The 60,948-nt window shown below is 43.2% G+C and overlaps 1 protein-coding gene across 1 annotated transcript; it reads left to right on the top strand.

The window, feature by feature from the left end:
- Nucleotides 1-13,878: 13,878 nt before the first annotated feature.
- Nucleotides 13,879-56,811, top strand: LOC140913863 (cytosolic phospholipase A2 zeta-like). Its single transcript, XM_073350674.1, has 20 exons — nt 13,879-14,044; nt 17,857-17,929; nt 25,521-25,657; nt 27,517-27,645; nt 32,025-32,065; nt 32,735-32,777; nt 35,015-35,081; nt 35,461-35,630; nt 37,688-37,801; nt 38,418-38,455; nt 39,763-39,898; nt 40,784-40,920; nt 41,747-41,969; nt 43,336-43,450; nt 46,957-47,094; nt 48,410-48,517; nt 49,705-49,899; nt 50,296-50,462; nt 54,816-55,002; nt 56,218-56,811. The coding sequence occupies exons 1-20, from the start codon at nt 13,934-13,936 to the stop codon at nt 56,436-56,438; spliced, it is 2,550 nt and encodes an 849-aa protein (XP_073206775.1). The 5' UTR covers nt 13,879-13,933; the 3' UTR covers nt 56,439-56,811.
- Nucleotides 56,812-60,948: the final 4,137 nt, after the last annotated feature.

A 60,948-nucleotide genomic window follows, 5' to 3' on the forward strand; every position in this document is an offset into this window, starting at 1 on the left:
TTTTCTGTGTCACTTTTCTGTTTGCTTTCCCTTACTATTTCATCTTTTCAATCTGTGGTTTTTCTATCACATAAACTTTGTGTTTATTTTTTCCCCAAGCTGGTCTCTGCTGTGCAAACTAGGTGGTCTCCTGAGGTCCCTTCCAACCCTGGTATTCTGTGAAACTCTATAGATGGTCCCAGTGACAATCGGGTCCATATGCTACAAGAGAAGAAAAGGTTCAGACTTCTCCCCCGCCCTCCCAAATGAGCTGTTAAACCAACTGTGTACTGTATTACTGTAGTTTAAAATGTGTAGAGTAAGGTCTTTTGTGAAAGATGGTAATGTTCTGAACTTGATAGTCATTATGAGCTATGTCTACAGACTATGATTATGAATGCGTGGGTGGCTATGTATAGAAAATTGTAACTGTGGTGCAACTTTAGCATCATCACCCAGCTGGGCGGGGAAGCAGTCAGGCAGAGCTACCTCCCAAGCCAGTTGTTTACACAAAACTAGCTTCAAGTACCCACATATTGTACAGACCAGAAAAGACACTGATGGACCATTGGAGTTAATTGAAAGACATTGAAACAATTTGAAACTGAAAAAAACCAAAACCATTTTGGAAAAGTAATGACCCATCTATACTACAGAGTTAGATTATCTCCGGTGTAGACAAGCTTATGTCCACCCAACTGTGAGTATCTAGTGATGCTCCCACCAATGTAAGGGCATGTCCACACTGGCAGAGTTACAGCACCGCTCAGAGAGCGCTGAGGGGAAACCACTGTTGTGTATTCACACTGTCAGCTGCCTGCGCAATAGCGTGTTCACAGTTGCGGCACTTGCAATGGTATTCAGAGCGGTGCACTCTGGGCAGCTATCCCTCAGAGCACCTGTTTCTCTTCTGCTGCTAAGACTTGTGGGAAGGCAGAGGGGGTTGTGGGGCATCCTGGGTCCTGTTCCAATGACCCGTGATGCATTGCTTTGCATCCCAGCAATCCATGTGCTTCCGTCCACATTTGGCGCCGTCTTTCAACGGTTTGTTTACTGTGTGCCCTGCCTCTTTGGTCTGCAGGAATGGATTCTGAACTGTTGACCAGTACGCTGCTCACTCTGACCAACACGTCACGAGTGTCAGTGGAGTTATTCCTTAAACTACAAAGGCAAGAGGAGTGTTAGGATATAGATATTCAGGCCTGTCTGTAAAGGCCTATACTCTAAGAATTTAGGTGTATTCTTATCACTTGGCTAATTATAGAGGTATAAAAGAAAGAATCAAAATCACTGTCTGCTGGTGTAAGGGCCTTCTCTTACTGTGACAGTCTGAGGCCCTGTTCTTAGGCTAAGGCCTTTGGCTAAGCAGCAGAGGCAGCCATAAGCTGGGAAGCAAACAGTCACATCCTCACATTCCAAACTAGTCATATTGAAATAAGGTGCTATTGGGCTGTTACGCACTATCAGGACAGGATTGTATTCCTATCACCTTCAGAGAAAGGGAAGTGCCTAGAAAATGTAAAAGGAAACTCAGTTTGATAGCATCCTGTCTGGCAAGAACTCGCTTATCAATAGCTGGGATGTGAAATCCTCACTTCTGTATTGTCTTGTCATTATAGTTCCCACTTTGCTATTGTTTGTATAATCTCTGTCTGGTTCTGTGATTGTTCCTGTCTGCTGTAAAATTAATTTTGCTGGGTGTAAACTAATTAAGGTGGTGGGATATAATTGGGTACATAATTATGTTACAATATGTTAGGATTGGTTAGTTAAATTTCAGGAAAATGATTGGTTAAGGTATAGGAAAGCAGAACTCAAGTTTTACTATATAGTCTGCAGTCAATCAGGAAGTAGGTGGGCATGGGCATGTGGGTGTGTGAGATGGGAATGGGGGTAAGAAAATTGGAATCATGTTTTGCTAAAGGGGGAAATGGGAACAGGGAATGGGAGTAAGGAAGTTGGAATCATGTTTGGCTAAGGATAGGAATGGGAACAGGGACACAGGTGTAAGGCTCTGTGGTGTCAGAGCTGGGAAGGAGGATACTAAGGAAGGAAACTAGAATCATGCTTGCTGGAAGTTCACCCCAATAAACATCGAATTGTTTGCACCTTTGGGCTTCGGGTATTGTTGCTCTCTGTTCATGCGAGAAGGACCAGGGAAGTAAGTGGGTGAAGGAATAAGCCCCCTAACAAGGAGTGCGACATTGATCTCGCCATGTGCAGTAGTTATGACACGAGATTGCTTGTGGCATTCACGGAGGTGCTGACCACAGTGGAACGCTGCTTTTGGGCTCGGAAAACAGGCACTCAGTGGTGGGATCACGTCATGATGGACATCTGGGATAACGAGCAATGGCTGCAGAACTTTTGGATGAGGAAAGCCACGTTCATGGCACTGTGTGATGAGCTTGCCCCAGCCCTGTGGTGCAAGGACACGAGAATGAGAGCTGCCCTGCTACTGGAGAAGCACGTGGCGATTGCATTGTGGAAGCTGGCTACTCCAGACTGCTGCCGATTGGTCGCTAATTAGTTTGAAGTGGGAAAGTCTACCGTTGGACTTATGTTGACGGAAGTGCGCAGGGCCCATTAATCGCATCCTGCTCCAACAGACCGTGACTCTGGGCAACGTGCATGACATAAATGACTTTGCACAAATAGGCTTCCCTAACTGGGGAGTAACTGGACATTCCTGATAGATGGGATGCATATTTCAATTCTGTCACCAGACCACCTAGTCACTGAGTACATTAATCGCAAGGGGTATTTCTCAATGGTTCTCCAGGTACTTGTGGATCACCATGGACATTTCACAGACATTAACACAGGCTGATCCGGAAAGGCGCATGACGCACACATCTTTTGGAAAACTGGCCTGTTCAGGAAGCTGCAAGCAGGGACTTTTTTTCCCAGACCAGAAAATCACCATAGGGGAAGTTGAAATGCCCATTGTGATCCTGGGAGACCCTGCCTACCCCTTAATGCCGTGGCTTATGAATCCATACATGGGGCAACTTGACAGCAGCAAGGAGCAGTTCAACAACAGGCTGAGCAAGTGCAGAATGACTGTTGAGTGTGCTTTTGGCAGTTTAAAAGCCCACTGGTGCTGCCTCTATGGGAAGCTGGACCTGGCTCATGACAATATTCCTATGCTTATAGCTGTGTGCTGTACACTCCATAATATTTGTGAAAGGAAGGGTGAAAGCTTGACTCAGGGCTGGACCGCAGAGGCTCAGCGCCTGGATCCTGAGTTCAAACAGCCAGAGACCAGGGCTATTAGAGGGGCACAGCACAGGGATGAAGGATGCCTTGAGGAAGCAATTTGAAGCTGAAAGCCACTAATATTTGTTGCTACGTCAGGATTGCAGTGCTTGTATTGTTAGGAGGTGATTGGTGCACATAATGCAATAAGGGGGTTTAACATAATTTGTATGTTGCTTCGCAGGGCTCTTAGCTTTCAGTTAATAGAATAAAGATTGCTTTCAAACCAACACAATTCTTTTAATTAAAGACAACCGGAGGAAAGAGTCAAACAAAAACAAAAAAAACCTAGTAGCAGCAAGGGCGATGGGGGAAGGGAAGGTCTCAGCAGGAGGAGGAGGGGTCCCGGGACGGCTAAAGATTTGTGTATGTCCAGGGATCATATCCAACCTTTTCCTTTGGACTACAATGCAGTGGGTACTGTACTTCAACGAGGCCAAACTGCAGAGGGATGGGTGTTGAGTGCAGTGGGTAGTTGGAGTCCGCAGTGCAGGGAGGAGTGGAATGTCACAGGTACAGACTGAAGCCAGGAGGTGAATAAGAGTGTGTTGGTGGTGTCTGGGGGGCGAATGGGAAAGAGTTTTGTGACTGCAGTTGCAGGGGAGGGTGGGCGCGTGTGGAGCTGCTCAGTTTGCAGTGCTAATATCGCCTCGACCTGTCGTCTTGGTGCTCCATATCCTTTAAGACCTGCTCCATGGCTTCTTTCTGGAGAGCCCCATTCTCCTTTCTGTCCCTCTTCTCACTGTCCTGCCACTCCTTCAATTCTTGTTTCTTGGAGGCAAAGTGCGTCATAACATCACGCAGAAAGTCCTCCTTAGTTCTTCTTGGCCACTTTCTAATTCTGCCTCGCCATTCAGCCACCTGTAACAAAGAGGGAGGCTAGGCTCCCAAGGTCATCTCTGTGAAGTTTTTAAATGCAACATTTTACAGAAGCAGTATTGTTTGCAACACACACAACACTGATTCAGTGACTTAAAACTCAGCCAGTATTCACACACCTGTCACTAACTGGCTGACCCCAGACAAGCACCCATGAGCCACAAGACCCCCAAAATGGTGAGTAGCCACAGGGTAAGTCACTCTTCCTGGACCCTGCTATACACTGGGCATGTGGCTCTTGGGGAGAGCAAGCACTGTGGGGGGGGGGAGCTGATAATCATTCCTGTCCCCACACTTTCCACAGGATGTGACCATTATGGAAGATATCTTGCTATTGCCGCCTCCTGGTCAGGGATTGCCTCTCCTTTCCCCCCCTCCCCCCCGCTCCCCACACACAGTGAGAGGCAGCCAGGTGTTCCCCCGCTCAGTCCTTCACTGGGAGGTGGCGCTGGGCCTTCAGGCTGCCAGCCCTGGGGTGGGGAGGCTCCAGCTGTCAGTGCCGCACAGTGCCCCCCTTCAGTCAGTGGAAGCGCTCCTGGCGAGGATGCACTCCAACAGAAGGTGCTAGTGTGGACATGAAAAATTGCAGTAATTACTTAATTTTGTGGTATAGACAAGGCCTGAGACAGTGGTTCTCAACCAGGAGGTACATGTACCCCTGCAGTAAAGCAGAGATCGTCAAGGGGATACATCTTAAGGCAACGTATCGGGGGGTATGCAAGGTCAAATGTGCCCCTGAGAAGCTGGTCTGGGGTTGGGGAGCAGAAGGGTGGGGCCAGAGCTTCTTTGAGCTGCTGGGATGCTGCCTAGTACAGCACAGCAGCTGCCTGGAAGAGCGCCTGGTGGTGGCGGCGGCGGCAGGCTGCCCCCGACCATGCTCAGCTTCTGGGGACAAAGGTTGAGCGAGCTGCCCCCTCAGTACGTTTGGTTCTTGTCCCCAGAAGTCGAGCCCAGGCAGGGAGCAGGCGGCTGCCGCCGTTCCTCCCCAACCAGGCTCTCTCCCAGGTAGTTGGCCACACTGCACAGAGCAGCAACCAGGATTAGCTCCGTTCCTCTCCCTGCCCGGGCTTCGCTACCAGGGAGAGCAGCTGAATGTGCTGAGGGGGAGCTGGCGCAGCAGGAGGACAGAGCCCCCCCCAGCAGGTAATGGGGGGCGGGGAGAGCACTGGGGCCCTGGGCTGGGGGTGGGGCAGGGAGGAGATGTGAGGAGGTCATGTGTCCTCCCCTTTAGCTGGTGCTCTCCAAGTATGGGGAGGCACCAGTCATCGCATCTAGATATTTGCCTAGTTTTACAACAAGCTACATGAAAAGCCCTAGCGAAGTCAGTTCAAACTAAAATTTCATATGGAGAATGACTTGTTTATACTGCTTCCATATATGATACACTGAAATGTAAGTACAACATTTATATTCCAATTGATTTATTTTATAATTATATGGTAAAAATGAGGAAGTGAGCAATTTTTCAGTCATAATGTGCTGTGACACTTTGCATTTTTAGGGCTGATTTTTGTAAGCAAGTAGTTTTTAAGTGAGGTGAAACTTGTGGGTATGCAAGACAAATCAAACTACTAAAAGGGGTACAGTAGTCTGGAAAGGTTGAGAGCCACTGGCCTAAGAAAGGAGGGAGTTTACCCCACGTTGAGTATCTATAGTGACTTAACAACTCCCCCTGCTCCCCCCCCCCCACCTCAAATGCTTTTACATGGTTAAGGTTTTGAACTGAAGAGCATCCAGAAACTAAGGGCTGGTCTACACTAGGAAATTAAGTCGACCCCTACAGCGCAGGGTTGACGGAAGAATTCTTCCATCCACCTAGCTACCTCCTCTTGGTAGCTGTGCTGAGGGGAGAACCCTTCTCCCCCCACCTCCTCCGCCCATCGGTCTAGGTAATGTCTACACTGAAGCAGCATTAAGTGTAGACAAGTTCTGAGGGACAGCCATCCATGAAATGCTGGATCCCCCCTGCAGCTAGGTGGTATGCTGGGAAAATGTCTAAAGACAATAGATAACTAGTATGAGATTTGGGATTTTATCTAATATAGAAGTGTAAAGCCTGAGGTTACATCTGTATATTTGTTTTTTGTGTAACTTTTCTGTTTGCTTTTTCTTTATATTTCATCTTTGAATATGTGTTTTCTATTAAATAAACTTTGTCTATTTTTACCCTGTGCAGGACTCTGGTGTGCAAACTGTCTGGAGTGTGGGGGCCAAAGTAAACTGATGAGTAGGGGTTAGCTTCCCTCCTTTGGGATGAGGAACCAGAGTGGAAAAGTCAGTGTCTGGTAGCTAAGTATTTAGTGAGGACAGATTTGGGGAGACTTTGGATTGGGAGGGCTGTTGGTGTCACCCTGCAATGAACAAGTAGGCTTCTGAGAGCCAGGGTGAGTCCTATCCTTGTGGGCAGGCTACTGGTGTCAGGGCTCTGAGCCAGTGGTGCTGGAATGGGGGGGCCCAGGACCCTCCCACTTTTTGAAAATGGACAGGCCTGGCCCATCACCTTTTCGCCGGGGTGGACCCCACTCCCTTCCCCACCTCTTTTCCCCTATGGCTCCACCCCCTGGCCAGGCAGCCAGGGCAGTTGTGGGAGCCGCACGTCCCCCAGCCCATGTCCCAGCCCCCCGGGCTCCTGGTCTACAGCAGGTGGAGGTGGATGGTCCGTGACTCCGCACCAGCTCCCCACAGCTGCCCTCATGGCTTGCGCTGACCCGGCTCCGGTGCCTCGGAGCAGCAGCCCAGCCATGGTAAGAGCCATGTGGGCTGCTGTGTGGAGCTGCAGACCATCCACCTGCCCTGGGCAGGGGGTCTGGGGGCTGCGCTCCTTGGGCCCCCTGCACTGTGGGCAGGTGGAGGGATCGCTGCAGCTCCCCATAGCTGCCCAGCCCTGCACAGCTCTTCTGGCCGGGCTGCAGCTCCGAGACCTTGCCCCTGGCCAGAGCCAGGTCGGGGAGAGCCACGTGGGGAGCGGGTCCCTCCATCTGCCCTGGGCAGGGAGGCTGGGGGTGGGGACGCGGGCACGGGGCTGCTTTTGGCCCCCATCTCACTCTGGTTGGGGGAAGGGGCAGACTCCCTGGCCCTGTTATGGCTTCCGGCTTGGCCAGGGTCCGGGTCTTGGTGGGAAGAGGAGGGGCAGAGCTTTGGGGTGGGGGCCTCAGTCCCCACCCACTTTTGGGAATGTTCCAATGCCCTTGCTCTGAGCCATAGATGCACAGCACAAAGGTACCCCAAGGTTATGGGACAGGCTGTGACGGCTCTGGGTATTCCCCCAGATGTTAGTCCCTCAGTGATCCCTCTGCACATGTTCAATTTTCTATAGCCTGTTGGGATCTTTCTGAGTGAAAGGGGCTATGGAAATATAAAAGCACTTTAATAAAATTCCTGGAGAGGAGAGGTGGAGGGGTCACAGAATGTAAGGAAAAAGCAAACTTTGTCATTTAAACAAAAATAGATGCCCTTGCAATAAAATACCAGTTGTAAGTGCAGGTCGTGATGATCAACTGGGAAAGAATTCAGAGTAACAGCCGTGTTAGTCTGTATTTGCAAAAAGAAAAGGAGTACTTGTGGCACCTTAGAGACTAACCAATTTATTTGAGCATAAGCTTTCGTGAGCTACAGCTCACTTCATCGGATGCGATGAAGTGAGCTGTAGCTCACGAAAGCTTATGCTCAAATAAATTGGTTAGTCTCTAAGGTGCCACAAGTACTCATTTTCTTTCTGGGAAAGAATGCCTCTTTCCTGTCCCTTTGTTGGCTTGGTGCCTGAGAGACTCAGCTTACCATGTCAAGCTAAGTCAGTTTCAACACCATTTCAGCTGGTTTAAACGTGTCTATATTGGGGTGTAATTAGGTTGATTTTTCATTTTCTAGTTAGCAAGTTTTCTGTCCTAGACAAGGCCTAAAATGACGGTTTCATTCTTTGCTAGGGCCCTACCAAATTCCCAGCCATGAAAAATGCGTCATGGACCGTGAATCTGGTCTTCCCCCTGTGAAATCTGGTCTTCTGTGTGCTTTTACCCTATACTATACAGATTTCATGGGGGAGACCAGCATTTTTCAAACTGGGGGGTTTGACTCAAATGGGAGTTGCAGGGGGAATCGCGCTATTGCCACCTTTACTTTTGTACTGTCTTCAGAGCTGGGTGGCCAGAGAGGGGTGGCTGGGCACCCAGCGCTGAAGGTAGCGCCCCGACAGCAGCAGCGCAGAAATAAGGGTAGGATGGTATGGTATTGCCATCCTTACTTCTGCACTGCTGCCTTCAGAGCTGGGCGGCCAGAGAGTGGTGACTGCCGATCAAGGGCTCGGCTCTGAAGGCAGCAGTGCAGAAGTAAGAGTGGCAATACCAGACCATGCCATCCTTCTGTGCTGGTGGCGGCGGCTCTGCCTTCGGAGCTGGGCTTTTGGCCAGCAGCTGCTGATCTCCAGCAGCCCAGCTCTGATGGTAGCATCGCCACCAGCAGCGGCACAGAAGTAAGGGTAGCAGTACCACAACCCCTGGGATAATCTTGTGACACCCCCCGCACCACAACTCCTTTTTTGGTCAGGGCCCCTAAAATTACAACACCATGAAATTTCAGATTTTAATAGCTGAAATCATGAATTATATGATTTTTTTAAAGCCCTGTGACTGTGAAATTGACCAAAATGGACCGTGAATTTGGTAGGTCATTGCCAGTACTGTGGTATTTAAGGATATAGAGGAATCAGAATAGTGAATTTTCAGCCCAGTGCAGGGATTTCAGTATAAGTAGTGTGTGTGGGGCTAGTCTAAACTCCAAGTTCTTGTGAGTAGCCTGAAAAACATTTCTGGAAACTCATTCCCCTTCCCCATTGTATCAAATTTCTGTTCACAATAGAATATTTTGAATCTTAGAGTAAAATGTGATCACCACCAAAGATGATGGAAAAATTGGTAAGCCAATAGATGCATTACAATCAATATCCACAGTTCCTGTGTAATATCTATTCTTATACTATGATATAAAAGGGCAGAACAGATTTTGCCATAAATATATATTATCTAAAATAAGAGAGAAGCAAGAGATAATCCATCTTTTTTGTAGTTTATTCGCTTCTATGGGAATATTTAGTATGAGTAAGGGTTACAGGATAGGGTTCTGTTAATTTAAAGATGAAACAATGTCTAAGAGTAAAAATGTCATAAGTTGAAACAAAGTGGGAAACTCTACTATCTGTGGAAGTTGCATAAATTTTAAACCTCACAGACCGATTCAGTGGCTTTGCCTGCTGTTGCAGGAGCCTATTGCTGAAAGCAGGTGTCAGCTATAGGATTCTATAGGGCAGGGAGAGTCGATAGGTGGATCATGGGCCAAATCGGGACAGGCAGATGCTTTTGAATGGATCATGAAAACTTTTTATTTACTTATTGATTAATAATTTATTTTATTGTATTATAATTGTTTTTATTATTTGGTCTGGAGTCTGGACCTTGACTGTACCTTGACCAAGAAATTTGGACCTTGACAAAAATAATTAACTACCCCTACTATAGGGCGTTGTGTGGCATTTCAATAATACAACACAATTACTCTTCTTACATTCTTATGTCTTTCTAATTTATATATTTGTTTTCAGTATTAGGTCTGATCATGCACAATCTCTGATGCAGTGGTTGTGCAGGATTGGCCTTTTTATAGGAATCACCACTCTTGGACTTATTTTGGCTGTTGCATAGTAAAATATTGGGTAGAGCCCTTTTTAGACAACTATGTTGGGAGGGGTGGTTGAATATTTATCTAGCAAAGCAGTTTCACACCAGTTTCTCCTCCTCTCACTCAAGTATTTCACCTCCACGAAATATCTTATCTGGTCCCACCCACCCAAGAATTCCAATGTTCCAGGCATGCCAGCATTCCTTGAAACACAATAGCTCCAGTGATAACTTGTTGCAATGTTACGCAAATCTTTTCATGTCTAATTGCGTAATTGGATCAAAATAAATTATGATTTGGCAGGATTTGTTCCTTTCATTTGTTCCTTACAAACATCTAGAAGATAAGGTGATAAGTAACAGCATGGATTTATCAAGAACAAGTAGCGTCAGACCAACCCCGTAGCTTTCTTTGACAGCATAACAAGCCTTGTGGATAGGGGGGAAGTGGTAGACGTGGTATATCTTGACTTTAGTAAAGCTACTATAAAGCGGGTGCAAAACTGGTTGGAAAACTGTTCCCAGAAAGTCGTTATCAGTGGTTCAGTCAATGATTTAGATAATGGCATAGAGAGTGCACTTATAAAGTTTGCAGACGATACCAAGCTGGGAGGGGTTGCAAGTGCTTTGGAGGTTAGGATTAAAATTCAAAATGATCTGGGCAAACTGGAGAAATGGTCTGAAGTAAATAGGATGCAGTACAATGAGGACAAATGCGAAGTATTCCACTTAAGAAGGAACAATCAGTTGCACACATACAAAATGTGAAATGACTGCCTAGGAAGGAGTACTGCGGAAAGGGATCTGGGGGTCATAGTGGACTACAAGCTAAATATGAATCAACAGTGTAACACTTTTGCTAAAAAAGCGAACATCATTCTAGTATGTATTAGCAGGAGTGTTGTAAGCAAGACATGAGAAGTAATTCTTCTGCTCTAGTCTGCACTGATTAGACCTCAGTTGGAGTATTGTGTCCAGTTCTGGGTGCCATGTTGCAGGAAAGCTCTGGACTTTCTCCAATTTGTCCACATAAGAGCAACAAAAATGAGTAAAGGTCTAGAAAACATGACCTATGAGGGAATATTGAAAAAAATTGGGTTTGTTTCGTCTGGAAAAGAGAAGACTGAGAGGGAACATAACCATTTTCAAGTACATAAAAGGTTGTTACAAGGAGGAGGGAGAAGAATTGTTGTTCTTAACCTCTGAGGATAAGGCAAGACGCAATGGGCTTAAATTGTGGCAAGGGAGGTTTATGTTGGACATTAGGAAAAACTTCCTAACTGTCAAGGTGGTTAAGCACTGAAATAAATTGCCTAGGGAGGTTGTGGAATCTCCATCATTAGAGATTTTTAAGAGCAGGTTAGACAAACACCTGTCAGGGATGGTCTAGATAATATATAGACTGTGTCTACACTGCCACTTTCAGCGTTAAAACTTTTGTCTTTCAGGGGTGTGAAAAAACACCCCCCTGAGCGACAAAGTTTTAGCGATAAAGCATGTCTACACTGCCCATGTCACAGCACTGCTGTGGCTGTGCTGTAATGTGGATAGTGTAGACATACCCTTAGTCCTGCCATGAGTGCAGGTGACTGGACTAGATGACCTTTCAAGGTCCCTTCCAGTCCTACGATTCAAAGCCATGGTGCTAATTGCTCAAGCTTCCGTTATCTTTTAGGCACTTTCAGATGTGTGTGGCTCAGTTTGCTCTATTATTTTACTAGGGAATTAAGTTAGATTCAGGACAAATAGCCAGGTGGCTTGAAGTTTGGCATTACAATGTCTGAGATTCTCCAGTTATCTCTACCTTTTCTAAATTAATTGCCAGTTATTCAGGAAATTCATTAACAAATACCCGTAAAGCCCTGGGATAAAATCTGAAACTATTGATTGTTTATATTTTTTCCAAAGTATTCTAGTACCTATTTTTAATAATTTTTTTACAGGGTCAAATCCAGTGTTTATTGAAGTCAATGGCAATGGGTGTTGGATTGGGTCCATACTAAGAAGGGACCAAATTGTGCTTGCATTGCCCACCAAAGTAATCTCATGAAGTCAGAGTTTTACTTACATGAGAAAAGTGAGCAGGATTTGGCCCAAGGTCTCAATCCCATTCTAATTGTCCAAACCCCTCTCTTGAGTTTTATTTGCAGTACATTTGGTTGTTTTTTTTTTAAATCCCAAACTTCAGTGTCTCAGCTATTAACAACTGTCATTTTAAACTAAAACAACAAGGAGTCCGGTGGCACCTTAAAGACTAACAGATTTATTTGAGCATAAGCTTTCGTGGGTAAAAACCCCACTTCTTCAGAGTTTATTTCGCATGTGATTCTGGCAAGCAATACAACCAATGAAGTTTTTGGCCTTCGCCTACAGATTTAACCAACTTGGATTAAAAAACCAAAGGGCTGTGAAGCTGGTGAATGAACTTCTTCAAGAACTAAGATTTACAGATTAGTTTTGTATTGTTGTCCAGATCAACCCAGTGACTAGACCAGCTGATCAATCTTTTCTATGGTAAAGTGTGAAAAGGAACTCAGTTTTTTAAATTTATATTTCCCTTTCCCCATATATGAAAATAAAGTGCTTCATTTAACAGCTCTTCCCATACCCCTAACTCCATTTATTGCAGAGGATGCCACCAGCAACTTCCCATTGGTTGGGCAGCCCACTCTCATGTAGCCAGAAATTGACAATACCTTTTAAACATGCAGCATATTAGAAGACATGCTGGCAAAGGGGAGGAGTGATTGCTTGAGTGGAAACAACCTGATCATTGACTAGCAAGGTGCTCACAAATAGGGGCCAACAACAGAAAGGGGAATTGTGCAAATTTCCTCCTTGCTGTTTTGTTTTTGTTTGTTGAATCAAAACATGCCACAGACATCAGCAACTGCAGGAGCAAAGGGCAATTTTTTTGCTCAGACCCATGCTCTGATCTGATCAAGTTATGCTTGTATAAGGTGTATGCTGCTATGCTATCTAGGCACGATTACTTCCTTACGCTGCAGTTCTGAGTGGAATGGTGCCTTCAGGACTGAGGCCACAGTCAGAGTAACTCAGATATAAAATTGACTGTATTAAGAACTAATAAAAGGCTCTAGATTACTGCAGGGCAAAAAGCTTCTAGTATATTCAGATTTCCTTAACTCTTCATCCAACACCTAATTTCCAGGTGTGTAACTGCTGGAAACGGGGACAGATGGCATTGGGTGGGATGCAGCGGGGGACAGTCAGTCACCTGGGGAGCAGTGGGGCAGGGTAAGGGCACTTGTGGGAGAGGTTAGCATCAATGGAGGAGGAGGTACAGATGTGTAGTGTCTATTGGCTTAGTTTAAGTTAGACAGTACTAGGTACTTGGAGGTTTGGGGGCTGGGAGGAAGAGAAGCTGGTGGCAGATCTGGTGAGCAGCTGGGCTCTAGGCACCTGGATGCATCTGAAGAAGTGGGGTTTTTACCCACGAAAGCTTATGCTCAAATAAATCTGTTAGTCTTTAAGGTGCCACCGGACTCCTTGTTGTTTTTTTTTGGATACAGACTAACACGGCTACCCCCTGATACTTTTAACTAATTTCCTCTGCTTCCTCCCTCATTATTCCCCCCCCCATAATAAATATTATGTAAATATCTTCCTTATCCTCTTAATTCTTTGGATTCTTAACTTTGATTGTTATCTAGTCTTTCTTTTTTGCCTGCCATCAGAGGATCTCAATGCACTTTGCAGACACTAATGAACTGTGACACAGGGATTTCTCTGTATTTCAACAGACCGGGAAATTCAAGCCCAGAGAAGTTGCAACTTGCCCAGAGTCACAGAACAAGTTTGTGTCAGAGTCTGGAAGAAAACATAGTGCTTCTTGTCAGACCCTCTTTCCGCTCCCTTGATCTAATTTATTTATCACCCTTATGTTTTACTGCTAGTGTTTGGAAAAACCTGCCAGCGAGGCTGTAAACTGGATTGTTATGTAACTCCAAGCCACACCCCCCCCACCCCCTCCAGTGGTTGCTTCTCCCTGTTAGAGCAGAGCTCTGTGTGTAACTTAGGACAAAGCTACAGCAGTTCAGAGGAGTGAGGAGAAGCAGCCGGTCAAATTCCAGTGACTTGGTGTTTTCACTCCTGTTTCTTTACCTCAGGGTTTGGGAAGGTCTCCCATGTTCCGTGCTGTGCTGCTTAGCAGGGTGTCACCCCGAATGTTCCCACTTCTGGCTGCTGTGCTATTCCAGAGGAAAGAGAGGAAGGATACCGGGCTCTATCACCGGCGGGTAATGTAAACTTTTGCCCTTCCTTTGTGCTAAGTGTCATCACCCCCATGAGAGAGAAGCGACTAAAAGTTATGACACATGCATAAAAGCAGCCCTAAAACAGGGTGAACACAGCCTTTGTCATGTGTAGGAGAAGCTACCTAAAGCAGAGTTTGGATAGCAAAGGTGGTGATAGCGACTGGGCTTAGCCGCTCATTCCTAGACTGTGGGCTTCATAGGTCGGAGTCTGTTTGGCAATGTATGGTGAAATTTTAAAAAGTGCTCTCTGTGGCCTTAAGTCAGCTCCCACTGAAGTCAGGAGTGGTGAAACTCCCATTGACTTCAGTGGGAGCAAAGTTAAGGAAATGTTTTTGCAGATTTCATCCATAGTCTATTTTGACTATAAAGAAGCAGAGCAATTCTGTGCACTTCCCTTTTAGTCGCTCCCCAGGCTAACGGGAATTTACACTCTGAATCCTACCAAGTATGGCAAGGATTAGCCCAGAGTAAGCCCCTGTCTAAACTACCAATACAACTATGTCTGGTAACTTGGTAATTAGTTATTCCTTACCTTGCAAGAGTTCCAATATGTAGTGCAGAGTGGCTGTTAACCTTGTTTTACAGCCAGGCTAAAGCTGCTGTTAAGATAGACTCTGGACTACATATTCGAATCATACTTGCTTTGTAACCAAGGTAGGGGGTAGCCCACTTTTAACCAGGTTCCTTCATGTGGTTATATTTGTATTGTAGGTGAGGCTTTATGGGGGAGGCAAATAGCAAATGTTACAGAAAAAAATCATGAGAGGTTTGCTGTGTGCCTGTCGTTGGTTCTTGTTTGATTTATGTAAAACTGTGGCTTTGTTCATTTTAAATGGTTTTTTAATTTGTTATATTTAATACAGGGTTTGGAAGAGCAAAGTTAGGCAAGAGGGCAGAATTGTTACTGAACACCAGTGCTTTGCAGTCTAACCAGGGATTCATCAGGAGTGTGAAGCTGTCATTTTTGGAGACTTGCTAGTTTGAAATTTTAGCCAGTACCTGCCACATTAACTATTTACAAGTGAAATGTTGCTGTTGAGAATTAGAGGTGCACAGATGCTGTCCCTTTGGTTTATTCAGATTCAAACCCACTTAGTTTCACTTAGAGGTTTCAGGCTCATCCAAACTCAGATAGCAAACCTGGCAATTTTCTGTGCTTGTTATGCTTATCAATTCACTCAGCCCAGAAGAATTCCATCCTGGGCAATGTGAAGTCCCCTACACAAAAAGGTCACTTATTCAGGGAAGTAAATTTCACCTAGGGTGCAATATGCTATTCTGGAGAAAGGGCACCTGGGCCATAAACTCAATTCCAAGAGCTGTCTCACACTTGAATCTGTTTCACAAACATTGATTACTCATATAGAACAGCTGCTCTGCTAGGAATCAGCTACTCTTCTGGCCCTGCCTGCCTTGCCCCTGGGACTCAGGTAGTGCGAACTTGGTCATGTCACATTTAATTTCTGAGTTTACTGTGCATGCTTATCTTGTAATGTAATATGACACCACCGTGCCTCTTATGAAATAAAACTGCATTAGACTAAGAAAGGTGCCAGTTTACTTAAAAACATGGGACTTGGAACAGACCTAGCTCTCATAGTTGGCAGAGATCTTTGCTATGCTCCTGAGTCTTTAATTTATGTTGTGGAAGTTCCTCTGTTTGGGGAATGTTGATTCAGCTGAGTGGCTGTTGTTGACAAACATCTTTTCTCAGAGGCTCTTGGAGAGGATCATTATCATTGGGATTGCAACACATGGATGTACACTGACATCCTTCAGAGTGAAGTGAGGGAGTGGGATGTGTGCTGATGTTGTGTGATCTCCCAGATGCCAATATTATAGAACCTTGTGTGTCAAGTCAGGAGAGTTCCGTCACACATGATGGCAGACATTTTTGCAACCACATCCTTACTGTATTTAACAGCCTACAGGGCAGTAGCAATTTTCCACCAGGGAGTAAGGGAAAATAATCTTACATACAGCCCTGTATCTCCTTCCTGAAACTTGTAGACCAAGTATTGGGAAGGTAGAGAGGCGGGTGGCTTAGGTAGAGAGGTTAGTTTAGGGATATTGAAAGAAGAAAAACCTATTAAGAAAAGAGTCAAAAACAAAATGTGTTTAACCTGGGGAGGAGGGAATGGAGGGGGGGGGGGGGAAGAGAAGATCTAATTATGGCTCTGATGTATATTACACTCAAAAAACATTACAAGAATGTTGAGGTTACAAAGACAAACGCTCAAAACTTAGGAAATGTCACTACTAAGGTTCACAAAAAGAAAAGGAGTACTTGTGGCACCTTAGAGACTAACCAATTTATTTGAGCATGAGCTTTCGTGAGCTACAGCTCACTTCATCGGATGCATACTGTGGAAACTGCAGAAGACATTATATACACAGAGACCATGAAACATTACCTCCTCCCACCCCACTCTCCTGCTGGTAATAGCTTATCTAAAGTGATCATCAAGTTGGGCCATTTCCAGCACAAATCCAGGTTTTCTCACCCCCCCCCCCCCACAAACTCACTCACCTGCTGGTAATAGCCCATCCAAAGTGACCACTCTCTTTAAATTTAAATTTTAAAGAGAGTGGTCACTTTGGATGGGCTATTACCAGCAGGAGAGTGAGTTTGTGGGGGGGAGGGCGGAGGGTGAGAGAACCTGGATTTGTGCTGGAAATGGCCCAACTTGATGATCACTTTAGATAAGCTATTACCAGCAGGAGAGTGGGGTGGGAGGAGGTATTGTTTCATGGTCTCTGTGTATATAATGTCTTCTGCAGTTTCCACAGTATGCATCCGATGAAGTGAGCTGTAGCTCACGAAAGCTCATGCTCAAATAAATTGGTTAGTCTCTAAGGTAACACAAGTACTCCTTTTCTTTTTGCGAATACAGACTAACACGGCTGTTACTCTGAAACCACTACTAAGGTTGTCTATGGAACCTTAGTTTGCTCCCCTTGTGTGCATGCATTGCAATAGTCTTTAATTACATGATCACTTAATATATTGGACCCCTGCCTCATTCAGTGCACAGAATTTTTTGTTTTATCTTCATAGTTCAGTGTTTGCCCCATTCAAACCCTGCTTTGAAGACAGAATTATTAATTTCCTGATAGGCTTTTCTGTGGTGCTCATCACTATAGTATCTGAGTGCTTCACAAACAACTTATTTTCACAACACTGTTGTGAGGTAAGCTGGGGGAGGAATCTTATCCTTAGTACCCATCTGTAAAATGGGGATATGTCTCGACTACAAAAAAGAAAAAAAGACCCATGGCAGTGAGTCTCAGAACCCAGGCCAACTGACTTGTGCTCGATATAGCAATATAGCTCAAGTGTTCTGTACAAATGAATGGGACACACTAAGCTAGGAGGAAGGATTTAAAAATTAAGTTAATATCTAATTTATAGCTCAGCAGTAATAGGGTTAATTAAGCTATTTGAAACTGAGCTGTAACAACAGTGAGCCCTAAAGAGTTTTTTTCTTCTATGACTGTCAGTTTGACTATCTAAAAAAAGATCACTTTTACCTGTGGTGAGATGGGAATTCATTTAATTCTCAGCCTCCCTTCACTGTGGTGCTCTGCCTCTGTCCTTCGCCCACCTTCTTCAGAGATACCACCTTATGTCTTCACTTTCTCAATTTCAAATAGTTCTTATATTTCAAAACTAAGATTTACTTATAGTGGACTCTGTGCGGGTTGTTCCACTTCATTCCCTTATCCTGATATTTGCATGTTTTTGGAAGGTGTGCTGAAGCTGACATTAACAGAGAACCTGCTTGTCTTTACAGCGTGAGAAGCATCCTTATTACAACCTCACAGTAAAAGTCCTCAGAGCCAGAAACATCAAGGGTACAGATCTATGTAAGTACTTGACCAATGTTGTGCAGACTCATGTTTTACACAATGCACAACTGTAACATAGCCAGGATTTCCTCTGGTTGATGTAACACTGCATCCCCACAGCTTGCTTGTTTTTTCTAAAATATCTGCTCTAGGAATTGCTTGGGGGAAGTTCTCTGGCCTGTGTTACACAGGAGGTCAGACGAGATGATGATGGTCCCTTCTGACCTTGGAATCTATGAATCAGTCATTTTCAGTATATATTGTGACAGGGTCGGGCCAGATGGCTACAGGAGAGTAATAGAAGGCAGATATATTAGCCCCAGTTAAGTAGGTCCCTTTTCCGTGGGTAAGGTAACAGGGAGGGTTCCAGAAAAATCAGGAACCTTCTGGAGACAATTAAGACAGACAGGCTGATTAGAACACCTGCACCCACTCAAGAAGCTGCTAGAATCAATTAAGGCAGGCTAATCAGGGCACCTGGGTTTAAAAAGGAGCTCACTTCAGTTTGTGGTGTGCATGTAAGGAGCTGGGAGCAAGAGGCGCTAGGAGCTGAGAGTGAGAATGCATAATGTTGGAGGACGGAAGAATAAAACCATTATCAGACACCAGGAGGAAGGTCCTATGGTGAGGATAAAGCAGGTGTTGGGAGGAGCCATGGGGGAGTAGCCCAGGGAGTTGTAGCTGTCGCACAGCTGTTCCAGAAGGCACTCTAGACAGCTGCATTCCACAGGGCCCTGGGCTGGAACCTGGAGTAGAGGGCAGGCCCGGGTTCCCCCCAAACCTCCCAACTCCTGGTCAGACACAAGAAGAGTTGACCTGGACTGTGGGTTCATGAAGATGGCCAAACTAAGGGCTGCTGTGAAGCTCCAAGGTGAGCAAATCCTCCAATAAGCGCAAGACCCACCAAGAGGAGAAACTGTGTCACAACTGGTTTCAGAAGGGGGATCTGGTGTGAACAGCGCGGCGGAAGAAGGAGGGTGTTTGGAGAAAGAAGGGGAAAAAAAAAAGGGAGAGGGTTTATTTTTTTTTTTTTCTCCACAATGGAGGAAGTAGTGTGGGCACTGATACAAGCCACAGCTGCCTAGCAGGAGGCTACCTCTGTCCAGGCAGTGGCCCAACAGGAGGCAGTGAGCTGCATCAAGAGACTAATCACCTGCTGATGGACCAGACTATGTTGCAGGAACTGGTAAACCCGGTAAAGGTCCTTACAGAGCTGAACCGCGGCCATGATGGGATGCAGATCATACGGGCCAGCAATTGGCCGCAGAAAATGATGCGGGCGGATGATGTAGAGGCATACCGCCTGGCCTTTGAGAGGACAGCCCTGCAGGAGGCTTGGCCCTGAGGACAGTGGTTTGGCATCCTCGCACCATTCCTGTGTGGGGAGGCCCAGAAGGCCTACTATGATTTGCCTGAAAAGGCTGCGGCAGACTACCCCCAGCTGAAAGCAGAGATCCTGGCCAGATTTGGGGTAATAACTGCAGTGCAGGCCCAGTGATAACATGAGTGGAGGTACCAGGAAAACAAAACCCTGCGCTCCTATTTATATGACCTCATCCATCTTGCATGAAAGTGGTTATGAACTGATTCCCGGAGTCCGGAGGAGATACTAGAGGTTCTTGTCATCGACCGGTACATGAGAGGACTACCTCCAGAACTTCACGCCTGGGTAAGCCAGAACTGACCTTCCACCTACAACGAGGTTGTCGTGCTGGTAGAAAGGCGAAGGACGGCAAGTGAGCTGACCCGACCAGTTAAGGAAGAAGCACCCTGGGTTAAACTAGCAGCACCAAGCCTGAGAGCTCGGGTGACTGGCCAACCAGGAGAGCCCAGGTGGAAAAAGAGCGGGGCTGAAGGCCCACCAGAAGCTACAAAGAGTCGGAGCACTGAGGGGAAAGAGGGTCGTGATGTTAGACTGCCCAAACCAAGAAACCGGGGAACGCGTAGGGCTCCATTCAGATGTTACGCCTGTGGGGAGTGGGGACACATAGATGTACAGTGTCCCAATGCCGAGGAGCCTATGCAATGTAACCTGGGGAACTGGGCAGACCCATGCTCCCTAATCCATCTTGTGGGGGTCTCACTAACCCCACATATGTACACCAGACCAGTGAAACTAAATGGGGTAGAGACCACAGCACTGATTGATTCGGGGAGTGCTATCACGCTTGTCTCGGGGAAGCTCGTGAAGTGTAGTCAGCTGTTGTGGGCTAAGCATATGGGGATAACATGCGTCCATGGGACAGTTGGTTATTACCCCACCATCCCAGTAAAAATCAAGATTCAGGGGAACACTACTGAGGTAGCAGCAGGTGTAGTCCCTAAACTCCGATACCCGGTGCTCGTAGGGAGGGACTTCCCAGGGTTTGGAGACTTACTCCCGATAGGCGAATTGGAGAAAGGGGGAAGCCCTGAAAGTAGTGAGGCATCCACAGTAGACTATCAACCCCCAACCTTCTCTGAAATATCCCCAGATTTGTTCTCCACTCCCAGACGGCGTAGAAAGACGAAAAGGGAAAGAAGGGCAGCTAAGGCCTTGGGAACCCGAATGCTGGCCCAAAGCCAGAGAGTCGCTCTCATAGGTAGGCGGACCTGAGCAGCTGAAAAGGAGGCTACCCAGGAGGGAGAAGCACCCGAGTCTGACCCACACCCTAACGCCTAACCCACCAAGGTAGAGGAGGAAATTTGTCACAATATTTACATAAAACTTTTTCCTACTAAAATGTATTTATATATTTTCAAGGACTGAAATAGAGCCAGGATTCAAATTAGTACCTCTTATGTCTCTGCTCCCTGTGCACATCCAGCCAGGGCCTTCACTGTGTTTTTTAAACACAGTTTCACCAATGTGGCTGAGAGAGCCTTCTACCATGCAACTCTTGCCTTCCTGCATCTATCTGCATAAACTTTCTGTCTTACTTCGAGCCCCTATACATCTGTCTTCTCCCTGGACTACAGCCCCCCTTTTCTTTTCCCCTTTGTTGTTATGCTTATTGTTTAACTCCCTAATGTGCATGAATGATGCTAAAAGTAAAGCTGTTCTGTGCCCTCCAATCCATTTTTGTTTCTAATATTTTGATTAATTTTTCCTTCCCCTTTTTTAATATTTGCTTTTACAGCCCCATGACTTTTAAAATCCTGTTGGCCATTTTGGGTTTACAGTGTTTTCTTAATTAGTATGGATTTTGAGATTGAGTCTGTTTTTAGATTTAGCTATAACATCCAATACTAAATTTATTTAAATATTGAGTATCTATACAGCTAAGGCTACAATAATGCTGAAGTTCTGGATTCTGCAACAATATGTTGGTAGTCGATGGCTGATGATGATGACGACATTGTTGCAATTCTCTCATATGGCTATGCATATGACTCCGCAGTCTGAATCCTGATGCACAGAGTCGGCTGCACTGAGGGCATGGGAAGTCTGTATCTATGATGTTTGATGATGCAGCTCTGTGGCGCCTTTCACATGCAGCCTGGAGATAATTTAATCAATCCCGCTCAAACTTGTCACGTGCTGATCTTGTCAGATACCTCCAGTGAATCCTGTTCTAAGCCATTTGCTCAAGTTCTTTGGGATTGATGTCAGCCCACTGGAGACTGCTCTTCAGATTATCTTTGAAGCACTTATACAGATGTCCCTTCTTTCTTTTGCCCATACAAGATCTGCTTTGGGAGACTGTGGTCTTCCATTCGGATGACATGCCTGGTCCACCTAAGTTGTGCTTTCAATAACATTTCTTCAATGCTGGTTATGTTTGCTCTCTCAAGGACTTCAATATTGGTCACTCTGTCCTGCCAGCGAATGCTCATTATTGAGCGGAGGGAGTGCATGCGAAATTGCTCAAGCTGTTTAATGTGACGTCTATGAAGAGTCCACATCTCAGATCCATACAGGAGAGATGTTAAAATCACTGCACTGTAGATCTTCAATTTGGTGGAGAGACAGATGTTGTGTTGGTTAACAACTTTTGTTTGAAGTCGGCCAAGGGCCTGACTGGCTTTACTAATTCTGGAGGAAATTTTCTTATCAAGGGAACAGACAATTGAGATGGTTCTGAAGGAACAAAATATGGACACCGTGTAGAATCAAGCACTTGGGTTTATTACGAACAGCGCTGGCGGGGTGTCACCTTGCTTATTAGGCTCAGAGACGCTGCCAAACAATTGATTACAATGGATTATATGGATTTTTCCATGGGTGGAGGGAAATGGCTGGGTAGGCAGTCCCAAATCCCTGGATAGGTCTAGCAGCAAGACAAGATAAGCACAGTAGTCAATAGTCAAAGATTATATAATGTCTCCACCCATGGTTTCAGGTTAACTCATGACACAATTAGTACACAGGTGTTTTCCTTTAAACAATGTATAGTGTGTTAGTATAAAAAATATATGTTGAATTCTGATTTGGGGTCCATAGGAATGAAGTAGCTCCTCTGATTGTCCAACAGGTACATACTAGGGGTTAAAGCAAAGAGACAAATGAAAAGTACATGGCAATAAAGATTGCTTTTTAGTTGTTCATTTGTGTTTCTAAGGCAAGCACTGGCAATGGCTTGGAGGACGGGTGTACATCTGTGAGAGGGAGGATATATCTCATACTGACATGTTTGAACCTCTTCCATAAACTCAAGGCTGGTATGTAGGAAGGCACCTCTTCTACAGAAGGAACAGGGCCCCTTTCATTCCTTAGATCTGTTTGCAGCTTTGAGATAAAGCCCCCAATTATAATTTCCACCTGGCTTCTTGCTGACCATTATTATATTATATATTATATTATAACCAGCTTATTTTAGCAAAAAGCAAGGTTGTCCTTTATTTGTTCTGCTTCTTAGCTAATATTGTTCACTATTTGCTAGGCCTCTGTCGTCTTGACCAAACTCTGGACTTTGGGCCTCTAAAAAGAGCTGACACGGTCTATATATCAGGTTGTAACATAAACAGCATATGGATTTTAGCCCTTCAGTACTGCCCAGATACTTGAACTGATCCACATTTTTCAACTGTGTCCCTTGGATGAATATGGCTGGCACTAGGGCATCGGAATGAGGTGCTGATTGGAACAAGATCTCTGACTTCCTAAGACTGATGGTGAGGCCAAAGAGCTGGGATAATTCAGAAAAATCTATCAATGTTGACCTGATGTCTGAGCCATCAAGGCGCAGTCTTCTGCAAAAAGTGCCTTGACGAGAAGCCTCTCTAGTGTCTTGGTCTTAGCAGTAAGATCAAAGAGGGATGAATATCCCCCAATCCAAGTCCTTTGTTGCATGGTTGAGAACACAAGCAAAGAACAAGTTGAACAGCTCTGGAGCAAATACGCAGCCTTGTTTCACCCCATTTGAGATTTCATATGCTTCGGGAAAGTCACCACTGGTGAGTACTTGCACTGTCACGTGGTCATGGAACAGACATGATTTGTATGAACCTTCTTGGGCAGCCCAGTTTATGTAGAATAGCCCATAGACCCTCTGTGTTGACCGTATCAAAAACTTTGGTCACATCAATTGAAAACTGCATACAGTTACAAACTGCAAGGTCCATATTCTGCTCTAAACATTTTTCCTGGACCTGCCTTACAACAAAGATCATGTCCATAGTGCTACAACCTGGTCTAAAACCACACTGTGCTTCTGGCAGATTCTCCTCAGATATATTTGCAATGAGTCTGTTCATTAGAATGCGAGCTAGTATTTTGCCTGCTGTACAGAGGAGAGCAATGGCTCCGTAATTTCCGCAGTCAGCTTTGATGCCTTTGTTTTTCAACAGTGATATGATAATAGCATCTTTGAAGTCTTGTGGCATTTCTTCTTCCTTCCAAATGCTACTCAGGATGTCGTGAAGCTCCTTAATAGCCTTTGAGCCTGCTCCTTTATACAGTTCTGCTGGGATACTATCCTTTCCAGATACTTTGCCAGAGTTCAGTTGTTTGATGGCTTTTATAACTTCCTCAACTGGTGGAGGGAGATGGAGATCCTCTTTGATGGGTTTCTCAGGTAAATGGTCGAGGACACGTCAATCGACTGTGGATGGTCTGTTGAGTAGACTACTGAAGTGTTCAGCCTATCTCTATATGATTCCCTTTTTGTCTTTGACAAGTCCTTATTATGATTGTTGAAGTGGATTGAATGAGCCATCCAAAATGATTTGACTTCACTGGGGAAGGGATGGAACCTGGCTGGAGGGTATTCTGGCTGGAGGACTAGAACTGTTCCCTTTTGGGGATGGGAAAAGGGGAAGTCCCACGTCCCTAACCAGTCTCTATGGAAACATGAAGCTATCTGGGAGTGCCTTGCTGTGGAGGAAAAAGCACAGGATGAAGGCAGATGGCAGTTGTGTAGATTTGGTGAGGCAGTTTAATATAATTTGTATTTCATTGAAGCTCCATTGTTTGACTTTATACCTTGCCTAGTTGCACAGACCTGAAAGTGAAACCATTACAGTGAACCCAGTGAACCAATCCTCTTAACAAAAAGCATTTCAGATGAAAGCCATGTTTCCTGGGCAAGCTGCAGGGTTTAATAGGCCAAGATATGACTCATGTAAAACCGGCCCAAACAGAATTTTACTGCAGGCTGAATCATGTGGGAATTTAAAGAAAATTTATTGCCTGAACAAGTTTCTTTCTATGCTGCATTCTGCATCCTGTTTTCAGGGATACCTGGAAAAATCTATAGGTCCTCATGGCTTCATCTATGTTAAGAGGACATTTAAAACAGTTGTGAGGATATCTAATCTAGATTATGATCCACTGAGTTCTATCACATGAGCTTTCCAGCTCTTAGTAGTGTGTGTCTCTGCCAGAATTCACAAACCTATGAAATCCTGATTGTGAATGGGAATAGGACTAGATCACATGCTTGGATCTAAGTGTCAGAATTTCCTGTGGTGTAGGTACTTTATGGAAGAGATTTCCGAATGTTTTGATGGTTTCTCTGGAAGAGATTTCCTGATGTTTCCCAGTTAAAAGAAACACACAGGGCCTAACTTGTTTGGAATATCCTCTTAACTCAGCACTGGTTTGTCTTTATGCAATCTTTATGGTCTGTGTTCGGAAGAACAGAAAACCAATGCATGTTACACAGCCTGAGTGTTGCACTTTACCTTAGTACTCTAGAATTAGATTGATTCTAGTGCCTGTATTGTGATACTCCTGTTGCACTCAAAAACATGGTTTGATTTTTGGCATTAGGTGTCTAGGGCATGGATTCCGCTGCACATGAAAGCAAGGTGTTCTGATCATGGTATAAGCTAATATAACTTAAAGAATGGCACAGTGAGATCTTTTCCTCCACTGTCCAAATAACAGTAAAATAATTTCAGAAGAAGAAACCTCTTTGGAGCACTAGCCCTTTTCCCAACAGTGTCCCTTTGAAGGTGGTATTTAACACTGGCACCTACCTGAAAAATGAACTATTTATGTGAAAAGAAATTCAATTTGCTGCTGTTGAAAATATTTGTGTCTTAATGAGGGTACTCTCCCAGCCGGTCCAGCTGTTTTTTTCTGATTAATTCTGCACAATCCTGTGACATGATAGAATATAGAAAGCAATGACGCATACCTGATTAGAATATTTCTGATACCATTCTTCTGTCCTTTTCATTCCAGTGTCTAAGGCAGACTGCTACGTGCAATTGCGTCTACCAACTGCATCTCCAATCACTTATCGAACTCAGGTTGTTGACAACTCCAGTAATCCAGAGTGGAATGAAACCTTCCAGTACAGAATCCACAATGCTGTCAAGGTGAGGGGGAGCCTTTTGATATGGAGCAGATCAGATTATCTGGTGCTCCTTGGGTGGCAGGATCTTGAATTTAAAAAACCCAAAGGATCTTTATTACAAAAAAAAGTCATTTCATGTAAGATGTCTCACACGAGCCATTAGATGCAGGTGCCCTTTGCTCGCAACACTCAAACATGTTCCCCAAGTCCCTGCATAGCCACCAAAAGAGCTGATTCATAACTGCTCACACTCTTGAAAATCACAGCTAAGGAGAGAGAAGGATTTTTTTTCTCTAGTACTGTCTGATGCATCTGGGGGAAAGAGAGCATTATGAATATTCTATTTGTATATTTGCAGTGTCTAGGAGCCCCGGTCATGGACCAGGACCCCATTGTGCTAGGCACTGTACAACCACAGAATAAAAAGAGTTCCTTCCCCAAAGAGCTTACACTCAAAACATAAAGTGAGGGGCAATAGATGGATACAGACAGACCAGGGAGTATAAGGAAACCATGAGACAATATTGGTCACCATCATAGACAGTGATCAAGCAATCTGATACTGGCCCCATAAAGTTTCAGGAAATTCCTTGATAATGCAGGTAAACTTTCCTGGGTTATTTATTCTCCCAGCCTGGGGCTATTGTCTTCTCATGGTTGTATTTGCCCTAATGTCTGTCATTAGGGTAATATCACTGTGTGGGCAAGAATGCTGGGATCAACTAAATTCAAATAAGTTTGTGATATACAAGTTGACTGTGAGTTTGTTTTACTGGCTCTGTAATATTTGAATTATTGCAAATACAGAATTAAAAGTCATGAGCGGAGAGAGAGTAAATTGTCGTCTATTGCTGAAGCTTGACTGTAGTGTAACATGAATGATGAAAATGTCTCAAATTCTGTCTGTGTCAGTGCTCTACGTTGACACTAGTGATAGATAAATAAGGATATTCTTTTTTAAAAGATGATGGCATCTCTTAAAAAAACAAAAAAAAAAACCCCAAAACCCTCTCTGCAGAAATTAGTTAAGATTCCCAGCTGGACCAGGCCTGTGTCATGGTGGTTTGTGGCTGCTGGGAGCGTGAGTTGGGTTGATAAATGACTCTGACAAGTTGGCAGAAAGTTACAAACAAGTAGGAGTTAGATTACTAAAATAAAAGCGATAAAATAACAAAGATCTTTATATTCCCTCTAATTCATGAGGACGCTTAAGTTCTGGCTGCTACTGCTAAGGCTAACCTGGAGCATTTCTGTAGTTTAACAGTCTCCTTGAAGCATAATGCTACTGCACAGGCCATTTATAGGCAACTGTACTTTGTGTCTTACAATTACCCACTAGTGCACCTTTCTGTTAATCCCAGCTGGGCTTGCCTCTGCCCAGTAGCAGTGATGATCAGGAAGTTATTTGCTTCTGAATCACCCTGAAAGAGAGGAAACTGCTGTCCTTTCTTCAGGCAAACCAGGGCTGAGTTAAGAGGAAATTCCAAACAAGTTGGGTCCTGTGTATTCCTTTTAACTGGAAAACATTAGGAAATCTCTTCCAGAGAAACTATCCAAAGTATGGGCTAACCAGCCCACATCCTCCACTGTGTCATGAGCTCTTTGGAACAGGGCAAATTCTACAAATGGGGAAAGATAAAATTGTTGCAGAAGGACTCTTAATTTTTCAGGCTTCTAAAAGGGTGTATTATAAACAGTAGAGAGTAAAACAAATAGCAATACTAAGTAATTTATATCACTTTCATCCATCAACTTGCTTTTGTTAACATGAATATGGCCCTTTGTTTATCAGCCATGTACAAAGAGAGAGGGTACCAAGTGTGTTTATCTTCCCCCCTCCAACCCATCCCTTGAGTGCTGTTTTGTTCTGTTTTGTTTTAGAACATTCTGGAGTTGACTCTCTTCGACGAAGATGTTCTGATAAATGATGAACTTACTTCCATTGTCTTTGATGTGGGGGGTATAAAGCCAGGCCAGCCTTTAAAGCGCACTTTCAAGTTAAACCCAGAGGTTGGTACCATTCACCCTGTGCCCAAGTACCTTTACAAGTCTGTTCAATACAGCAACACAGAGGCTCACACTGAGAGAAACCTCTCCTCATTGCAGAAATTGTGGAGTGCTTTTGATAATGCTCTTACAGTTATAGGGGTTTTGGTTTCTCTTGGCAGCCTTTTTGGTGACAGTTGACATTATTTGGAACACTGATATTAGATGCTTCCCAGTACGTTTTAAACAAAGGGACCACTTCTCTTTTACGCACTTCCCCTTGCCTTTCTGGCTGGTATCCTGAATGTTTTATCACTGGCCATGCACACTTCGTTCTTCGGGCTTTACAGTCTCTCCGGTCAAGCAACTGTAGAGGGGGACACAGTCGCATATGTTTGAGAAGGTCTGATATTTATTCACTAAGCACCAGTAGTACACATCCACAATACTTACTCTTCTCTCTTCCACCAATTGACTAAAACGCGTCCTGTGGAATCCAGTGTAACCAGGAGTTCAGATTCTAGAGCAGGTTGTGGACGAGTTATCCCACATCTGTGTGGACTTCTGTATAGATAGAAATAGGGACCTATTGGTCCAAAACCACAAGTCAGTACTACTTAAGATAAAAGGGGAGACTCTCTTGGGTGTAGAAGGATCTGTATCCTCTGTGGGCCAAGACAAGCAGTACAGCATGTAGGCACTATCTATTATGTTACAAGAGCTGCTATCATCTTGGCTCAGAACTGCCATTTTATAAAAAAGTACCTTTTTCTTAATTTCCTAGGCAAAGATGCATTCTGATTGACCCAGCGTATTGAAGCAATTATAAAATGTTGGAGAAAATCTAGTTTACAGGCAAAGACAGCCCCCCTACATTTTCAAAAGTCACTAGTGATTTTGGGGTTTCTCAGTTTTTTTGGATGCCCAACTAGAGACCCTAGGGGCCTCTGTATTTCAAAAAGTGCTGAGCACCCACCTTCTGAAAACTAGGTCCCCTTAAAGTGTCTCAAATTGGATTCCCAAAAATGTATTCACCCAAAATCACTAGTCACTGATGAAAATGTAAGCTAGCATATCTAAACTGATATTATTAGTTTGCAAGGATCAAATATTCTTTGCTGCAAAGGGTACCTCTCAATTTTAATAAGTTCAAAACTTAAGAATAACCACCATCCCCATGTTAAAATCCTGAACTACTACATTCAGTCAAATTCGCAGACTTTGCATGTGCTGGAGATGTAAGCACTCTTCAACTACTATTGGTCCAGTTGCTTTAGTTCCAATCTTACTGTTTTGCAACAAGATATCCCATCCATGGTCATTACCTCAGCTAAATTATGCCCAATAGGCTTGGGTGAAGACAAACCAACTTCAGCCTTCTTTAAGAAATGTGTGCTAACTTCTTTAGTGCTATTCAAATGGATCCTACTTAGAAGCTGGAGTGGCTGAGTTCAGAAGCAAACTTACCTGTGTACGCTATTGGTGAGGAGTAATGATCCCTCATCTAGGCAACCTAGATGTGTAGTAGTCTATGCTCTGTCTACATAGAAGCTCAGATCACACAATCCTGGAGAGCTTTTTGTTACACCTCTACCCCTCCTTTCCCAGAGCCTGATTAGTGTGGTCTTGGCCACTAATTGTGATCCTGAAAAACTGATTAGTGGATCTGGAACTGAAAATTAGTGCCCTAGGGAGAAGTGTCCAATACAGTTGAGTTAGGATCTACATGTATTTCCTGATTAGTTATGTTGTTTGTAATCTGTTACTGAATGCTTGCTGGGCTCTGTGAATGGGAGATGGGCCAAAGTCTGCTGAAGGCTGTTAAAGACAGCAATGAGCTCTGAGTGCAAATCGCTGAAGAAATGAAACTAAACATAGGTAGCCGATATGTAGCTATAACCAGTCATGCTGCCATATGGGTATGGGGGTTCAAAAGGGCTTCATTGAATAAAGTAGGGACAGATTTGAGAGCAAAGTTCACTTTGTTCCCCTGTAACCTGTGTATGTATATAGTACTTAGCAGGTTCAAGTTCAAAGCACTGTTCAGCACTAAATATTAGCAAGGTGCTTGTGTAGACAAACTATTAGTTTGCAGCAAGCCGTAGTGTAAAACTACCTTGGACTAGCCTATGGTGCACCAACTGTCCACGTGCATACTACCCGTACACTATAAGTTCCCTAGTGCACTTTCACCTACTCCAAATTCACTGGGGAACTTTTAGCACGTAATAGCAGGGTCCACAAAGACAATTAGTGCAAGGTAGATTTACACCCCAGCTTGCCACGCACTAACTGTTCATCTATACGAGTCTTAAATAATCCTAATGTCCCACCTGTGAGATGAGTTAGTCAGTAATATCCCTATTTGCCATATCGGGAAATAAGCACAGCAAGGCTAAGGCAAACATTTTCAAAAATTGCTTCTGATTCTAGGTTTTTCTATTCTGGGGTGCCCAGCTTGAGACATGTAAGGCCTGATTTTCAGAAGTGCTGAGCACCCAGACAAAGTTGAGGGAGTGTGGGTGCTCATCACCTCTGAAAGTCAGACTCTGGATGTCAAGTTGAGTGCCTAGATATTGAGGTAACTAAAATTAGCAGCTACTTTTGAAAATATTGATCTAAGTGACATACCCATGGACACAACAATCAAGATTAGGATTCAGGAGTTCCCAACTCCTAGTCCTGTGATCAGTTGGTGAGACAATGTCACCTCTCCTAAACCATTAAAAAAAAATAAAAAAATCCTTGAACAGTCCCACTGCTTTGACTACAGTTTCACTCTCACCCTCTCTGATTTAAATGAGGTTGAGGCTTAGTAAGCTTATTTGAAAATGTGTGCTGTTATGACTGTAGATTAATTTTTATAATGAGTTAAATTATAAATGTTTTTTTTTTTTTAAAATGCCACTATTGGTAGAGTGTCCTAGTTGAAGTCTGCAGAACTGCTATAGTCAAAGATCAGTATATTGAAAATTAAAGCCTTGATGTTGGTAATGCTTAAGCAGTTATGGAGCGTTATTTGTATAAATTGACTTCAATGGGACTAGTCATGCTTTTGGGGATGGTGTGGTGGGTAAGTTTGCTTTGGCACTCAATCTTTCCAGCTCCTAAGTAGATTTGTTTGAATAGCATTAAAGTTCACTTTACTTCTTTCATAGTGGAAAATAGCACAGCATAACAGTTTCAATCCAATATTGCTGTAGAAAGTTATTTTCTGATACTAACCTCCTGCCTCTAATGAAGAGAAGTGGAGACCTTTATTTTTCAAGAAATCTCAGTAACAACATTGCATTAATATATTTTTTTTGGCATGCAAATTTGGTTATACTTGGAAAAGTGGCTGTAAAAAATCACTGAGGGGCTCTGTATATTCTTTGAACTATTTCCAGATTTATTAAGTTTACAAAACCAAACCTGACTCTTCTAATTGTCATTGCTGCAAATTGCCTTTACAATCTAAAAATCGCAATACATTTTCTGCCTCTTGCATCATCACCCATTATACACGGAGATGGTCACATGCCACGCAATTATAAAGATGGGGTTTGTTTGCAAAAATAAGTATTTAGAATTTTTGAGCAGCTGAACCTGTGTTTGGCTCTGAGTTTTGGTTTCAGCTACTTTGTAGTGAGAAAGTAATAACATTTCTAAGTTTGATCTTGCTTGGTAATTCTGTTGATCCATAATAGAATAGTGCATGCTTTTTTGATGGCTGTTATCTTGGCTTGATGCACAGAGGATTGAACTGGGAACTTCCAGAGCTAAAAGCATAAATTCCTACAGTTTGACCTAAATCTTTCTAATTGGGGGCCTAACAGTCTCTCATCCTCTGCAGATTGAATAGAGAGTGGGAACTGTAACACACTCACTCACTAGTCTGTTACACTCTCTCATAGCTGTGTTAGCTGAAAATGCTTATGTACAACAAATAAAAATTGCCTGCCAGAGAAGTAAGCAGACATGATTCTGCCCAAAGGGTGCAGATTAGCTGAGTCATATGCCATTTTTTATTGGTGTTTTGAAATGCTGTTGTAGCCATTGCAGGATACTAGAGAGAGACGGTGGATGACGTAATATCTTTTAGTGGATCAACTTCTGTCAGTGAGAGTCAAGCTTTTGAGCTGAAGAAGAGGTCCATATAGCTCCAAAACTTGTCTTTCACCTGCAGAAGTTGGTCCAATAAAAGTTCTCACTTACCTTCTCTTTCATTTTTTCTTGCTCACATTTCTGAATATAATTACACTTTAAAAAAAGCAAACAATCTCTCGAGTATATAACCTAATATGAAGATTGCCTTATAGGCAAAGCTTCTGGGTGAACCTGGACCTGCTTCATATTCTTTCTAATGGTCAGAGATTATCTTGTTCTGTGTCTGATTTTTTTATTTTTTATTTTTTTTAAAGGCTCAGGAGGAGCTGGATGTAGAGTTCTACTTAGAAAAATGGTCAGTCTGATCTTCTAAATACACTGCTCAATGTAAATGTGCATTGTTAATATACTGTTTTAGAATATAGTGATGGTCTCCCACCTCTTACAATTCTTTGCATTATTTCTGAGCTTAGGTATAAATGCCTTCAAGGCTATGATACCCTCAGCCTTAGGGCACCGGCACAGTGCTCAGAAATATCACTTTGCTGGAATCTTGTTGCTGCGGCGTCGCAATAAGGGAAATCACTGTATTGGAGTCTATCTGCCATTGCTGTGGTGAAGCTTGTGTTGATGAAGTCTTAGCTTGCAATGGAAGGTTACTGCAATAATTCCTGTAATACAATTAACAGTACACCTGCCTATCCAGAATACCTTTTTAAAATTTGGTCTCCTTCCATTTGAGACCAGCCTCCCTTCTGGAAACTGAGGCGGGAATCGGTGTGTGCGCGTGACAGCTGCACAAAGCCAGGAAGCAGTTTCTCCTTTAATAGTGAAATTTTTTTCCATTGCCCTACGAAGGAAATGTTTACTGAGCTGTCATTCTCAGTGTCCGATTACAGATCATAAGCACACAGGGTGCCTCCAAGCACTCAGTATAGAAAGGGAGGTGTGAGGGGCATCAAAATGAGGGACCAATGGCAAATTAAAATCAAAACTAATTCATATTTACCCTTTACCTTCACAGCTCAGATGTCCCTACTGAGATCCTCACCAATGGTGTCCTTGTGGTGAGTGAGTGGGGATAATGGTTATGCATTAGAGAATTGTTACTTAATGCAGCTTTCAGTGGTTAAACAGGGGATGAGCATTTCAAAATTAGAGGGTTCTCAAAATCTATGCACCTCGTTTCCTCTACTTCACGTGTCCCTTCTTGCATTTGCTTTTATAAAAATATTAACCTGGATTTCTGGAAATTAGGCTACTGTCCTGTGATGGGGGGTTATTCTTTCCAGTAGGGCAGATGGCTTCATAGCCAAGAAAGGACGCTGTTTTAAAACCATGCCTTTGGAGCGTCGGTGGATATTTTGCTGACCCCTCTATCTTCCAGTACTTGACACTTACCTGCTCCCCCCTTTCCTGTACTCCTTTGAACTTTTGTAATAAGCAAGTTCAGCATACATTTTTGTCCAGTCATTTCTTATTAGTAATAGTAAATAGGATAAATCACTGGAGCGTTGGCTGCTGAATCTGAACTTTGAAGCCACAGGGCATGATCTCAGGCAATCTCTCTAAGTCTCCAGAGAAAATGGTAGTATGAAAATGGTATCTTTATATAGTGAAGAATCCCAATCACACATGAAGGGTGGAGGGAAGGACTGGCTAGCTAAGAAAATTAACAGGATAGGAGGATATGGAGTGGAGATGATCCAAAAAGCTTAGGCTGAAGCATTTTCTATTGGAGAATGAAGTGCCATTGAAATTGAATGCGGTGTGAAATCATGCTGGTTTCACTGAAATTTCATCTTGAAGAAAAATTGGGTGTCAAGGTGTGGGGGGGGGAAGAAATATTTTGATCAATCAGAAATGAAATATTTTTAAGAATTTTCTTTCATGGAGAATTGTGAAATTTTTGGGTTTTGTTCTGATTTAGAATGAAGCCAATCTCCGAAATCTCAAAATCCTCCCCACAATGGAATTTCCATTCTCTACACAACTCTAATATGGAGCATTTTGCTTCTAGGTCACTGACTGTAATTCAGCCTAGGTAAATCGTGACTGAAAATAACTTGAGGCTGCCTAATAGCCTGTACGTGAACTGAATGGGTGGGGATCAATTAATTTCCTAATGCAGTCATTCTCAAATCTTTTCATTCTATAGGCCGATTCATAAGAGCATGGACCTACACTTCCCAGCATGTCAGTCTTCCGTTTAAGCAACTGCTTGGTTCAATGTGTTAAGGAAGTGTGATTCCCAACTCACGTAGACGTACCTGCACTCGATGTGCTCAAGCTAGCATGCTAACAATGGCAGTGTAGCCTGGGTAGCATGAGTGGTGGCTTGGCCTAGCCATTTCAGTCTGTACCCAGGTGGTCTGGGCTGGTATGTATTCACCTGTGCTACCCTGGCTATGCTGCTGTTCCTAGTGTTGTTTTGAGCAGAACTAGAGTGGATACTTCTGCATGAGCTGGGAATCACACCTTTCAGCTCAAAGGTAGACATGTATCCTCTCTGTGGAGACCAGTAGAGTTGTGGAGGAATGTAGATGATTTAATAAAATTTAATGAGCACAGTTAACTTCAGTGTAGTCCCTTGTCTGCAGTCTCATCAGAGAAGCCAAGGACTGAATGGAGTGGGAAACTGACTTCCTTTCTCTCCAAATGGTCACTCGAAGGCAGAGTTTTGAGATTTACAGTGTAAGAGGTGTTTGCATAGGCAGAGATGGTGCAGTTTCTGTGAATTGTGGGATGAGTGGCAAGCTATTTTTCCCTTCTGTGCAAAGCTGGCTGTTTGCTCAGCTTGTATTTGAGTTCCATTCTGATTTGGATCTAAATACAAATCAAGCCAGCTTTTAGTTTCCCCAAATTTTGGGGAGGAAAGAGATTGAAGTGTAATATATACACACACACACACACACACACACACACACACACACACACACACACACAAATGTATCCATTTGTGTTCATATCCGTGTGTGTGTGTATATATATATGTATATATGGATCTGAACACAAAGCACATTCTTAGTAAGTTTAAATAAAAAAATAGAAAAATGGAGGTGTATCCTGACAGTCTGTAGCTGTGTAGAATAGGTTGTGAGGAAGTTATGGTGTAGGGAAGTGATTTTCAGTTAAAAAACAGCAATCCTTGCCCTACAAACCCTGTCCATTTGAAGGAACAAATCTATCCCTTCTTGTTTTGCTACAGGATCAATACTCTAAACCACTTCCTATTGTCACTGGATTATGCTTCAGTGGGGAAATGAAGCAAACCTCATAACCAGAGCTGTGTTTTTCCAAGTAGGCTCATCCCTGCCTGTGTCTCCAAGGTGTAATCAACCAAGATGAGAAGTCAAAGCAGAGTGAAAAGGGTAGGTCTGCTTGTGTATTTCAAGGAAGAGCTACTCTCTGTTGCTTGCTCATTAGCACATCCATTCTATCCTGGAGGAAGTTTGGATCCTCACCTGAATTTTGCCTCTTGCCATCCAATTCTAAGGAGCTTTGCTTCACTGTCCATGTAACATATTGTTGTCTACTACTTTCTTTCAAGAAGTGGCTTTTTAATAAATCTGTTAAAAAAATAAAAATTTAATGATATTGCATCTTTTCCATCAAGTGCCATATGAAAGAGAACTTGGGGACTTCAGTTTTTGTCTCTGTGGTCTGGCTGTTACTTCTAATAGCATTCTCTAGTTTTCGATGTGTGTTTCAGTGACTCTTCTGACCTAAACCTCTCATTCCTACTGTCAGGGAGCTGTCAGATCAAGCTATCAATGCTGGGGGCCTATGAGAAACAGCTGTGCATTCCCTGCAGGCTGGACAATGATCAAGATTTTGGGACCCCATTTGTCTTCCATGTAGACAAAGAAATATGTCCAGACCTGGAAGTGGAACTGGAGCAAACAATAACTGTCTTGCAGGTGAGCATATGCGTTGACATCTACGTAGCCTACCAACCGCTTTTGGAACAAATCCATTCCGAAACAAGGTGTGTCCTGGTCCATGAAATAGACTGAGGAGTAATTTGCACTGACTTATGGTTATGATAATCATGCCAGTAATTTCTTTGGCAAACCAAAAATTGGTTTCTTCTATTGTACAGCAGTCAAATAGATACTGGTGTTGAAAGCAATTTTCTCATGGAGTACTGGCAGTTACAGATGGTGATGGTAGTGCTACCTATTATGAAGATTCCCTGACACTTCCCATTATAAGATCCTCTTTTCAGTGGCCTATAACTTTGTCAGACTTTAATTGTTCAGTCTGAAATTTTCCATGTTGGGTATCAGCCTTAGGCTGGATTCTTTTAGAAAATTTCAGACTAAGCAGTTCAGCTGTTTCTGAGATCAAGGTAAGGGAAAAACATGTTTTTGACCACGTTAAAAAAAAAAAAAAAATCTGGAGACCTTTTCTTTGAACAGCTGTAGTGCTCCCGTGCTTTTCACAAGGGACATTAAATTCGGCACTGAATGGTCTTTGTCTCAGGATGTGCCTTTTGCCATCCCTGTGAAAATCCGCCTAAATTTGGCCAAGTTATAGAAATCACAGTTTGCACATGCTCGGAGACTTTTTTGATATTAAGCTGCTAAAATCTCCAGAGATTCCATCCTCACTGAGCATTGTTGAGCCTCTCACAGCTACTAGTGCTGACCAGACTACACATGCATCATCCCTACCGTGTGACTGAGCATACTCCCTACAGCCCAGGACTACAGGGGCAAAAATGGACTTATCCGGTGTGTAATGGCTGCCTTCAGTGAGGCTGGGCACTGAAACTGAGAGCAAGGAAGCCTCTCTCCCTTATGCTCTCAGTGACTCCTTCCCTGCTGGCACCCTGGCAATGTGGAGGAGGAAGCCATCTGATCTGAATGCAGAGAGGATAAAAGTTGGAGCAGTGTAGAAGTGGGGTGGGAAAGGACTAGACTGGAACAACGAGTCCGGTGAGACTGGGCCTGGAATTGTGAAGAAAAGAGTGGGTGTGAATGAGACAGAGGTGGAATGGGAAAAAAAAAACCAGTATGTGACTGTGTAATTATTAAAGACTGCGTCACAGGCAGAAGGGGGCTGAATTAAACTTGTATGGATGTCCTTAACTTTTAAGTGCTTGAATTTCCAACCTTAATAAAGTTCTTGTCACACTGTGCCGTGCGTACGCACCCCCAACCCCACCCACCCACACGAGTGTGGTATAGAAAAAAAGCTTTATCAGCATGAATTTAGTTGTGCAAATAAATAAAGATCAAACCTTTATGCTATGCTAGCATATATTGGGTGTGAGATGCATGCTACAGAAAAACTATTTTTACAATTTTTAAACATAAATATTTTTCTATTGGGATTGGTTTTTTGCATCCCTCCCTTGTACAAGGTGCTTCAGTTAGCATGAATCAAATTCTGTAGGAATTGAAAGAGCTTTGCTTTACTGGCTATGTAAAAAATGAATCTCCCAAAAAGAAGTAAAATAGCTTTTCTAGACAAAATGTCATGACTCTAGAATCTGATATCAATGGACCTTCCAGGGCTAGAATGAAGTGCTGTTTGAAACAGGTCACAATATACTGGTCTTTAAAGCTGTTAGGAATACAGCACTGCATATTGCCCATCACTGGCTTCAGACCAGGGCAACTCTTTTGGAGGAAAACTCCCCATTTGGGGGTGAGAGAAACATTTTTGTGGCAGGTTGATTTTGAAAAGAGAGCAGTTAGATTTTTGAAGTTATTTAGAGGTTTGGAATGATGGAAATAACCCCAAGAAAGAAGGCTTGGTGGACAGAGAGCCTGTAAGGTGGTCAAAAATACATGATATCATAAGACCTTCTGAAGAGTTGTAGTGAGTTGCAGTATGTGAATAACTCCACTTTGTGACAGTTCTGGTTCTATATTTTCACAGGTGAAATTACTATTTTAATGAAAACTATTTTTCCATGACTGTAGAATTACTCCTTTTTTTTTTTTTTTTTTTTTTTTTTTGTTACTAGGATGAAATAAGCTCTGATCTGGAAAAGCACACCACACTTCTGGGACAGGGGACTATACCAGTTAAATCACTTCCTGTTGGACAGAAAGTAGACAAGGCTATTCCTTTAGGAGAGGTAATCCACTAATATTTTTGTGTGTATTTTAATACTCTTGAGATAAAGGTTCCAACATTTAGAAGTAAGCATTTTTGAAGTTTGGGACTAAAAGCCTGTGTTGCCATAACTGAAGACTTAATTAACTCTTGACAGCTACCAAGGTTTGCTGTCATTTTTAAAATTAACATCTCAAGAAGACAGCATTTCTTGGAATTATGTCAGAGTTAATCACTGCAGACTGTTCAACACAGTCTTTCTCAGAAGTGCTATTTTCAGGGCTGATTCCTGCAAAATAAGCGTCAAAGCCCATCAGCTTGCAGAAGGAAGGGAAAAATTAAATAGATTGTGAAAGAGAGGAAGGAAAAGCCAAAAGTTCACAAGAGGAATAATGCTTGCAATCTTCCCCTGTCCTCCAGCTTTATATTACTCTAGTGTAACAGCTTTTAAGAAAAGTCTATTTGCACTAAAACAGTCACAGGGAAAAAATCAGGTGTGCTGTGTATTTGCTTTTGTTGGTGGAAGTGCTTATCTTGCATAATATTTGATGATAATGGTGAAGGCATTCTCCATGCCCTGTTAGTAGGCTCACCTGTGAAACTACCTTTTGGTTCAGGGATTTATTGTGTTTTTCCAGGGACAACGTTTGGATCTGAGTGTAAAGGCTGAAAAGAGGTGAGTTAGAGCCTTGTATGTTTGTTGCAGATCCTATGATGAGGAAATATTTTACATTCATGGTAAATGATCTGGGTGACTGTGTTAACTGCTCCTGAAGTACATTCATTTTACTAGAGACTTTCTTGGGTTGAATGAAAAAATGAAATCTTGTTGGATATTTTTCTTCTGCTAACCAAATTCTATTTTGATTTTCACTGTGAAATTATTCTTTGTTGCACTGGTCTCAGGATAAGGCCTGAAATCTGAACAAATTTTTCATAAATTCCTTGAGATTAGGTCTCAGAAATGAGCAGCTAAATGTGCAAACATAAAGTGGCTGTTTTGTATTTTAACTACTGCTAATGTACCCAAAATGTGCTGGGAGCTGTATAGACAAAGAGGAAGAGACAGCCCCTGGCACAAAGAGCTTTACAATCTTAAAATAAAAAAAAAAAAGTTGAGGAAAGGATTAGTGCATAGAATCAAAACAGATCAGGATAAGGGTTAGTTATATTCATGTTTTGTTAGTTCTATTATATTTTTTTTAAATTATAAGTTATCCCTAATTGCCTCTTAACATAACCTTATTTGTTTCTGATCCAGCCCTCATCTACAAACCCACAGTAAGATGTTTTCTTCTCTTAAACCAACTAAAATCCTATTAAAACTATCATCTGAATCCTGACACCTTCCTTCACTGTACTTCTCACAGTGAACCCAGCCTTTCAACCTGCATCCTCCCTCTGAGACTCTACCCCTCTGCTAAAGACATAGATTCATAGATATTTAGGTCAGAAGGGATCATTATGATCATCTAGTCTGACCTCCTGCACAACGCAGGCCACAGAATTTCACCCACCACTCCTGCAAAAAACCTCACACCTATATCTGTGCTATTGAAGTCCTCAAATTGTAGTTTAAAGACTTCAAGGAGCAGAGAATCCTCCAGCAAGTGACCCGTGCCCCATGCAACAGAGGAAGGCGACATCCCCAACCCCTGCCCAGTTATCTGTTTCTTTAAACCAATCATAACTTTAATTTTATTTGTATGAAACTATTAAATCCTGGTCTTTGGACACTGTAGGATTGAATTTACTACAAACCAAAATAGTAAGGATGAGTGAAGTTCACTTTTAACCAAAAAATGCTCTTCTGTTTTTTTTAACTGAATAATGGTTGTCATGTTTCGTGTTTGATACAGTGATTTGACTGTGAGCCTAGAATATTTGCTTAAAGAAGATTATCACGCACCCTTTTTCAAGGGGTTTCAACCCTTTAGATTTATGAAAACTCCTAATTTCTTTTTAACCCATTTCTGTAATCAGCACTTGGGATCTTGATGTACGCCTTGGTTTTGACCTCTGTGAAGAAGAGAGAGAATTTTTGGACAAGAGGAAGAAAATAGTTTCTCAGGCACTAGTGAAGACACTTAAGTTAAGAGAAGCCCCTGGGAAAGATGAGGTATGAAGCACAGTGTTTAGAGATGGCTGTAGAGCCACTATGACTGGTAATCATTTAAACATTTAGGGCTCTTTGCAGGTAAACAACAGGACTTCCCTCCATTCACGGAACATTCACAGCATAGCCCATGGTGAGTTTCTCTTTAGAAACCTAGAATTTTGAGTGCTAGATTTTGGTATCTTTTTCAGACTTTTTTGGTTTTTTGTAGGTGTTCCTTTTATGGAACAAAAAGTAATTTTAACAAAAACCCAACAATTTTTCCAAGAAGGTTGATGAAAATTTCTGGGGTTTGAGGTTCCAGAATTTCTTTGGATTCTCTCCTCTAGAGCTACTGCATCATGTGCTGTCAGGATAGTTCTGAGATGTTAAAAGAAAGCCAGCCTTTGGACCCAGCAAAGCTCATGGTTGTAACCTGACCCCCATTTTGAGAGACTTCGGACTGTAGGAAAGGGCAGAAGGAATGTCAGTGTGACCAGTGCCTGGTACAATAGTCCTGATCTCTGCTTGGGGTCTTAGGTACTAGTGCTACAGAAATGTTTGATGTATTTTTTGCTTATAACAGTGTCGGTTTCATGTGCTATCGCAAGGCGTGTGATTAAATGACTAGCATTTGGGAAACATAATATACATCACACCTCTTTTCAGCAAATGGACGACTCTCTAGACAATATAACGATCTTTATAATACATGATCTATATCACTAAAATATCAGGCGTGATTAACTTTATACTGGAATTTAATCAGCATATTAACAGGAATATAACTATTCCTGTGTTTTAGGGGTCTCATCCTTACATAGTAGAGAGTAAATAAATATAAAATTAAACAGCAGATCAAAAATTAACTAGGAATGTGTCCTTCCCTGGTTTCTCGCCTCTCTGCAGGTCCCAGTGGTTGCAGTTTTGGGATCTGGTGGTGGGACTAGAGCACTGACGTCATTCTATGGCAGCCTGTCAGGGCTTCAGCAGCTCAGCCTTTTGGACAGCACAACGTATCTGTGTGGAATTTCAGGTTCTACTTGGTGCGTAATATGCAATGATGGTCCCTGAAACTTCTAGCTGGATAGGGTTTGTGTAGCTCCAAGGGAGATGCTAGATTTAATGCACATAATCTTTAAAAAATAGTAGATCCAGTATATTGTGATAGTCTATCGGACGTTGACAGTCCTTATGTTCTGGGTGGTTAAAAAGAGAGTTTCATTACTATTTTTAATACCTACAGCAGTGGGTCTTGTAGAAGCTATATAATTGCATTACAGAAAGATAACACTTTGGGGGAGATTTTCAAAAGCACAAAGAGGAAGTAGATGCTCCCATTGAGGTTTTGTGAGGGTTGGATGCTTAACTCCCATCTGTAGCTTTAAAATTCACCCCCTTTGTGGAAAAGTTATGGAAAATAACTTAATGTAAATAAATATGTACTGCTCCTCATCTAAAACTCTAGCTTATACTTTGCGTAGTGGGGTTTGCAAAGCCAGATTCTCTGCTGTGCAGAGGAGGAAGCCAGTTACCCTGGTTCTGTTTGGAACCCCATACCTAGCTCTCAGGGCTGTTGTGAGGATGAGTTAGCTCATGTTTGTAAACTAATCAGCATTAGCTAATCTGCTCTCCAGAACAACCCTGAGTGGTAGGTGAGCTGAGAGAGTGATAACAATGCGGTTGGTCTCAGGTTCCCCAGCGTATTTTAGAACTTAAAACTCCATCTCATAATGCTTGTTATCTTTAGTATTTAATCTTCTAGGTTGTCAGAGTTCTACAGTTCTCAGTTCAACACTGCAATAGTAACAATACTTAGCTGGAATCTGATGTTTAATATCATTCACTGATCTTGATCTAAATGTTTTTCAGGTGTTTGTCTGAACTGTATCAAGACACAGACTGGTCCTGTAAGGACCTCCAAGGTGCAATCAGCAATGCCAGGGATAATGTATCTAGTAGCAAAGCAGGGGCATTTTCCTCAGAACGACTGAAATATTACTTCCAGCAGCTGAACTCAATGGAGAATGATGGACGGAAAGTCTCTTTCACAGATTTGTGGGGCCTTATTATAGAGTATTTTCTACATCGGAAGGTAAAGAATTCTAGACTCTGAAGTGTATTGCTGTTTGCCTTCAAATTAGGAGCTCAACATATCCACCTTTTTGTGCTCTGGAAAATGATTTCTCTTTGTGTATGCTTAAATTGTATAGAATTGTTCTGGGGATTAGAGGAGTCTTGGGAGAAACATGGGAGTTTTTTGCCTGAGTTTTCCTATCTATAAAATGGGGATAATGATATTTACCTAATGTATAAAGCACTTTGAGATCTATAGATGAAAAATGCTATGTAAGAGCTAGGTTGAGGGGAGATATGATTGCTCTTTATAAATATATCAGAGGGATAAATACTGGAGAGGGAGAGGAATTATTTAAGCTCAGTACCAATGTGGACACAAGAACAAATGGATATAAACTGGCCACCAGGAAATTTAGGCTAGAAATTAGACGAAGGTTTCTAACCATCAGAGGAGTGAAGTTTTGGAATACCCTTCCAAGGGAAGCAGTGGGGGCAAAAGATCTATCTGGCTTTAAGATTAAACTCGATAAGTATATGGAGGAGATGGTATGATGGGATAACATGGTTTTGGTAATTAAATATTCATGGTAAATAGGCCCAATGGCCTGTGATGGGATATTAGATGGGGCGGGATCCGAGTTACCCAGGAAAGAATTTTCTGTAGTATCTGGCTGATGAATCTTGCCCATATGCTCAGGGTTTAGCTGATCGCCATATTTGGGGTCGGGAAGGAATTTTCCTCCACGGCAGATTGGAAGAGGCCCTGGAGGTTTTTTGCCTTCCTCTGTTGCATGGGGCACGGGTCACTTGCTGGAAGATTCTCTGCTCCTTGAAGTCTTAAAACTATGATTTGAGGACTTCAATAGCACAGATATAGGTGTGAGGTTTTTTGCAGGAGTGGTGAGTGAAATTCTGTGGCCTGCGTTGTGCAGGAGGTCAGACTAGATGATCATAATGATCCCTTCTGACCTAAATATCTATGGATCTATTAATCTATTTATTTGAAATTACTTTAAAAGCCATTCATTTGACAGCCATTTGGAATGATAAGGCTCAGAAAATATGGTGACATATGTCTAGCAATATGGTTTTTCAAAAACAGAATGTAAAGTGATACAGTTAGGTGAAATCACAAATTGGAATCTGATTAAAACAGCAATTAACTAGTGAAGAATGCCTGTAAAATTCAAAATATCTAGGCCATATAACTATTCTAGTAAAATGAGCCCTACACTGGGGAGAGAGGAGCTTCAGAGCCTGTGATACGGTTATAGTTGAGATTGGAAAGTGAGAGAGCTCCAGAATACTGGAGTGTGGGGTTAGATGGATCTAGCATAGCACCAAAAATGTTAAGCTTTTTTTTCTTTCCCTGTTATAACCAGGAAGACTTGTCTAAGCTGTCTGACCAGCAGGAAGCAGTGAAGAGGGCACAGAACCCCTATCCCATCTATGCAGCAATCAATGTGAGGCCCAATATTAGCGATGATGACTTTGCAGGTATAAATGAGACAGGTTTATTTTTCTATTTTAAAATCTGTAAATACCCCCCCTCCCCGCCCCGAGACTTAATTCCCTTTGCATCTCCACCTTTCCCCATTGGATAATGAGCATGAGACATGAGGTGCTGATTAGCCAGTATTTGGGAGCCCAAAGCTAATATGTCAAATTGGACACTGCTTGGCAAAGTTCACCTTCACCTATGTTCTCCTCATAGCTATATCACTGAAGATCTACTGAGGAAATTCGGCACCAAAAAAAAAAAAATTATGTGCACAATATTTTAAAATTCTGCAAATTTTATTTGTCAAATAAATGTGGCTCCAGCATGGCAGTGGGGAGTTCAGGCCACTGGCTGCATTGAGGTGGGAGATCATCCTGAAGACCCCAGGTCCCCAGTACAGGGACTCAGCAATGAGGCTGCACCTGACCCTGACACAGTGCAAGAGCTGGGCCTGCCCCAGAAACACCCCGGGGCCCTGCCCCTCTGTGCCCACCAGGTCTGGGTAGGCAGGCTCAGCCCAGCAGGATCCAAGTGTGGAGGGGCTTAGTGTGGGGGGATCCAGGTATGGGGTGAGAGGTTTCTCTATGGGGCAGTCTGGGCGTGGGCAACTCAGTGGGAGATCTGGATGCACAGGGGCTCGTTGGGGGGTTCCGGGTGCAGGGGCAATGGGACTTGGCAGGGGATCCAGGTGGTGATGGTTAGGCTCAGCAGGGGGAGGGGGGCTCTGGATGTGGGGGTATGGGGGCTCAGTGGGGGGGTTCGGGTGCTGGGGGACTGGGGCTTGACGGGGTGGGTGTCCAGGTGCAGCTGGTTGGGGCTCAGTCGGGTAGGGGTCTGGGTGTAGGGGGCTTGTCAGAGGGGTCCAGGTGTAGGAGGTAGGCCTTGTCAGGGTGAGGGTTTGATCAGCCTGCTTAATGGGGGAGCCCCAGCTGCTGCCGAGGGGATGCGGCATGTCGGGCTACAGCTTCCCCCCCATGATTCCCCTATCCCCTTTTCTTCTCCATCCCCCCTCCCCTCACTCCCACATTCCCTTCCGCCTGCCCTATTCCATCCCCTTCCTTCCCCACTGCCCCTTCTCTCATTTCCCCCACCCCCTTACCCAGCCCCACCGCGAGCACTCATTGTTGCACAGAAAACAGGAAGGCTCCCAGCACACAGAAGGGGAGCACGACTGGTACTCGGACCCAGGAGGCTGCGTACAGCTGCGGAGTCAGTGGCGCCTGAGCGCAGCCTCCGAGCTGAGCAGCTTTGCATTTGCAGAAATGAGGGGGAGGCACTGGCACGACCCTGTGTGCTTCCCTCCTCCCAACCGCCATGCCTCTAGGGCCGGCTCTAGGCACCAGCAAAGTAAGCACGTGCTTGGGGGTGGCACAATTCCAGGGGTGGCATTCCAGCCACCCTTTCATTATTTTTTTTCTTCGGGTGGCACAAAAACCTAGAGCCGGCCCTGCATACCTTGCCTCTGTTTGGGGGGGCAGCATGGGATAAAGCACAAAAGTGCTTGTTCGAAACTTGAACACGTGGGCTATGAAGGCTGGTATTGGCTGAGTGGGGAGGCAGGCATCATCTTGATACTGTATGAGAGTTGACAGGAAGTAGGCAGGTATGTTGAGAAGGGCCTTGAGTTCGAAGATGAGTCGTTTATGTGAATGGGGTTGAGAGATGCAAAGAGAGGAGTGACATGGTCAAAGCAATGGGCTAGGGAAATGATCTTTGCAGCAGCATTCTGAATTGACATGAATGGAGCAAGATGGGATTTGTGAAGGCCAGAGGAAAGGATGATGTGGTATTTGAGATGTAGGGTGATGAGCACCTGGAGGAGAGTTTTAGTTGACGGTGGATAGGAAAGGCTGTGTTGTAGAGATGTTATGCAGAAAGAATTGACAAGAGTTAAACACAGTCTAGCCGTGGGAATCTAGAGAGAGCAATATTTCTGCAATGAGCAATACTCATTGCACTGTTCTGAGCTATCTTGACAAGATTGCTCCTGTAAACTTACTTGTTTTACTTGGGAAATAATGTGGCCAAGTGGATGTCTTGACTGGGACTCAAGAAACCTGGGCTCTTTTCCCATGTCCACCACTAGCTTGCTGGGTGACTTTGGGCAGGCACCTCACCTCTTTATGCTTTGGTTTCCTCAGATGTAAACAACAAGCTCTACTGATGACAGGTGTTGAAGAGCCAGGTATATTTGTTAATGTTAATAATGGGTTAAATGAAGGATTTTAGTGATGAAATAGCAATGAGGGTTGGGTAACTGGCCCAAATAGATCTCAGAAGGGGTAAGCTTTGGAAATATAAATGTGTATTTATGGTTTGAACTCTGTCATAGGTGTCATTTTCAATAATATTTTAGGCAGATACCACTGTTAAGTTCCGGTATGGCTTAATAACGCTCCGTGCTATTGTTTTTAAATGGCCATATATTATTTCACAACTTAATGACACCAAAAAGAAATATTTAAAAATTGCTGCTCAGAAAAATGAATCTCAAAAATATGGAATTGCTGGTGAGCTTCAACTAATGTTTTCATCGTTGAACAATGTAACACAGTGGGAGTAGCATATCGCTGGCTCACCATGTTGTAAGGTTTCTGTCATGGACCAAATTGGGAGATAATTGATTGGGACTGGGTGGTTAACCAGTTAACAAGGGGATTCAGAATGTTAGCTGGGAACTGTTAAATGGGAGACAGGAGGGGAAGGCTGGAAGGATGGGCAAAGAAGCTCAGGATCTGAGAGGTGAGACTTCTTCCCCCTTCACTTTCATTTCCTGTGCCACAGGGGTGCTTTGAAGCTGTCCCTTATGGTGATGGGACATGAAGCTGTCTAAGATGTTGTAAATAAAGTACACTGTGGTGAACTTACGTAAGTGTGTGTGAGGGCTGCTTGCAAAGAGAAATCCAGGGTGAGGGAGCCCATTCTGTGACAAACATCTAGACAGTCAAGTTGCTCTCATTGTCATAATTGTGAGAGAGAGTGAGAAATTCTCAGTTGTGGTATAGCTAAGGAGCTCTCATCCGAGAGGGTTACCTCTCCCCAGTTCTAGATGTTAAATCCTTTTTCTCTTCCCCTCCATACCCAAATGCGTGCGAAACCTGAATAGCTGAGCTTGGTGCAGGGACGATTCTTGGAGGAAGTGGAGGTGCTCTTTGGTGGCTACTGCAGTCCTGAGACAGCAATTGTTCCTGCTGCTTTTGTGTCCCTACTCTGCAAGGGACAATGGCTGGTGGATCTGTATGCTAGTGGTTTAATTAGTCTCCAAACCTTGCTGCACAGGGAGTTCCTACAGAGCCTGTCTGGAAGATCCAACTATCTGTTCCCCCAAGACAGCCACACTAGTTCTACTATATATGGGGTTTTACGGGGGAAGGAATTGCTGATAGGTGATGCTGGAAGAAGCAGAGACTCTTCTTTAACCACTCCTATAAGAACAGGCTAATGAGACTGTACACTTCAGAGTATTCCTGAGATAACTGTTGATCTGCTGTCTTTCTCTCAGAGTGGTGTGAGTTCACTCCCTATGAGGTTGGATTTCGCAAGTATGGAGCCTTTGTCCGAACAGAAGACTTTGACAGTGAGTTCTTCATGGGGCGGCTGATCCGGAAACGTCCTGAGCCCAGGATCTGCTATCTGCAGGGTATATGCTAATGCTGCTGGTTTTGAAGGGGAAATAGGAAAGCTTCATCTAGTGTCAGAACCTGCTCATGCCTCAGTTTCCTCCTTGCTCAGTTAAACAAACCACCATAACTGGTGCTCTTAAGTACTCACCCCTTCTTGGGATCTGACTTATTTATATAAAATAACAGTTTAACTCAAAAGTAGAATCTCTCAGCCTTTTCCTCAAGGCTTAGTAGTCCATTATGCCCCAAGGGGTTCCCAATACTCTTGTTGGGATATTGCTCGTGATAAGGGTTGCAAACTTTCTAATTGCACAAAACTCAACACCCCTGCCCTGCCCCCACTCGCTCCATCCCTTTCCCTCCGTTGTTTGCTCCCCCCTACTCTCTCTCTCACTCTCACCAGACTGGGGTTGGGTGTTGGGGTATGGGAGGGGGGTATGCGCTGAAGGTTGCAAATGGATGCAACATCAGAGACAGAATTTGCATTTTGCATCTCTGCTATTCTTTTCTCTCCCCTTTTATGTGTGTTTGTCTTGTTTTGTTTTTAGCATACAGGACTGAACTTCAGTAACAGCTCCAGCCTATCTCAATTAACAACTTCTCTTTTCCCCAAAAGGGACAGTTATTACTATGTTTGACAGTCTTTTAAGATATTAAGAAAGGGGTTTCCTTATAAAATCTCTCTATACCTAAAGGAAAAGGGGATAAGAGTGATGGTTAAAATAAAAGCTTTAGTTAATACTTTACATTTCAAATGCTTTACCTGTTTTTCCTTCTTTTCTATATCTTTAATAAAAGGTTGAAAGGCTGTTTCATGGTGTGTTTTCCATGGTGCTAAGCAGGCTGAGGTCTCTCTATACCAGACTCTGAACCTTGTTTAAAACTCTTTATTGTTGGACAGTTTCAGGGATATGTTAACACCTTTGACTCTTTGGGCCCATACATTCCATCAAAATTAACACAATATATCGCAGATCTCTCTTCTGGGAGTACCCCAGACTGGGCCTGTCTGTAGAGATGTCTCCTTTAGGTCTTCCCTAGTCTTCCTCTCTCTGACAGAGTAGGCTCCCTCGTACAGGATGCCCTGGCCCTGGGCTACCATTACCTGATGCCTGCTCACATGACCCAACCACTGCCTGAAGCCCAAACCCATCACTTGGGAAAGGGATTATTAGGCATAGGGCTCAACTCCTCTTACAGGGCCAGCCCACTTGGTAACAGGCAGTGACCTGATGGTAGAGCCTCTATTGACTGCACTGGGTTTAAGAAGCCTACGAGGGTGTTAAATCCTTCTTTTATTTCTGTTTCCACTACCCCTTCCTCTGCCTATAGGAATGTGGGGAAGTGCCTTTGCCGCAAGTCTGGATGATGTCTGTCTGAAGGTGGTTGGTTCAGGACTGGGCTTTCTAGATTCTCTGAAAGATGTAATCAGAGTCATAGGTAAGAGTGTTCCGTACCCTGTAAAATAGTCAGTTTTTGTTTAAAAACTGGGTTTTCTAGAGGTTTCTTTTCAGAACGATCACACAACACATTAATGGAAGTCCAAAATTTAAGAAGTCCTGTGGAATTTCCAAGCACAGACAAGGCTCAGCTGGGCTGGATAGTTAACAGTTTCTCTAAAGCTGTATTCCACTCCCCTCTGTCATGTAGTTTCTCTCAACAATATGGCCTATATTTACACAGTAAATTAAATAATAATGGTCACCATTAACTTGTCCCTCTCACCTCCCATCCCCCACCATTCCTGGTTCCCATGACTACGATATTTTGCAACATCCCTGGGCGGTAGGAAAGTGTTGTTACTCCTGTTTTACAGATAGGGAACTGTGGCACAGAAGTGCAGAGAGGTTAAGTGACTTGTCCAAGGTCATATAGGAAGCTGATGGAAGATCTGGGAATTGAACCCATGTCTCTTGAGTCCCAGTCCTGTGTCCAAACTACAAAGAAGGAAGATCCAGTGGTTAGTGTGTTAACTGGGGACTTGAGACCTGAGTTCAATTCCCTTCTTGGCTGTAGATTTTCTCTGTAATGTTGGGCAGGTCACTCTGGGCTTCAGTTCTACATCTATGTAAGGGAGATAATAGCTCTTCCCAACCTCAAAGGGGTGCTGTGAGGATAAATACATTAAAGACTCTGAAGAGCGTAGGTATTATGGTGATGGAGAGAGGTCTATAAGTACCTTCAATAGGTAGGTAGAAAGACCATCCTTCCTCTCGGTCGGCATTTGTCATACCACAGTGTTAGGTTTCACTACACTATTTCCCATTTGTAACTATAAGAAATACTGTAGTGAATGTTCAGGATTTCTACTAACTGTTGTCCACGTATGAGAGCATATCCATGATGTCATATGGTGACAGTTTTCATTGGCAACAGTTTGGAATGGTTACATGACTCATGAGTGAGATTTGAAAGACACCCTAAATGGTGAAACTTCAGTATAGACTCAGTTAATTTGGACCTCAATCTAATACATTTTACAGTGCCCACATATGTGGGGGAAAAAAAACAGTCGTATGACAATAGATTGAACTTTCATTTGTGAATAGATTAGTATCTTGAAATGCTAGGCTTGAATGAGCATGCTTTTAAATATATTCTGATCTTTATCATGGCTTCTGTTATAGATGATTGCCAAAGATTCCATTTTCGGGACCCCACTCGATTAAAGACTCGTCTGGTTATACCAGGGGGACCCTTATTACAAATTTGCCAGGATTTCTTCAAGTCCCGTGTCACCTCTGGGGAAACCTTCAACTTCATGCAAGGCTTGTACCTTCACAGGGATTATGTCCACAACAGGAATTTTTTAGCCTGGAAAGGTAGCCATTTTGAAATCACTCTGTTTCGGATATTCTGTTAATATTTTAAAATTATGTATAACGTTAGCATTTTGGGCCAAATTCTTTGCTAGCGTAAGTTTGGAACAGCTCCATTGAAATCAGTGGAGTGCTGCCAATTTACACCAGCAGCAGAGAATTTGATACAATTGGAGAACTTGTTGGCTATGAAATAATATCACCCAGCTGGTGGTACAGACCTGTTTTCTACTTTGCTTCTGGAATATCCAGAGTGGAGGTCTGATTTTGGTGTGGGAGTATAGAACATGTAATAGAGGTTTCTCCTTTAAGTCTCAGTGGTTGCTTCATTTCCAAAGTTTTCCCCATCTTTTTGGCAACTAAGGTGATTTTTGTGTGTGTGTGTGGGGTGTCTGTTAGGTACACACCTGGATGCCTTTCCCAACCAGCTGACTCCCATGGAAGACAGCCTGTACTTGGTGGATGGTGGTTTTTCTATCAACTCTCCCTTTCCCTTGGTGCTCCAGCCAGAGAGAGATGTAGATGTCATCCTGTCATTTAACTATTCTTGGGATGCTCCATTTGAGGTGAGCAGCATTAGACTGGGAAAGAAGCATGGAAACATACATTTTTCATGATAACATGGATCAGTCCAAGATGTTTGAACAGAGAGTCTCCTGAAGTAGGACACATTGTAATAAATCTAAGGCCACTCAAGACTTCAGTTGTCAGACCATGCAATTCACTGTTAACTTCATGTCACAACATGAACTTCATACGTGGAACTTCATGGGACAGTGGTGGTAAAATGCCAGTCTTTCTGCTTAAAAAGCATAGGCCCCTATCACTTTACCTAAAGGTGAATCTCTGTTAGCAGTCTAAGACTTGTGGCACACCATTGCACATTCTTATTCCATCTAGCAGAAGGCATTGTTAGGTGGGAAGATGAAGGTGGCAGTGATTTTTTTTTGTGCTAAGTGTGCTATTTGTGCTGTATACAAATGTATGTTCACAAAATATTACATGCAGATAGTCAAATTCAATATGTATAATCTTGAAAGTATTCGATTTTAATTTGTAGTGTATTTTAAGGGATATAATTTATTTCCAAGTATTTTTATTTTTATTGATTTTAATATTTTCTGTAGCACCATCAAGTCTAGTTGCTGTTCAAAATATGTCTACAGAAACAGATCCATCAGATTCAGTAATAAAATCCTAATATTAGACAAACCTTATTATATAGTCAACACCTCCTTATTTTATTGCCAGAAAAAGGTGACAGCAACACAGTGTATTACTTGTCTATGAGACCATCATAGGATATACTGTTAACGTTTCTTCGTTGTAATTGTTGATTTTTAATTATGAAAACATTTTATTTGTTTTTAGCAAAGTGAGAAATCTGAGTCCAATTTTTCCAAGCTTAACTATAGGTTTGGCTATGTAAAATGATAGTGACTGACTAATTTTTCTGTTTGAAATATATTACAAAAGTAGTTTTTTAAAAATTTGCTGAACGTAATAATATTTAGGTTGTCTACACATTTACAGCAGTTTAAAAATATTTTCTGATTTTTCACAATACCCCTGTGAGGTAAAAAGAAAAGGAGCACTTGTGGCACCTTAGAGACTAACCAATTTATTTGAGCATAAGCTTTCGTGAGCTACAGCTCGCTTCATCGGATGCATACTGTGGAAACTGCAGAAGACATTATATACACAGAGACCATGAAACAATACCTCCTCCCACCCCGCTCTCTTGCTGGTAATAGCTTATCTAAAGTGATCACTCTCCTTACAATGTGTATGGTAATCAAGGTGGGCCATTTCCAGCACAAATCCAGGTTTTCTTTCCCTCCGCCCCCCCCCCCCCACAAACTCTCTCTCCTGCTGGTAATAGCTTATCCAAAGTGACCACTCTCCTTACAATGTGCACGATAATCAAGGTGGGCCATTTCCAGCACAAATCCAGGTCTTCTACCCCCCTCCCCCTCCCCACACACAAACTATACTCTCAGCCCAGCAGAAGCAGCTGTCCTCTCTCGGGGCCTCTCCTTCTGCCCCTCCACCCCCATGAACATGATACAGTTCTGTGGTGACCTAGAATCCTATTTTTGACGTCTCTGACTCAAGGAATATTTCCAAAATACCTCTGAACAACATATTAATCCACAGAGGCCTCCCTACCAACATTACAAAAAGAAGGATTCTAGGTGGACTCCTCCTGAAGGTCGAAACAGCAGACTGGACTTCTACATAGAGTGCTTCCGCCGACGTGCACGGGCTGAAATTGTGGAAAAGCAGCATCACTTGCCCCATAACCTCAGCCGTGCAGAACACAATGCCATCCACAGCCTCAGAAACAACTCTGACATCATAATCAAAAAGGCTGACAAAGGAGGTGCTGTTGTCATCATGAATAGGTTGGAATATGAACAAGAGGCTGCTCGGCAGCTCTCCAACACCACTTTCTACAAGCCATTACCCTATGATCCCACTGAGAGTTACCAAAAGCAACTATAGCATTTGCTCAAGAAACTTCCTGAAAAAGCACAAGATCAAATCCGCACAGACACACCCCTGGAACCCCGACCTGGGATATTCTATCTACTACCCAAGATCCATAAACCTGGAAATCCTGGGCACCCATCATCTCAGGCATTGGCACCCTGACAGCAGGATTGTCTGGCTATGTAGACTCCCTCCTCAGGCCCTACGCTACCAGCACTCCCAGCTACCTTCGAGACACCACTGACTTCCTGAGGAAACTTCAATCCATCGGTGATCTTCCTGATAACACCATGCTGGCCACTATGGATGTAGAAGCCCTCTACACCAACATTCCACACAAAGATGGACTACAAGCCATCAAGAACACTATCCCCGATAATGTCACGGCTAACCTGGTGGCTGAACTTTGTGACTTTGTCCTTACCCATAACTATTTTACATTTGGGGACAATGTATACCTTCAGATCAGCGGCACTGCTATGGGTACCCGCATGGCCCCACAGTATGCCAACATTTTTATGGCTGATTTAGAACAACGCTTCCTCGGCTCTCGTCCCCTAACGCCCCTACTCTACTTGCGCTGTATTGATGACATCTTTATCATCTGGACCCCTGGAAAAGAATCCCTTGAGGAATTCCACCATGATTTCAACAATTTCCATCCCACCATCAACCTCAGCCTGGTCCAGTCCACACAAGAGATCCACTTCCTGGACACTACAGTGCTCATAAACAATGGTCACATAAACACCACCCTATACCGGAAACTTACTGACTGCTGTTCCTACCTACATGCCTCCAGCTTTCACCCTGACCACACCACACGATCCATCGTCTACAGCCAAGCTCTGCGATACAACCGCATTTGCTCCAACCCCTCAGACAGAGACAAACACCTACAAGATCTCTATCAAGCATTCTTACAACTACAATACCCACCTGCGGAAGTGAAGAAACAGATTGATAGAGCCAGAAGAGTTCCCAGAAGTCACCTACTACAGGACAGGCCTAACAAAGAAAATAACAGAACGCCACTAGCCGTCACCTTCAGCCCCCAACTAAAACCCCTCCAACGCATTATTAAGGATCTACAACCTATCCTGAAGGATGACCCAACACTCCACAGATCTTGGGAGACAGGCCAGTCCTTGCCTACAGACAGCCCCCCAACCTGAAGCAAATACTCACCAACAACCACATACCACACAACAGAACCACTAACCCAGGAACCTATCCTTGCAACAAAGCCCGTTGCCAACTGTGCCCACATATCTATTCAGGGGACACCATCACAGGGCCTAATAACATCAGCCACACTATCAGAGCCTCGTTCACCTGCACATCCACCAATGTGATATATGCCATTCTGTGCCAGCGATGCCCCTCTGCCATGTACATTGGGCAAACTGGCCGGTCTCTACATAAAAGAATAAATGGACACAAATCAGATGTCAAGAATTATAACATTCATAAATCAGTCGGAGAACACTTCAGTCTCTCTGGTCATGCAATTACAGACATGAAGGTCGCTATCTTACAACAAAAAAAACTTCAAATCCAGACTCCAGCGAGAAACTGCTGAATTGGAGTTCATTTGCAAATTGGATACTATTAATTTAGGCTTAAATAGAGACTGGGAGTGGCTAAGTCATTATGCAAGGTAGCCTATTTCCCCTTGTTTTTTCCTACCCCCCCACCCCCCCAGACGTTCTGGTTAAACTTGGATTTATGCTGGAAATGGTCCACCTTGATTATCATACACATTGTAAGGAGACTGGTCAGTTTGGATGAGCTATTACCAGCAAGAGAGTGAGTTTGTGTGTATGTGGGGGGTGGGGGGGGGGTGAGAAGACCTGGATTTGTGCTGGAAATGGCCCACCTTGATTATCGTGCACATTGTGGGGAGAGTGGTCGCTTTAGATAAGCTATTACCAGCAGGAGAGTGGGGTGGGAGGAGGTATTGTTTCATGGTCTCTGTGTATATAATGTCTTCTGCAGTTTCCACAGTATGCATCCGATGAAGTGAGCTGTAGCTCACGAAAGCTTATGCTCAAATAAATTGGTTAGTCTCTAAGGTGCCACAAGTACTCCTTTTCTTTTTGCGAATACAGACTAACACGGCTGTTACTCTGAAACCTGTGAGGTAACTTATCCCCATTTTACAGATGAGGAAACCGAGGCAGAGAGGTTAAATGACTTGCTCAAGGTCAGAGAGGAAGCTAATGGAAAAGTTCCCAGACTTGTGATTTAGAACATGCTGCCTTTACTTTATAAAATATTTGCTACATAACATACATTAATTATGAACATTGAATAGTTTATAGTAGTGCCATAAATGTAATCGTTAAAAGGAAAATATTCTCTATTTTTCTGTTTTCACTGGGTAAAACAGGACCGAACGTTTGACTTTTGTTCTGTGACCACAGGTTTTACAGTTGACTCAGAAATACTGTGAAGAACAGGAAATCCCCTTTCCACAAATCATCTTGAGTGAGGAAGATGAGAAGAAGCCAAAAGAATGTTACATGTTTGTGGATGATGAGAACCCAAAAGCTCCCATCGTGCTTCACTTCCCACTGGTGAATGATACGTTCCGAAAATACAAAGCACCAGGTAAGGGAATGTGCGTTAAGATCCTATGATTAAGGTATTCAGGTCTGATTAGCCAGATAGAATGCGGGACTGGCTGAACTTTCCTAACCATAAAATGTATGCAGTTATAGCTGTGCTGATCCTAGGATATGAGAGAAACAAGGTGGGTGAGGTAATATCTTTTATTGGACCCATTTCTGTTGGTGAGAGGCAAGCTTTTGAGTTTATCACAGAGCTCTTCCTCAGGTCTGGGACCTGACCTGAAGAATAAAGGATAAAAAATATGACCAATAAGAGATACTACCTCACCCACCTTGTTTCTCTAACCATAAAATATCACAGCTTTCCCTCACCTAGTTTCCCTGTAAGCTATTGAGCTCTATTACTTTTTTTACAGAAAGCGCAACAGAAGTGTTTCATTTTGGTGAGGGCAGTAACAGGGCTGTCCCAAAAGCTATTTAAAGTGTAGGGGAATCTAAATCGACAATTGATTTGCTCCTTTATGAACCCCTTCCTTACCAAGTAGTTCTGCCATATATAATGGCTAGATGTAGATGTGAACTAATATTTCTGAGGGTTTATCCTGAGGATGTGATGGTCACTGTATTTGCATTATAAAGAGGTCTGAAATCAGTCAGTCAGCATTGCCTCAAGTGTTATGATTTATGAATTCCCAACCATTTTTCCACCTCAGAACCTGAAACACCTTTTTACTCATAGAACCCCATTTTAAAATCAAGTTTAGTTACAATAGAAGGTGTGGGGGCCTTTTCTATATTATGGTAACATGTTAAAGCCCAAGTGGCCCTGTCTACATTAGGATGTTAAAAACACATTTTAAAAACACACCTGTTATCCTAATGTGGGCGGCCCCTTCCAGGAAGAATTAACTTTGTTACCTTGGAGTCAGGTTAGTATTTCTCACCTCAGAATTATAGCTTAATCCTGTAGTGTGCCATGCTGTGATCTATTGCAACGAAACAATTTTTTTCTCTTTAATCTGTGTTTTTGGAGGGTGGTGGAAGTATGAAGTGGAGACGGTATTTTGGCTCAAAGTTTGAAAGCTAAAGTATTGTGACCCTGCTCTGTGGTGCTGAAATCTCTTCTCATGCAATTTCTGACCAGGAGAGTGACCAAAAGTCAACAACACCTGCTTAGTTGATCTGTGACCTTCATTGATGATTCAATTAAAGGATTCTAGTAAGACTTTCACAGTTTATTTTTCTCTGGTTGTAGGAGTAGAACGTGAGTCAGAAGACGAGAAATCCTTTGGTGACTTTGTCATTGATGGAAAAGACTCTCCTTACCGCACGCTAAATTTCAGCTTTGAGCCCTATGACTTTGATAGGCTGGTGGAAGTGAACTGCTACAATGTTCTGAACAACAAGGACATACTCCTAAAGGCCCTAAATTTGGCTCTGAGCAGGAGGAAGCTGAAGAAGGGCAATGGGCAATGAGAACCTTCTTGGCATAGGACATGGATGGACTGCAATGCACCAAAGGCATATGGTTCAAGTAGTACTCCTGGGGGAATTCTGTACCACTGTGCATGCATAATTAATAAGCCACACATTTTTAATTTTTTTGCCCAGAAAAAAGCTTCTGCCAGAAAGTTGCTGCAGTTCTGCCTTTTGCTCACCAAGAGTGCTGTGGTGATAGGACACAGCAGCAGCTCCCGGTCACCTAGGAAAGAGAGAGCGCCTGCAGAACCTTCTTCACAGCACCTGTTGGGCCAGGTCAGGAAACAGGGCTATGGGGAGATAGACAGCGTGGGGCTGCTAGGGGTCAGACAGGGGCTTGTAAGGGCTAGTGGGGAAGGACAGACTGGGGCAGAGGGTGAATGGGCGTACAGGCGCAGGGCCACAGTGGGGAGGGAGGTGGCTCAGTTTGGGGGTACAGACACACTTGGGAATGGGGGAAGGGTTGCCAGAGTTCCTTTTAAAATCTGCTACTGTAATACTTCAAGTGTTGATTTTGACCAATAAAACCCTAGATGGCTTAGTCCTAGCAACTTCAAGATGGTCTCTCTCCTTGTGTGATACCAGACCAAGAGCTCTAACTCCTTTCTAATGTAATTGGGAAGGCACTGGGAGTTCTCAGGAAAGGATCTTTGACTATGGAAATTACTTCCTTCTGCTGCTGCAACTTGGCTCACCAGAGGCTGGAATTGGTGATCTTCAGATACTGCAAGAACTCATCTGTTTGTTTTCCTCAGACTTTTCCTGGGGAGGAGGAAGGGAGGCTATTTTTCTATGAATGTGGGTAGATTTAGGGAGGTCTATTTTGTTTTAAGATATTTGGGTCAAGGCCTTGTTTAGGGTTTTATTTTGTTAGTGTGTGCATTAGAGGAATAGTGTAATGCAGCTAGTGCTTGAGATAGGTGCAACGACTAAATGTGAACAAATAAAATGAATGTGAAGTGGTGCTGTTATATTGTGGGGTGGAATTACCTCACTTTACAGAGAGGGTTTTTAAGAATAGGAAACTAATCTTCAGGGCACATCCAATCAAAACTAAGTTTTTGGGGAATAACAACTATTCACATGTATGGTATTTACTTTGAACTGAATGTATTGATTGTGTATTTGAACTGTCATGACAGAAGTTTGATGTCCCCGTTCAAAGCAGACCCTAGCGTAGTAGTAAATTTTCAAGAATGGTTTGCTACTTCATTTCTATAAAGAAAAGGATATTTTCCATATTTCCTTTTTAATTAAACAAAAAGAATTTTGCTAACATGCTGCTTTTTAGGCCACAAGGCTAAAGTGGAGGGTTTTTCCTTTATTGATTGATGCTTGTTCAACTTAAGGATAGTTCGTTCTCCTCCAGTTTAAGTGCCTTCTGGTCAAAGGTAAGTAGTAACAGTAAATAGAATAAGACCTAGCTCTTTTCGTCCGTAGATCTCAAAGCCCTTTACGAAGAAGGGTCGTATCATTATCCCCATTTTACAGATAGGGAAATGGAGGCACAAAGGAGAAGTGACTTGCCCAAAATCATCCAGAAGGCCAGTAACAGAATGAAGAGTAGAAGCCGGGTCTTCTGAGTCTCAGTCCAGTGCTCTATCCACTAGGGAATGCTGCTCAAATATAATATAATTATAAAAATATAATCAATCTTCACTCCTGGGGTCTTGCTTTTTATAATTCAGTGAACTAAATAATTGCAGTTCTGAGCTGTTAAATTTCCTTCGTACCAGGCTACATCCTCGCCTCAGCTGGAGAAAAGGACATAAGAGTTATGATGAGAATCACCAATTCAGTGCTACCTGTTTTCATTATTTTCAATGCAGACTGGCTGTTTTCTTTGCAGGATTGGGAAGTCTGTCACCTTTTTTATCACCAGTAACTTCAGAAGATTAATTTTATTATTGTTTTCTACATACGTTTATAAATATTCTTGACTGGGCTCTGAGACAGCCTTACATCCAGGTTAGGCCTTGTGATGTTTGGCACAGGGGAGGCAGGATACTTCCCTCTCCAAACTGGACTTTTCTTCTTTTGTGAATGTTAAATAAACCAGTGTCTGTTTCTTGCAGTTTTCCCTTTCTCCCAGCAGGTGCTCAGGTACCATGGTGAGGGGGATATATATATAACCCTAGACTGATGTAAATGGGAATGCAACGAGTACTCTCCTCAAAGCTAGGTCTCCCCAGGCTTCCTAAAACTTCACACACCCACTTTCTGCTCCTTAAGCTCTCCCAGAGCAGCAGGGCTTCATGTCTGAAGTAAGGGTCCTTTATGCTCCCGTTGATCAGTAAATTAGCGCACAAGCACTTCATGGAGGACTCCACTTCATCACATTTTTGTAGGAAGATAAATTCCTTCTCTGCAGACCCACAATGCAACATACACTGATATGCTGTCTTGTCTCTTTAAAAGGCTTTCTATTCTACAGGAAGAGCGACCCTGGAACTTGGTTATTCAGTAGAATTCACTCTGCAGGGCAGGAGAGATTTTAAAGGGCTAGCTGTACTGTGTACAATTTTCGATCTTTGTAGGTTGTCTCTGGGGGACGAGAAATCAGTGATGCAGTGTCTGGGTATGTTCTAAGTGTAACTTTTACTTACACCAGCATCTCAGTTCCAGCAGGTGAAATCAGTCACAAAGAGCATTCAAGCAATCTCTTCTCTCAGGAATCCCAGCTCAGTTCCCAGAGAGCAATTATGCTAGAAGAATTGACTATACAGAAAGGAAGAGAGCGAACGCTGCTGCTCACACGGCTCCCTCTACCCAGAACCTTGCATAACCCAGACTAAATGTACAGCCAATACCAAATATTTGCTCACATGCTAAGTAAGAGAACCTGAAAGACTCTAATAGTGTCACCTGATGACACCCCCCCCCCCATAACCATAACAAACCTGCAGTCCTTGATGGTTCTCACTATCCCTAAAAGATTACTTTATTTTAGTAAGGCTTCTGATGTAGTCCCACATGACATCCTTGTAAGAAAAACTAGGAAAATGTGGTTTAGATGAAATTACTATAATGTGGGTGCACAACTGGTTGAAAGAGTATACTTAAAGAGTAGCTATCAATGGTTTGCTCTCAAACTGGGAGGGTGTATCTAGAAGGGTCCCGCGGGGTCAGTCCTGGGTCCATCACTAATAAATATTTTCATTAATGACTTGAATAATGGAGTGGAGAGTATGCTTATAAAATTTGCAGATGACACCAAGCCAGAAGAGGTAGCAAGCACTTTGGAGGGGACAGCATTAGAAGTCGTCAGGACCATGGCAATTTGGAGAATTGGTCTGAATTCAACATGCTGAAATTCAATGGAGCCAAGTGCAAATTACTATACTTAGGAAGGAAAAAGCAAATGAACAGCTACAAAGTGGGGAATAACTGGCTAGGTAATAGCATTGCTGAAAAGGATCTGGGTGTTATAGTGGATCACAAATTTGAATGTGAGTCAACAATGTGATGCAGCTGCAAAAAAGGCTAATATCATTCTTGGGTGTGTTAACAGGAGTATTGTATAGGAGATATTGAAGATAATCATCCTGCTATACTCAGAACTGGTGAGGCCTCAGCTGGAGTACAGTGTCTGATTCTGGGCTCCACACTTTAGGAAAGATGGGGACAAATTAGAGACACTCAAGAGGAGAGCACCAAAAATGATGAAAGGGTTAAAAAACCTGGGCCTGTTTAGTCTTGAGAAAAGAAGACGGGGGGGACCTGATAAATCTTAAATATGTGACGGGCTGTTATAAAGAGGACAGGGATCAATTGTTCTCCATGCCCACTGAAGGTAGGACAAGAAGCAATGGCTTAATCTGCAGCAAGAGAGATTTCGGGTAGATATTAAGCAAAACTTTTTAACTGGAAGGGTAGTTAAGCTCTGGAACAGGCTTCCAATGGAGGTTGTGAAATCCACATCACTGGTGATATTTAAAAACAAGTTGGACAAACACCTGTCAGGGATGGTCTGGGTCTGGGTCCCTTCCTGCTCTGCATTTCTATGATTCTGTAAAGGCCAATACGCTGCAGTTATCTTATGTCTGCGTCTGTATGTTACAAACAGCTAGTTTGGGCATCCTGATTTGCCTTTCCTTATATTGCTCCCAGGAATTTGAGGAAGGGATGTTATAAAACACTGCTGTTCAATGTTAGATACTGGCAAAATGCCGATAGCACTCAGGCTGCCTTAGGAAGTAGAAATTGCAGTACTAGATCTGTATCCTGGTAAATCCCATAGGCAGAGATCTGTTTACTCTATGATCCTAAAGCTGCAGAACTTGCTGTGGAATCTCCACGTGACAGTTTGGATATCAGCATTGTTACCTCTCTCCCCTCATTCATTCTGGAGACTAATTCAGCTACTGTGCTTATTGCATGATCGCCCATTCCTCGATGAAAACAAGACCTCAGAAAAAGCAGCACTGGTTGGCATTCATAAGGCAGGGGAACTGTCACCCCATATTAATATTCTCACTTATGCATATAGGAAGTGACACAGAGGTGG

The sequence above is a fragment of the Lepidochelys kempii genome, chromosome 6 (genome assembly GCF_965140265.1).
Source record: "Lepidochelys kempii isolate rLepKem1 chromosome 6, rLepKem1.hap2, whole genome shotgun sequence".
Taxonomy (NCBI): Eukaryota; Metazoa; Chordata; order Testudines; family Cheloniidae; genus Lepidochelys; species Lepidochelys kempii.

What these genes read in the sequence shown, in the direction of transcription:
- LOC140913863 (XM_073350674.1), top strand. Translation starts at nt 13,934, where the DNA reads ATGTTCCGTGCTGTGCTGCTTAGCAGGGTGTCACCCCGAATGTTCCCA. An exon ending in TCACCAATGGTGTCCTTGTG is followed by an intron (nt 32,778 to 35,014) that starts GTGAGTGAGTGG and finishes TTTTCCAAGTAG; the next exon opens with GCTCATCCCTGCCTGTGTCT. An exon ending in AGTGTAAAGGCTGAAAAGAG is followed by an intron (nt 38,456 to 39,762) that starts GTGAGTTAGAGC and finishes TTCTGTAATCAG; the next exon opens with CACTTGGGATCTTGATGTAC.